Source organism: Papaver somniferum, chromosome 6 (genome assembly GCF_003573695.1).
Source record: "Papaver somniferum cultivar HN1 chromosome 6, ASM357369v1, whole genome shotgun sequence".
In the NCBI taxonomy this organism is placed as follows: domain Eukaryota; kingdom Viridiplantae; phylum Streptophyta; class Magnoliopsida; order Ranunculales; family Papaveraceae; genus Papaver; species Papaver somniferum.
The window spans coordinates 159,499,539-159,571,627 of record NC_039363.1 but is presented as its reverse complement, the minus strand read 5'-3'; the positions used below and the strand labels follow the sequence as shown (position 1 = coordinate 159,571,627).

Sequence of the window (72,089 nt, the reverse complement as noted above, 5' to 3'; positions counted from 1 at the left end):
GTTGTTTCAAAATGAAAATGGGGGGTCGGCCATAGTGCCGCAACTAGAGAAGGGTTTTGAAGTTTTGTTTTCTATTCTTAGTTTTTATTAGCTAGAGTTTGATTTATTTATATTGATTTATGGTTTTTTTGAGAAAACCATGTCTAGCTAATCCATGTTAGGGTGAACGGATGAAGTTGTAGGTGATTTATTTTATGTTCTTGAATAAAGTTTCTACCAATTGAACTTAATGATAATGTTTGTGATTCTATTTCAATGTTTCACCTTCTAGCTATATTTTTCATGTTCTATGCCATGTATAGTCCATAGTTATATTAGTAGAAGAACTCATTGAACCTTTGGAATAATTGAATTATGAATTTCATTTGACTATTTATGCCATGTATATCTAGTGCTTAAGAATTCTACATTAAGGTGACAACAAACTACCATTTTAAAAATGATAATTCTTGTCAACGATTCTTAATGAAATATCTTTCGTGTACTAGTATCTAGCTTTGCTATTTTACATGAGTAAATTAGAGATTTTTGTGATTGAATACAAATAACTTTCCTACAACGGATTCTCGAAACCTTAACACTTTCACATCTTTGGTTACATTTTTATTATTTTGCTATTATTTTGTCCGAATTTCTGAAAACTCTCAAAAGCATCATATTTGATTACTTAGTTTTTTTGGTATTAGTTGGTAGAGTATTTCACACTCCTCGTGGGAACGACCTGTACTTGCCATTGTCTACTAGTTAGACGTTGTGCACTTGCAGTATATTATTGTAGGTTTCCGAGCCTACCAATGATCATTAGGACAAATTGTACTGACGTGAGAATTTTCAGAGATGGAAATCTCTCTTAATTCTTTCGATGAGTTTTTCATATGAATTTATCATTCTAAGGACTTCCTTATGATGCACATCAACATAATTGTCTGAAACAATTATCGGAAATTCCTGATTGTTTCCTTCGGCAGAGATTCTCTCTTTCCCTTTCTTCTGGAGTTGTTCTTCATCAAAACAAAAATTGTTTCGATATGGGTGAGGAGCAAACTTTTTCCAGAAGCGATTATCAACTCTTTCTTCAGATTCTTTTGAGTTGACTTTATAGGGTTGTGGTATAATTTGTCTTTCAACTGAGGAATGGTCTTTCAGTTTTTTAAGACAAGAAACTTCCTTCAAAAATTTTACCACTGTATTTTGAAGAAGTATAAGTTTCCTGTCAAGTGACTGAAAGTTGTATTCCTTAAGATCATGTTCACGAAATCGGTTCAAAGTTTTCTTTGGACAAGATTTCGCTTGATCATCAGTATATGTATAAGATGGGTTCTCATTCTCTTTTGACTTGATGTAGTTAGGCAAACTACCATAATATTGATATGTTTCAGATGTGACTAAACCGGTTTTATCACAGTCTGCAAAATTCGAGCAAGGACTTTTTATTTCCTCATTATCAGAAGAAATTACAACAACATCATTAGTCGGAGTCATATGATGTGTCTCTTTATCATGAGTAAGAGATTTACCAAGAGCTTCTAATTTGACAATGAGATCCATATTCTCTTTGGCCAGACAATTCAGTTGAGTATTTATCTCTGATCTTCTTTTTAAGAAGATTTGACTGTCTTTAATATTATCACTCTTGTAGACAGACATTTTATAAGCTTTAGGAGTTTTACCAACTCTTTATCAGCATCTTCCTTTCTATCAGAGATAGACACGGATGTTTTCGCAACTCCTTGATCATGAGTTAACGAAGTAGTAACATCTTCAACTTTTGAGTATTCATACTCTTGCATAATGTTAACTGAATCACTTATTAGATTCATTGTCTTATAGGTTGGATCACACCAAACACAGATTGTTAGATCTTTTCGTGTTTGCCTGCTCTGATACCAATTGAAAATACGAGGGTACCCAAATATACCTCAATCTAAAAAAAATCCACCTATAAGTCCTTTCTCCGAAAGTTATTGTCTATGGACTGAGTCGAGACAATACAACTAATCGGTTCACACTTCGTGTGATCGTCTGTGGATACAAGATCGAGATAATACGACAATGAAGTATGTTTACTTGATAATAGGTTCGGACTTAGCCAAACACAATAGGATTGCTATCAAGTAAATAGGTATTAACGTTTGGGTAATTTACTTTAAATTATAATAAGAACAACTATAATTGCGGAAAATAAAAGTAAATGACAAAAAATATTTTGTTAACGAGGAAACCGCAAATGCAGAAAAACCCCGGGACCTTGTCCAGAATTGAATACTCTCAGGATTAAGCCGCTATACAAAATCTAAACCAACTTCGTATAGTTGGTACCAAGCAAATAAACCTATAGTTCACCTAGTTCCGTATGTATCCCTGCGCCTCCAACTTGCAATAAGTCACGTACTTGGAAGAATTCATTTGGTTTGTATTCCAAACAGTAAAGGAACAACAAATTTGTCCGGTAACAACTCTTTTCAATCAAGTGATATGAGTTTGACAAAAGTCTCTTCCGTTTATCCCAATAAGCTCCTTTGTCGGGTTCTTAGATCAATCTTTCAACAACTACCAAAGTAATTGTTTATATTATTCAATCAGTACTATTAATCACAAAGAAGTGTATTGATTCCGATCTATACAACTAATCAATACAATCTATCAAAAGATAAACCGATTATAGTTGGATCCCCAGCCGATCAAGTTTTGTGCACACCAACGATTATGAACTCAAATAAGAAATCTTCTTTGTCTTCAAATCTTCTTAGATCTTTAATAAACACCTGCACACAATCAACTTGAATCTCTTGTGATCAATCTAACACATAACGGAGTCTGTTAACAATGGATTATCACAAGACGTCTTTAGATCTACAAACAGTTCTAAAGTTCTCCCGTCGAAACTTCGATCTAGTTTGAGTGAATCTTATATCAGAAGAGAAGATTCTCAAGCATAAAAAAACTAGGTGCAATCAAAGTTCAAAAACCGTTAGTCAATCAAATCAATCGAAAACTAATAATAAACTACAATTATCTAGTTTCCCACCAACGGTACTCGTAGAGCTTCCCAATCCCAAAGAAGCCTTTAAAACGAGTGGTCGTAAGAGATTTCGTCTAATTAGGTTACTTTCCTCTCCGAATAGACGATTCCACCAGTAACAACACAACAAGGTAGTTTTGATGGATCTGAGTATTAGTTTGCTCGAAATGCAAACTTCAATATTTATAGACCAAGGAAGTTTGGACATCAAGGAATTTCCAAAACCGAATATTCTCAAAGATATGCAATAAACACAAAATCGGTTTTCATAATTCCTGGAAATGGTCTGTCCAAATAATGACCGAAATCTAAGTAGAAAATCTCCAATTAGTAAATGCACATTACTAATTATTATTTTCTAAAGTTATGCAATTAATTGCTGGAAATTAAAAGCATATAAAACTAAAAACCTTAATTAAAAGATTCTCAATTTATTTCGATCCGGGATTCTCCTTTAGTTATTAAGGAATATCTTTGAACAATAAAAGGTAAGAGTTACTGCGCATATTCAAAGTATGTCGACATCTTAACTTTGTAAATCCTCATTCATATTTACAATCTTGGAACCGATTTTCCACACTTCCAAACGAGTTTAGAATCGATTCATCTATATTCTAAGAATTATGTGATTGATCAAAAACATTCAATCACCAATCATGGGTTTCACGGTTATACCAAAACAAGTTTCGGTTCTACCTCCAAGTGGCTACTAGGATCGGTCACATTATTTTCCAAGACATTGTTAACTAAGTACCAGGATCAGTTACCACTTATTTATGGTATTTACTTGTGATCGGTTGCACAAGTTATAAGATCGGTTACACCAATTACTAAAAACTTGTTAACCTACTACAAGGATCGATTACCATCTTGTGATTAGTCCCAACCAAGTTATAGGATCATTTTCCCAATGATTAGAGTTGATCACACCAATTACAAATATCGATCATACCATCTCAGGTGATTACTTAAGACTGGTTTCATTAATAAAAGTCATACTGATACATAAGTCAGGCCTTGTGAATAGTTGTACCAAGAACATAAACAAGTCATGAGAGGTTATACTAAACACATATATTGGTAATCCAAAGATTTGCAAGGAATAACAATATCAATAAGCCTAGCGATTTCCCTTTCGATTCACAAAACAAGTTTATTAATTTACTTCCTTTAAACGAATGCAAAACATTGTTTCCTAGGACGAATCTTCACCCATATCCATACACATAATCACAATAACATTCATACAATTATTTCGATGTTTAATATACGAAGTTCAAAAGATAAGCGTTATACTTCGTATTGTATTCCTTAATACTACGTCTAACTAGAATATAATCATTCACATCTTCGCAGTTATGTTTTCAATATGCACGACTTGAAAGATACGTTAGGAATGAAACGGTTCAAGTCAAAATATTACTAACCTCAAGAGGAAGGATGATGTCGTCGTTGTAGCTCTTTACTTCTTCACATTCTTCAAGTCTTCGAGTAATACTTGTATGTCTCATATCCTAATAACTTTTTAGCTAACATATACGAAGTTGACTCTAGTAAGTAATCAAGCGACTCTTTAAATGAGTTTTGGTTCACTAAAATATGACAACAAACTTGACATACCAACACTTGGTGGGTTCAACCGAGCTACGCTCTAACACCATCCTATGCTAAAGATACAAAACAAAAAATTACATTTTTACAAAGAATACAATGTGATATTTGTCAACCTATACATCCAGAGTGCGGACCATTCAAGTATTTTATGGTTCTGGTAGATGTTTCGACCTTTTGGTCACACGTTGCACTACTGCCCACAAGAAATGCTGCCTTTGCAAAGCTCCTAGCACAAGTTATACGTTTGAGGGCTCACCACCCTGATTACCCAATAAAGTCTATCAGACTTGATAATGTTGGAGAATTTACTTCTAAAGAATTTGATTATTTATGTATGGCTATCAGAATTTACGTATAGCACCCTATACCCTATGTACACACTCAAAATGGTCTCGCAGAAGCTACCATCAAAAGGTTACATATGATATCTAGAGCATTGGTTATGCGTTCCAACATGCCTATTACTGCCTGGGGGAACACCATATTGCATGCAGCATTACTTATTTTCTTTAGACCCACTGTTAACCAACCATTTTCTGAGTACCAGTTGGTAACTGGATATGAGCCTGATATTTCACATTTACGCATTTTTGGTTGTGTTGTATACGTGCCTATTATGCCCCCACAGCGTACTAAGATGGGTCCCCAAAGACGATTAAGTATTTATGTTGGATATGAATCCCCAACAATTATCCGCTATTTGGAACCTTTGACAGGCGATCTCTTTACCGCTAGATTTGCGGACTGTCACTTTGATGAGAAAACCTTCCCGTCGTTAGGGGGAGGTATGGAAAAGGATTTCCTAAGAGAACGACAAGAATTGTCATGGTGTATTCCCACTTTGTATCATATTGATCCCCGAACCTCACAATGTGAAAGTGAAGTGAAAGGATGATCTTCAGAATGTGGCAAATTCAATGCCTGATGCATTCACTGATATCGCGAAAGTGACGAGATCATATATACCAGCTGCAAACGTGCCTGCAAGGTTAGAAATCCCTAATACGGGAAAAGTCACCCTATATAGAGGTGTAAAACCTACACTTGGTGGAAGTGTAGATGAGTTCGTGGCCCCCCAAAGGAAAATGGGAAGACCTCTTGGTTCGATAGATACTCACCCAAAGAAGAAAAGAGTGATTAAGGCACAACCAGGTCCATTTATCATAAATACAGATAATCCCTCTCATGAATTGTCTCTGATTATAGTTATGTCTATGAATCAATACTAGAGGACACTCCGATGTTTGAAATGATTCCAGAGAAAAAATAAATCTCTATGGATTATGAGAGTGCATATGTGTTGATGGAATTCCTCCATGCAGATTGATGATGCATTTGCATATACTATTTCTCAAGATATCACTAAGCACGATGACATCGAACCACGCTCTATTGCGGAATGTCAAAGAAGATAAGACTGGCCTTAACGGGAAGTTGTAATACAGGAAAAATTAAATTTACTGGCAAAGAGACGGGTATTTGGTGCGATAGTGCTAACCCCACTAGGTGTAAAGCCCGTAGGACATAAGTGGGTATTTGTCAGAAAGCGTAATGATAATAATGAATTCTTGAGGTATAAGGCCCGCCTTGTGGCGCAAGGTTTCTCACAACGCCCTGGAATTGATTATGAGGAAACATACTCTCCCATAATGGACGTCATAACGTTCTGCTACTTAGTTAGCTTGGTAGTTTCAGAAGGACTTGAAATGCAGCTTATGGATGTGGTTACATCATATCTTTATGGGGATCTTGATTCAGAGATGTACATGAAAGTTCCTGATGGCCTTCCATTGCCCGAATCAAGTAACTCTAAACAACAGAGTGCATTTTCAATTAATTTTAAACGCTCACTTTACGGATTAAAACAATCCGGGCGGATGTGGTATACCCGTCTAACTGATTATTTGATTGGGAGGGGATATACAAATAATGAGTTATGCCCTTGCGTATATATAAACAAAACGAGTTCCGGATTTGAAATTATAGATGTGTATGTTGATGATATGAACATAATAGGTACTCTTGATGAAATAAGAGAAACCACAAGCTATCTGAAATCTGAATTTGAGATGAAAGATCTTGGAAAAAATCGGTTTTGTCTAGGACTTGAACTAGAACACCGAGCTTGTGGAATATTAATCCACGAGTATGCATATGTCCATCAGATACTCAGGACATTTAATATGGACAAGGTGCAGAATACTAGGGTTTTTCCTTCCCTTGAATATAAAAAATGTTATATCTATGTAATGGCTCTGCCTCTTTGGTTAATAGAAAGTTATCCTCTCTTCCGTTTTCTTTCTTAATCCTTATTACTCCAAAAATTTAAATAAAACTAACAATTGAATTGGAAAAATAAAACTTACCACATTTGAAATCCCTAAAAAAGAATGTATTTGCAGTTTTCCACTAACGTTCCAATATAACTCGCACAACCTGAGTTATAAACACTGCCAAGGATATCTTCACACGCTGTCTTGAACAGGTAAGGGAAGGACCTAAAACACATTATTGATCTCAGACCATCAACCTCTTAATTTAGATAAACCAACTCATTCGGGATGGCTAGATATATGCGCAGGTAACACACCAGGACCAACTAGTTGTCTAACATTTGCAAACTCTTTTTCTTTAAAACTGAATCCAGACACCATTACATATTGCGGATATGTATTTTTCCTTGTATTTTTTGTTTCTTTTTCTTTGTCTAGCTGTTTGATACTCATTTTCAAATTAATTGCTCACATAAATTGCTCTGATTTCCTTTCTGGAAAAGGAAAAAGAAATATGTATGAATGAAAACTGGAGAGGATGGTGCTATTTATATATGATAGAGCACAGATCGTGGGAGATGGAGTGTCCATCGAACGTCTTGGACAAAACTGCTAGTGATCTAGTCTTGATCACCAGCGGTTTAGTCTCTACCATTCGATAAAGATGTCATATACCTGAGTACGATGATAAGATTGGGTGAATAGATTTGAGGATAACCTCTCTTGATTCTTGAAAATCAAGCCTCTCTAGTTCGAATGAACACAGCCTGAAGAACACAATTTTATTGGATTAATAATTTGATACCATTTTCATTACAGACTCGGGCCTTATAAAGCTAGGTTTCTATCCCTACATCCAATGGCTACCAAGATCCCACGTGGTCACATCCTATCCCACCATTACTACTGATAAACACACTTATTATTAAGCTAAATACTACTAACAACTAATTACCCCATTTAATATGATATGGGTACTCCAATATAATACCGGTACATGACATTACCGACCCCCGAAAAACATTCTTGTCCTCGAGGATGTGATTTAAGGAATCAGCTTGCGTAAGACGCACATTACAAGACCAGAAATATACTACAACGAGAACCTCTGTGAGACTTTCCAGCACATCAATTTAAATCTAGAAATCCACTTTCCATGGAAATACGGAGTAACATGACCATACAAGGTGGCAATTTACCCCAAAATTGGAACCCACGAACTGAACTCGCTTGTGTTTGATCCCCAACAGTCAAAATTCGCAGCTTGGTAATCACTAATAGAAGTGGCACTAGCAACAGTACTCATGGCTGCTGAGATATGAACATGAATCACTATGTCTGGTTGAAAAATAACGGACCAAAGTCGGAGGTGTTGTGCTAACAACAAAGGTCGCTACTGTATGCAGTAGTTGTTTAACATATCACTATACCATGGATATTGGAGTTTTCTTTGGTTTCTCTTCAATGCAATTTGTATTACCTCCATTTTGAACCTGGATGAATACCCTTTGTGGATGTTGCCAGAGCTCTGGTACTACCAATATCATTCCAAGAGATATAACACCTTGCATACTAGTAATATTACCAGTTGCAAACTCAATCCTGGCCTCAGACGAGCTTCCATAAGTTGACAAAGAATATAACCCTTGACTGCAAGCCGAACTGTAACCTTCAACAGCTTACGAAACTTAACATACTCATCACCGCATTTGTGAATACTGTTAGAAAGGTGAAAACATGAATTTCAAATGACAAGTGAAGTTGGTACAGACCCATTTAATTTCCAACGGTCCCCTTGAATACGTACACAGTAGAATGAAGCATCAGAATGTGTTGCAATCTTCCACCTCGAAGACTTTTTCAACTCAATTGTGTAGTGTAAAGTTCACTTCATTAGTATTCAGATGGTTATGAGTTGTCCTTACCAAGATAAAATTTACCCAGCGACAGTCCTTTGTTAGTATAACATGCAGGTTAACAAACAGACCAGGTGCCTTCTCAGTGAGCTGCAATGTTCCTCTATCAAACGCTAACCGACCAGTACATTGTCCTATACTCCATAAAGCAGTTTCCACCTCAAGTATCCTATCGACATCCTCACATGTAGGATTTGCCTTACCCTGAGCACGAGCTGAGTTTTCGGAACCCATATGAGAATTGAAATAGTCCATGAACATTTTTAACATTCCTTATTATGTCCACAGAGCACAACTTGAATTTCCACCTCAAAAAGTCCATTAACTTCGACATAATGGGAACATGTGCGACAGTAAGCAGAAGTGGTATTATCTTCATCCTCTCATAGTACTCAAACTTGGTATAACCTGTCTTTGTTCGATACACCAGACACAACTATTGTCTACAACTATAAGTGTTGTGTTGAACCAAATAAAAGGAGCGAGTACCATCCATGGCAGAGTTTAGATATACCTGAATAATTTTCCACCAAATGGTAAGATTTTCGGAGGTCTCAGGTATAGATGATAAGGAGAGTAAGAAGGGACTAATCCTTGGGTGATAAAAGTACTGAGTTCGCACACTTGTGGAAACCGAAAGAAGAAGCACCAGCATATAGTTAAACCCCTTCCAAAGAGCCTTATTTGTACCATGATAAAATTGCCACATATTGGGCCAATATATAGTTTTGGCCACCATTCAGTTGTCATCCAAGGCTTCCATCCAACCAACTAATGCAGCTCACCAGCCATCCCAATGTTCCATGAAGTCAATTACCGGTCAACGGTCAAAGTCAATGATCGGTCAAGTGTCAAAGTCAACGACTTGTCAACTGTCAGAGTCAACAACCAAGTTTCCAGTCACGCTTCCGTCTAGTCTTCAACCAAATTTCAGTCGCGCTGCCATCCTGTTTCGAGCCGATTGCCAGCCTGTTTCCAGCCATGTTGCCAACCTGGATGTCATCCAGATTTCAGCCATATTGCCAATCGTGCTGCTAGCCAGACTCCACCCATGTTGCCAACCATCCAATTTCCAGTCATGATTCCAGTCAAGGAAGCATGCCAGTCAAAGATTGAAGTTGCGGTCAACATCGAAAGTCAATCCTGCCAGTCAAAGTCAATGTCGTTGGTCAAACCCGCTGGCCCATGTCATTTTACCGATCCAGTGCAAAATCGCTGGAAGAAGATTCTGGAAGTTTCTGGATGACTTGCTGACCAAGTTGCTGGAGGGAAGTTCTGGAATGTTCCAGATGACTTGCTGGCCAAATTACTTCCACATGAAGTTATCTCGAAATTGGAGTTTAACCCAGATATTCAACTGTAAAAATATATGGGAATTATAACCCTAAAGGGACACCCTCATACACTAGGGATCAGAAAACCATTGTAATCAATACAGCAATAAAATATCTCTGCCTACGCGGATTCATCCATGGATGTAGGAAAAACTTGCCGAACCACGTAAAATTCGTGTCTCTCATCTTTATGCTTGTTTTGTGTAAAACCCTAATTTTCATCATCATCACCAAATCGATTGTGTTTTGTGCCTAGAAATATTTCTGAGTACAAACATTGGCGCCGACTAAGGGGATTACGAGAAAAGGAATCGTGTTTTCCTGTTGAGTAAAGTAGTACAAAAAACTTCAAAATCTTGTTCGTGAGAAAGAAGTTTGGACGCCTTCAAAAATTACTGATGCAGTCCAGTTTTGATCGCAACTGCTGCAGTCTAGCTGATCGCAGCTGCTGCAGTCCAGTTAATCGTAGTTACAGCAGTCCAGTTGATCGCAACTGCTACAGTCCATCTTGGCAGTTTGAGATTTGCAGAAACTATCACCTTCGAAAACCACCCAAACTGTACCACTACAAAGATTGACGAAACTGTTGCCAGGACGTTCCGTCCGCAACAAAAGATGGAGTGAAAACATCATCAAAACTGTTGCTAGGATGTTCGATCTGCAACATGTACAATTCCAAAGTTCGAAAAAATCAGTCCCGGATAACATAGTGGCAGCAAATTCAAGTTCGTAGTTTGTCGAAATCATCACCACCATGTTTACCGGGTTGCCAAGCTACCTATCTCTAACTACTTTCATCGGCTACCTGCACCAACTGCATGTACACATAGACGGAAGTCACCAAAGTGTAGTTGAAAAGTCGCAAAAGGGTCTATGAAAAACGGCAACAGCCCCAGAAACCGTTGCTAAAAGTTCAAGGATAAAGATGTTGCAGAAAAATCCATGAGGAAAGACAATAGTTCAGAAGGTCAGTTAAAAAATGTTTCAATAAAAAGATAACAGCCAAAGCAACCGTTGCGAAAGGTACAGAGAAAAAGGCAACAGTTCACTAAAACCGTTGCGAAAAGTTTTTTAAAAAAATAAAATAATCAGCAGCAAAAAGGCCGGCAGACTTGCATGAGATCCAAGCCGAGCCGCCACACCAATTCGATCCGTTAATCCCAAGCTGAGCCGTCAATTCCAAGCCGAGCGGCCACACAAAGCCGAGCCATTCTTCTCAAGCCGAGCCGTCCCTCCCAAGCTGAGCCGTTCCGTCTAAGCCGAGGCGCCACTCCAAGCCGAGCCGTTCTTCTGTAACCGTGAAAGAATATTCTGTTATTGTTATAACACCATCATTATATTCCGCTACAGTTGAGCATATTCAGTTTTTGTTAAAACGACGTCAGGATATTCGTGACGTTATCAGTATATTTTGTTTCCGTATTAACGTTGTCAGCATATTTCGTTGTCAGCCTAACACCGTCAGCATATTCCATTCCTCAGAGTCATCATGACGTCTCACTGTTATAGCACTGCTTGGTCAAACTCGCAAGCGTTGCTATCTCAAGCTTGTTTGTCAATATTAGTGATCAAAACTATAAGTCTTGATTTCTAGTCTACTTATAGTAATGTCTCGGACTAGGATAGATTGTTTAGTTGACCTAGTTTCTTCAGTATCCCTGCACTTCCGACATTCAATAAGTGCACGCATTGGAACAATTCCTTTGGATTGTATTCCAAACATTAAAAGAACAACAAATATGTTTGGTAACAACTCTCTTGATTCTTTCAGATGAAGATATCTCAAGTCATAAGCAAAGGCTCTTCCGTTTAACCAATAAACTCCTTTGCCTAGTCAGATCAATCTATCCAACAACTACCAAAGTAAAAGAGTTTAGATTTGCAATCAATCAATATAGAATCAAACAAGAAACTTTAAGATGATGTCGATCTTACACAACTAATCAATCGAATAAATACGATTCTAGTTGGATCCCAGCCGATCAAGGTTTGTGCACACCCAAATATATAGAAACCAAATCAGAAATCTTCTTTGTCTTCAAATCTTTTTCAATCTTCAATAAATACCCGCACAACACCACTTGAATCTCTTGTGATCAATCACACACAGAACGGAGTATGTTAACAATGGATTATTACAAGATGTCTTTAGATCTACAAATAGTTCTAAAGATCCCGTCGACACTTCGATTTAGTTTGAGTGAATCTTATATCAGAAGAGAAGATTCTCAAGAATAAACAAACTAGGTGCAATCAAAGTTCAACAACAGTTAGTCAATCAAATCAATCGAAAACTAAAATAAACTGCAATTATCCAGTTTCCCACCAACGGTACTCGTAGATCGCTTCTTGATCCCACAGAAGTCTTTAAACGAGCGGTCGTAAGAGATTTTGCCTAATTAGGGTACTTTCCTCTCCGAATAGACGGCTCCACCAGAAACAACAAGAAGATGAAGTTTTCCTGGCTCTTAGGATAGTTTGCTCGAAATGAAAACTTGGGTATATATAGACCAAGGATGTTTGGACACTAAGGAATTTCCAAAACCTAATTATTCTCAAGATATGCAATAAATGCCCAAATCGGTTTTCATAATTCCTGGAAATGCTTTGTCCAATATTTCTGAAATCTCACTAGAAAATCTCCAATTAGTAAATGCACATTACCAATTTTTATTTTCCAGAGATATGTATTTAATTGCTGGTAATTAAAAGCATATAAAATTAATAACCTTCATTAAAAGATTCTTAATTTATTTCGGTCCAGCATCTCCTTGAGTTATTAAGGAATATCTTTGAACAATAAGAGATAAGATTTACTGAACATGTTCAAAGTATGTCGACATCTTTTTCTTTGTAAATCCTTTTTCATATTTACAATCTTGGAATCGATTATACCACACTTCCAAACAAGTTTAGAATTGGTTCATCTGTATTCCAAGAACAACTATGTGATTGATCAAATATCAAATCACTAATCATGGGTTTACGGTTCTACCAAACACAAGGATCAGTTATACCTTATTACTGGGACCGATTACATTCGTTACCAGGATCGGTTACGTCAATTACCAGGACCGGTTACCATATTTTCATGGTATTACTTGTGATCGGTTACACAAGTCACTAGGATCGGTTACACCAATTACCAGGACTGGTTACGCCAATTACAAGTATCGATTAAACAACTCTTTTGTGATTGGTCATACCAATTACTAGGATCGGTTACACCAATTACGAATATCGATCATACCATCTTAGGTGATTACTTAGGATCAGTTACACTAATGAAAGTCATACCAATAAAAGTCAGGCACTGTGACTAGTTTTACCAAGATACATAACAAGTTATGATCGGTTCTACTAACTCACACATATTGGTAATCCAAAGATATGCAATGAATAACAATACCAATAAGCCTAGCGATTTCCCTTTCGATTCATAAACAAGTTCATGTATGTACTTCCTTTAAACAAATGTAAACATTGTTTCCTAAGATGAAATCTTCACCTTTACCCATACACATAATCACAATAGCATTCATACGATTATGTCGATGTCTTATATACGAAGTTCAAAAGATAAGCGTTATACTTCGGATTCTAATTCCTTAGCACTATGATCATGTGACCATGTCTCACTACTAGAGTATAATCATTCACAGCTTCGCAGTTATGTTTTCAATATAGCACGACTTGAAAGATACGTTAGGAATGAAACAGTTCAAGTCAAAATATTACTAACCTCAAGAGGAAGGATGATGTCGTCGTTGTAGCTTGTTACTTCTTTACATTCTTCAAGTCTTCGAGTATTACTTGTATGTCTCATAATCCCGATCTTTCTATCCTAACCTATACGAAGTTGTCTCTAGTTACATAATCAAGCGACTCTTTAATTGAGTTTTGATTCACTTAAATATGATAACCAAACTTGACATACCAACGCTTGGTGGGTTCAACCAAGCTATGCTCTAAAAAGTATCTCATAAATTAACGTACATAGAGATGTCTTCCAATGCTTCTGATTATGTCAAAAAACTTGGTTTTTCCTTAAAGGATAACTCCAGTAGATTCTTCCGAATCCCGAGGGAAAAACAAGAAAATTGACATAGTGTCAGAATCAGAAATGGAACTCACCAGATCATTAAAAAAATCTGCTGAAATCATTGATTTTCAAGTCTCTAAAATCAAGACTCTTAAAGAAAAGAATGATCAGCTCATTGATGAATTTGAGAAATCTCTTGAAAGAGAACGTGAACTCTATTGCCTTAATTCAATCTATCTCTAACAATATCGAAAAGTTGGTTCAGTAAACTACTCTACAGCGTGAAAATATTAGTATGCTTGAAGATATTGTTAAAGAAGACTCAATTAGATAAGAACGTTTAATCAAGACTCATTCATCAGAAATAAACAGTCATCGTGTTGAAAATAAGAAACTTGTTGCATCTCTTCGATATGCTTAAGAACAGTGTAACACCTTGAAAAAGGAAAATATTTTTTGACAAGTAAGCCATCGTCTGTACCTCTTTATGATACTCACAAGGCTTTACCAAGCGTGAAGAAAATTCCTTCAAAGAAATTACCCACTGTGAATCACTTGCAAAATTCGCATGTGTCCGAAAAGGTTATGAGTCAAGGGAATTATGTTTCTAATCCACGATATTGTTCCTTCTTTGGGAAAAAGAATCGTTATGCTCTTCATTGTTTTGCTAGAAAAAACAAATTTTTGATCTTCATAATTTGTTTCTTTTTACTGTCAACAGAGTAAATTGTCTGACAACATCTACAGTGAATTTCTTTCCGACAGGAAACCAAAATTCTTATAAGAATGATCTCTCTCTTCTACAAATCGTCACAGGTTGCAAGTTTCTTTCAATGGTATAAACTCTTGTGCCACTAACGAACATATTCCCTGTGTTTATAAGAATAAATCTGGGAAGTCTAGGTCGAGAAGATGGAAGTCTTTCAACTCTTCACCTCTAGTACCGATTCCTAGAGGTCCTAGACTTAGTCCTCAAAAAAATCCTTCTGATGGATCTTTAAAAAGGTTTATGACAAATTCTTCTCGAATAATTTATAATCGATGGAAAGAAGGGAATACACGTTACAAACGCACAAAAGACTTGTACAACTCTTCCCTCATCAATCGTAGTGAGATTACATCTCACTCCCTTACCTGATTCTAGGTAATCTCATCCTTGTATCTATCTTGAGAGTCACAAGGATGGTGACAGTGGGAGTCTCAAGATTAGTTGTATGATAGTATCTGTTTTGTGTGTGTTTTGTTAATTTCTGAGTCTTTGGATCCTGTTGATCCTGTCTCAAGCTCTAATTTAAAGTAAAACCTCTAAATTATTGAGCTATGTTAACAGATAATGTGCTTTCTCTTATTGTATCTAATCCATCCATATTTTGTGACCGGTACACAAACGTCCGTGTCCTCTTCTTCCGAGTTCATAGGGTTTCTATAACAAGAGGTCCCTTCTTATGTTTACAAACATATATATATATATATATATATATATATATATATTATATTGTGTTTTTTCATCCCTAACAAAAATTATATGGAGAAATCTTCAATATCTCAAGAGATTGTGACTCTTGACATGGAGGAAGATACTCAAGGACGTGGTTCAGTTCAAGAGCTGATTTTGAAGAAGATGCTTGCAAGGAAAGAGCACAACTCCTGGATTGATGAATTTGTCAGGGATTTAACTCGTTTTCAGATGATTCAAAAGTCGAGTTTGCGAATTTTCAACTGCAAATAAACCATCTCATAGATGGTCAGGCCAGAATCCTTGCTAATCAAAAGATCTTGATACGGAATCAGAAGAAACTAATCGTGGACTGCGTTAAGGCTAGACAACTTTCTCAGGTGGTTGATCGTAAAGTTAGTGTTCTAACTCATGAACATGGAGTATCCACGGTCAAGAGAGTCAAGTAAATTAGGTTATCAAAGAACCTTAATTATTATCTAGGAAACTTCTTATGAGAATTTATTCTTGTGTTTTTAAAAAGGATAACTAGGGTTTAGAATAGCCATTATTGCGAGTACACATAGTTACTACCAACATTTCCATCTTGCAATTTTTTTAGATTTATTTATCTAAATTCTATAGTTGATTTGGAAGGTGATTTTTGCAGTGTTAATCTTTATGGTTTTATATATTGCAAATTGTTATAGGATATGTTGTTTACGTCCGTGAACCTTGACTGTCCCATATATGCTCAAAAGTTAACTCTATTATATGTCGGTATGAAAATATTGATGAAAGATAGAATGAACTTTTGACTACAAAGGTTAAGCCTATTATGTCATTATGCAAATATTGATGGAAGATATGGTGAACTTTTGTTTACAAAGATTAAGTCTATTATATGTCATTATGCTAATACTGATGAAAAATGGAATGAATCTTTGATAATTCCGCGATATTGGTATTTCCCTGATCCACATCTTTGTGTACGTACTGTGCGGCTCCTTAAGTTCTCTTGCGTTGAGCATGGCAAATTAAATTGATCATTTTCCATGTGATTAATTCAATTGAGATTTTTGAACACAAATTCATGTTTCATGTGATTTGTTAAGGTCCAAAGAAATCCTTATTTTCTTGTAAAAGTAAGGTCGCTCTTGTTGTTCTTTCGGGAATGACATTTTATGGGGGAGAGTTATTAATTTAACTTTTGCTTGATTGACAAATCTTTGTGGGGAGTGCGGCTGTGGAATATTGTAGGAGTTTTCTTGTATATTTATAAACTCCTTGATGAATACACTAAGTTTCGACTATGTGAAATCATCGAAACAAGTTGATATGTTGTTCTATTTTGGTCATGAAGTATCTCTATGAAAATTTCATGAGTATCCCACTAGTTTTCATACCTTTGCCAATTTATATTGACAAAAGGAGTGAGAATTAATGTGTAGTTCATACTACAATTACATATGGTTTACGGATCATTATGTAAGGGGGAGTGGTTTTTATTGTGAGATGAAGTATTGACTAAGGGGGAGTGATACATATCACCATAGTATTGTTTTCAAAGTTGTGATACAATTGGACTCTAATGCTATGTAATAATACTATCACACTGTATAACAATGATTGAGAGCAACTGTTTTCTCATTGTGATAGATATGGATCATCAACAACTATGATGCTGAGTTGAACACATTTAGAATCATTGGAGTACTTGGAAGTGACGAATATTTCGAGTAATGTTGAAGAACCAAGCATTTGGATGAGAAGCTACAAATTTTATATATTTTGTAATCCATATGTATTGGTAGTTCTGTCACTAAAATTAACATAGCACTGCTCGGTCAAACTCGCAATCAATGCTATCTCAAGCTTGTTTGTCAATATTAGTGATCAAAATATAAGTCTTGATTTCTAGTCTACTTATAGTAATGTCTCAGACTAGGATAGATTGCGTAGTTGAGCATTAGACTACACGACGTTCATCAATTGAAGACGAATAACTACTAAGGAGAGATTTTGGAACTTCATCAACAAAAGGTATATGGAGACTAAAAGTCATCTATCACTTGGAAAGTCTATTTCTACTCTATCTCCTATATTGAGACAAAAGTCGTATTGCTATAGAGTATTCGATTATGCACATTTGAGATTTCGAGCTGAGTTTATCTCGCTTACATATCTCTCGAAATATGTGTTGGTGAGCTTTCGCTTCAACCAAGTTCATTGTATATTCTTGACGAAAGTCAAAAGATGATCATATGAAAATCGCCGAGTAACATCTTACATGGTTTGTGTGATATAATCATTTGGTGTAGACTTGGAATATTTCATAATGATTATTTCAATAATTTGAAAATTGCTTTGATGCTAATAGTTCGTGAAAACAACTATTGTCCTCTAAGAATGTTTCAATGATTGAAATAGAGTTTAGAACACTTAACCATCATTGGATTATAAACATAGTATGTGTTCTTGCATATATATGATCCATGACCAGAACTATAGTATGCATACCCGTATGCGTACCTGTTAGTTGTGAAATTCCGGAAGCCTAAGTACGCATACCGATACACGCGTACTGGCGTAAGGTTTGGGTCCGGGAAATTTCTGCTGTGATTGGAAGTATGCATTCCTGTTCGCATACTGGCGAACCCAAACTCATTTCGGCTACTTAAGTATGCGTACCCGTTTGTATACTTGAGTGGTTAAAGTTCTAAAATCAGTCTTTTCATGAACTAATACATTTATATAATAAGGAATGCATTCTACGCAAACCGTGGATATAATGTTCATGAATTGATTCGATTGAATCAAACCGATTTTGCTTTAATTGTGTTCTTGTATACTTCTATGAGAATATATCAATTGAACAACTCTATAACTAGTTTCATTTGAGTCATTTGAACTAATTGTGGTTAAGATGATTAAGGTTGATATGAGAGTGTTCATATAGCTAACTTTGGTTAACTACTATTGAGCCAACCTAGTGTACACGTTTAGGTACGGTTATTCAAACCTAAATGAAGGTACATTTCATTTGTGTATAACAAGATAAGTTCGATCTAACGGTTGAAAGATATTAGATTGAGTCTAATCAGGTTTTCATCTAACGGTGAATACTGAATGCTTTGTTACCAAGGTAGCATTTATTGCAAACCCTGATTTGAAAAATATATAAGGGAGAACTCTAGCAACTAGGAAACCTAATCCCCACACCTTCTGTGTGATACTAGTTGCGACTAGAGTCGATTCTCCTTTAACTTTAGGTTTTTCGCGAAACCCTGTAGGTTAACGACTTGAAGACTTCATTGGGATTGTGAAGCCAGACCCAACTATTTTTTTGTATCTGCGTGTTCTGATCTTACTTCTACTATCGTGATTGAGTATTATCTTTGATAAGATTTGCTTGAGATTTATCTCCGATATGTAAGATTAAAAGTAGTCACAAACATCTTCGTCTCATCGTTTGTGATTCCACAATATCTTGTTTCATTTCCATACGATTAAGATTATTGTGAGGTGATTGATAATACTAGGTTGTTCTTCGGGAATATAAGTCTGGTTTATCAATTGGAGACAGATTTATCAAAAGACAGAACAAAACTCGTAGGTATTTCTTTAGGAGACAAATTTATCTATTCCAATAGACTTTTCTGTGTGAGACAGATTTGTTTATCAAGTCTTCGACTTTGGGTCATAGAAACTCTTGGTTGTAGGTGAGATCAACTTAGGGAATCAAGTGCGTAGAATCCTGCTGGGGTTCAGAGACGCAAGGAGCGCAACTATACCTTGATCAGTGTGAGATTGGTTAGGGCTCAACTACATTCCAGTCCAAAGTTCATTGGTAGTAGGCTAGTGTCTGTAGCGGCTTAATACAGTGCGGTGTTCAAAGCTGGACTAGGTCCCGGGGTTTTTCTTCCTTTACGGTTTTCTCGTTAAAAAATTTTCTGGTGTCTGTGTTATTTCTTTTCCGCATTATATTTTCTTATATAATAGAAATATTACAGGTTGTGCGTTAAGTTCAATCAGTTCTTGAATCCTACCTTTAGGTTGTTGATTGAATTGATTGACACTCGGATATTTGTTTGTTATACCGTCCAAGATATTTCTCTTATTCGATGGGGTTTGCAAATTCCTATTTGTTTGATTGCAAATTAAATTGATAAATTGAGATATATCTCTTTGATATACTTTTCAATAGATTGAGTCTGACTGCCTAGTTTATTCTCTTGAAAGTATATTGGAGTTTGTCTATTCAGATTGCCGAACGAAATATTGGGTGTGGTTGTTAGACCCCTGCTTTTTCAATCAGTCATCTTCTCGGTCGCATACATCTCCTCCGACAACGGTAATATCTTCAGTCCGGAAGCATCAACAGTTATTCGGCAGCAGAGTCTGCATGAATGGTCGGCCGCCGGAAAAAATACCGTCTAGGAACAGTTGGTGATTCTTTAGTGCTTCGCGGACACACCATGTTCTATGATCCTCAGATATTTACGCCCCACTTATTGCACTGAAGGATGTTTACGTCCAACCCAGCCATGCTGAGTCAAGCCGAGCCAAGCCGTAGGGATATTTCAGTCCCAATTATAAACACTGCCGGATATTTTTACCCCAACCGACTTAATTGAACCGAACCGGTTCATTAAACCGGTCTAGTACCTAAGGCGGACCGGTTGAATCCGTCTAGTCAGCATGCCATGTAAGCGGATCTAGTCCAGTCATTGATGGACACGTCAGCAACAACAACGACATATTAGCAGACTCGACACCACGTCATCGGACACGCCAACAATACATATTTCCACGTGTTACTGCCACGTCGGCATTTTTATGACAGGTCAACATTACTGGTACAGTAAGCGACCGTCATATCATCATATTGATCCAGTCAGCAGTGCCACGTCAGCTGCAGCATGCGCGTTAAGTGAAAATCTTGTTTCGTCAATAACCTCTTCGTTTTAAGTCCGAATTGCATGCTCGTTGGAACCGTCTTTCAATTCCCTACAACATGGAGGTGAAAAATCAAGAGTTTGAATTTTTTTATTTTTTGAGTTTCTGAGCGGCGAGATCAAACACGGTCATCAACCACTATCAAGTGAAAACTCCATATCATTCTCAAAGTATACAAACGCTGTTGTGTTGATTTTCTATCCACAACATGCTCGTTTTCGACGTTCGTAATATTGTTGTGTCGATTTTCTATCCACAACTGTATGAGTTCAATGTTCGTCAAGGCTGTTGTATCCACAACGTGTTCAAATGTTTGTGAATTCTGTTGTGTAAATCTTTCCATCAACATCAACAAGGTTGATGTTCGTTAAACCGGTTGCAGTGACTTGTTATCAACAACGCGTTCGACATCAAAGTTTGTTTAAGCTTTATAGCTTTGCTCGAGAATTTTTGTTGTTGACTTTTTAGCAACTGCTACAGTCCAGTTGATCGAACTGCTGTAGTCCAGTTTCTCAGCAAACTGTCGTAGTCCAGTTGATCGAAATTACTGCAGTCTAGTTTTTCTCACAACTGATACAGTCCAGTTGATCGAACTGCTGTAGTCCAGTTTCTCAGCAACTACTGCAGTCCAGTTAATCGAAACTTGCAGTCTAGTTTTTCTCACAACTGCTACAGTCCAGTTGGTCGGAACTGCTGCAGTCTAGATTTCCTCATAACTACTACAGTCCAGTTGATTGAACTGTTGTGGTACAGTTTCTCAGCAACTGCTGCAAACTAGTTGATCGCAACTGCTGCAGTCAAGTTATCTTCAGCAAATGTTGTAGTCCAATTGATCGAACTGCTGCAGTCCTTTTCCGTACAACTGTTGTAGTCCAGTTCTTCAATAACTATTGCAGTCCAGTTGATCGCAACTATTGCAGTCCATTTTTCTTCGTAACCACTGTAATCCAGTTGATCGCAACTGTTGTAGTCCAGTTTTAGTCATCACTATTACAGTCCAGCTGATTTCAGCTGATGTAGTCCAGTTCCATGACAACTTTTTACAGTCCACTTTTGATTCAACTGGTGCACTACAGTCCCACACACGAGTCTATTTGCTAAGTCCATCCATTACACGAATCATAAGTCGTCATCACCAAGACGAGACGCTGAGCCAACTGCTCCAGAAAAAGCCACTGATATAAAGCCGAATTGTTCGAGTGGTTTTCTTCACCAAGATGTCATCATGAAGTCACCTGCCAAACACTAGGATAATATATGCACCCCCAGCATGATGTCGTATCTCACACAACATCATAACATCAGCGTGACGTTCAAGTAATCTTCGACGTTGACAGTCACCTCTTCTCCAGTGATATTCGTCATCTTTGACCACCAAGGCCGACAGACCTTGCCAACGGCCGTCCAGAAGTCATTAAATGAATCCATGCCATTACACCAAGCCGACGCTGACAACCACGCCATTCTTTTAACCAAGCCGCATGCACCTTAGAAGAACCTCCACATCATAGCCGCCTTCATATAACCAAAAGCTCACGGATGTTTCCACACAACTGAAAAATTCCTGCAGATTTTCGTCCCAAGCTGAAGCGTGAGATAATCCAGAATTGACCGGGCATTTCCGACCCTTCAATTTTCCTTATGGATAATTCCAGCCAACCTGACCAATTAGATCAGGTTTAACAAACGATTCAGGATTTGCATCAAACCAATCCAACTATTCCAGTCAGCATAAACCAGTGGAATATCATCCGTCACATCAACACCTTCTCTGGTCATCAGCATCACATTGGCAATCAAGTCGGTTGACTCGCTAATTTTTGATTTATGTGTTCATCTTTCAATCCCTACCCATGGAGGTATAGTAAATGCTATTGTATCGATTTTCAATCCACAACGTGCTCATGCTTGAGATCACAGTTCGTCGTAATTTTTGCTTCGAGAGTTCGTCAACAGCAAGATCGATCTCAAGCAACTTCATTGATTTTACAGTTTGAAGGTGCTGCTGCCTGCAACATGTTGTTCGATAATTATCACCACTGGGAGACATCATCATATCCAGTGGACATCCTAATCACTATGTAAACAAAGTCGCAGCAATTAGAGCACTGCTTGGTCGAACTCGCAACCGTTGCTATCTCAAGCTTGTTTGTCAAGTTTAGTTGCCAAAACTATAAGTCTTGATTTCTAGTCTACTTATAGATAAGTCTCGGATTAGGATAGTAAGTGTAGTTGAGCATTAGACTTCACGGCGTTCATCGATTTAAGACGAAGAACTACTAAGGGGATCTTGTGTAACTTCATCAACAAAAGGTATGTGGATACTTGAACTCATCTATCACTCAAAAGTCTATCTACTCTGTCTCCTATTTGAGAAAAAAGTCGTATAGCTATATAGACTTCGATTATGCACATTTGATATTTCGAGCTGAGTTTAACTCGCTTACATATTTCTCGAAATATGTCTTGGTAGGCTTTCGCTTTAACATAGTTCATCTTATATTCTTGACGAAAGTCAAAAGATGATCATGTGAAAATCGCCTTGTAACATCTTACATGATTTGTGTGAGAGAGTCCTTTGATGTAGAATCAGAATGTTTCGTGTTGATCATTCGATCACTTGAAAATTTCTTTGAAGCTAATAGTTTGTGTGAGACACCTATTGTCGTCTTCCAAGAATCTTTCAATGATTGAAATGGGAGTTTAGAATAATTAACCATGATTGGATATAGAACAGTATGCGTACTTGTATGCTAACTGTCACAAGTTATTCCAAGTCCGGGAACCATAGTATGCATACCCGTATATGTACTGCTTGGATAATGAAAGTCCAGGAACTTAGTATGCATACCGGTATGCATACTGGCTCGAGTTTCAAGTTCCGGAAATTCAACTGAGTTTGAAGGTATGCGTACCCGTTCGCATACTGGCGAATCCAAACTTAGTCCGGCCACTTAGGTATGCGTACCCGTTTGCACACTTGAGTAGGTTATGTTCTAAAATCTATTTGTTCATGAACTAATACATTTATATAATAAGGAATTCAATCTTTTGCATATCGTGGCTATAATATTCTTTGATTCAAATGAATCAAAATCGATTTTGCTTCAGTTGTGTCTTGTATACTTCTATGAGAATATAAACAATTGAACAACTCTAGAACTAGTTTCATTTGAGTCATTTGGACTAGTTATGGTTCAGTTGAATGTGGTTGATATGAAAGTGTTCATATGGCTAACTTCGGTTAACTATTATTGACCCAACAAGGTGCACACATTTAGGTACGGTTATTCATATCTAAATGAAGTCACTTTTCATTTGTATGTAACAAGATAAGTTTGATCTAACGGTTGAAAGATATTAGCTTGAGTCTAATCAGGTTTTCATCTAATGGTGAATATTGAATGCTTTATTACCATGGTTATTGATTGCAAACCATGATTTGAAGACTATATAAGAGAGAACTCTAGCAACTGGTAAACCTAATCCCTACACCTCCTGTGTGATACTAGTTGCGACTAAAGTCGATTCTCCTTTAACCTTAGGTTTTTCCAAAACCTAGTAGGTTAACGACTTGAAGACTTCACTGGGATTATGAAGCCAGACCCAGCTGTTTCCTATGTAGTTGCGTGTTCTGATCTTGTTGTTTTCTATCGTGATTTATTACTATCTTCTCTAAGATTTGCTCATGATTTAATCTCCGATAGGCAAGATAAAAAGTAGTCACAAACATCTTCGTCTCATCGTTTGTGATTCCACAGTATCTTGTTTCGCTACCATATGATTAAGATTATTGTGAGGTGATTGATATTACTAGGTTGTTCTTCGGGAATATAAGTCTGGTGTATCAATTGGTTCCTGTTCACCTTGATTTATCAAAAGACAGAACAAATCTCATAGGTATATCTATGGGAGACAGATTTATCTATTTAATAGACTTTTCTGTGTGATACAGATTGGTTTATCAAGTTTTCGACTTTGGGTCGTAACAACTCTTAGTTGTGGGTGGGATCAGCTAAGGGAATCAAGTGCGCCGAATCCGGCATGGTTCTATAGGCGTAAGGAACGCGATTGTACCTTGATTAGTGTGAGATTGGTTAGGGATCAACTACATTCCAGTCTGAAGTTAACTTGGAGTAGGCTAGTGTCTGTAGCGACTTAATACAATGTGGTGTTCAAATTTGGACTAGGTCCCGGGTTTTTTTTGCATTTGCGGTTTCCTCGTTGACAAAAATTTTGGTGTCTGTGTTATTTCTTTTTCGCATTATATTTGTTTATATAATTGAAATATCACAGGTTGTGCGTAAGTTCAATTAATTGTGTATCCAACCTTTGGTTGTTGATTAAATTGATTGACACTAGGATATTGTTTTTTGATACCGTCCAAGTTATTTCTTATATTCAATCGGGTTCGCAAATTCCTATTTGTTTGATTGTGGATTGAATTGGGAAATAGAGATATAACTCTTGGATATACTTTTTTTAAGATTAAGTCTGACTGTCTAGTTGATTCTCTTGAAAGTATATTGGAGTTAGTCCATACAGATTGCTAAGCGAAATATTGGGTGTGGTTGTTGAACCCACGCTTTTTCAGCAGCAATACTTCTCATAAGGTAGTATGCAATTTAAATATTTTTGTATTATTTCATAGAATCATGCATACTTTTGTTCAATAAGACATCTATAATGTCACGAGCGTTTTTGCATGCTAAGACATGTGGAGATGCAAACATCTCAATTTTGCGCGCATCTGGAATAGTGGGATTTGCCCCCTGCGTGAATTCCAGACATCAGACACCTTCAACTCCATTCCATGCATGAGCAAGATGCAGCAAGGAAATGCACCCTTGTGCGAGCATTGAGCAACATGACAATCACTATCTTCTGGGGGAGAGTTGCATATCACTTCAACGTGGATGACCATCACTTGGGGGCGAGATGTGTAACACCTCATGGTCTAAAGTAACTCTTTTGGTGCTAGCTGCGTAACACTCTACACACTTGGGGGCGAGTTACATAGCACCTAAATACGATGCAAAATTCATCTGCTGTAAATTACAAGAAAGGAAAAACCGAACTTATTAATCATACAACGAGTTACATGATTAATAGGGGGAGAGTATACGTCCTAATATCTCGATGCAAATATTGAAAACAACAACGTTAATAACTGCTACAGTCCATTTGATCGAACTGATGTAGTCAAGTTCCGTAAAAACTGCTATAGTTTAGTTGATCGAACTGCTGTAATACAGTCCCAAAGCAACTGCTGCACTTAGTTGGACGCAACTGATGCAGTTCAGTTTTTCTCATAACTGTTGTTCTCAGTTGGACGCAACTGATGCAGTCTAGTTTTACTCGTAACTACCACAATCCATTTGATCGCAGCTGCTGCAGTGCATCTTTGCTCGTTGTTGCTACAGTCCAGCTGATCGAACTGTTGTAGTACAGTTCTACAAAAAATTCTACAGTCCAGTTGATCGAACTATTGTAGTCCAGTTCCTCAGTAGCTGCTGCAATTCAGCTTTGTTCGCAGCTCCTGCAGTCCAGATGATCGCATCTGCTGCAGTGCAGCTTAGCCCGCAGCTCCTGCATTCCAGCTGATCGCATCTGCTGCAGTGCATCTTTGCTCGTTGCTGATGCAGTCCAGCTCATCGAAGCTGCTGCAGTGTATCTTTGCCCGCAGCTCCTGCATTCCATCTAATTGCAGCTGCTACAGTACAGGTTTTCTCGTTGCTGCTGCAGTACAACTTTGTTCGTAACTCATGCAGTCCAGCTGATCGCAGCTGCTGCAGTATTGCTTTGTTCCCAGCTCCTGCAGTTCAGCTGTTCACATATCCTGCAGTTCAGCTGGTCACATCCGTTGCAGTGCGGCTTTGCTCGTTGTTGTTGCAGTCCCGCTGATTGAAGATGCCGCAGTCCAGCTTTGTTCGCAGGTCCTGCAGTTCACCTAATCGTAGCTGCTGCAATCCATCTTTATTCGCAACCCTTGTAGTCCAGCTAATGGCAATTGCTGTAGTGCAACTTCGCTCAAACCTCCTGTAGTCCAAGTAATCGCAGTTGATGCATTACATCTTTGCTTATAGTCGTTGCAATCCACTTTTGCTCATAACTGCTGCAATTCAGTTTTTTATGGCTGTCGCAGTCTAGTTTACCGCAATTGTTGCGTTATAATTCCGCTGCAACTGTTGTGTTCCAGTTTACATCACCGTTGTTATCCTGATTCATATAACTATTGACGACATATAAAGATCGATGTTAGATCCAGTAACACATTCAAGACCGCTAGGAGGTCCAGTGTCACACAAATTTTGTTACCATCTCAACTATTGAAGGGTTTCACCAATGGTTGTTGCCTTTTGGCTAACAACTTTCGCATCTCAGCCTCTAATTGACAGCAGATTAGTACCAACAGTTAATGCTACCCAGTTTGGTTGGAAATTACTATCAACCCGCAAATTCAGGTTTCGCTTGCAACAAAAGTCAACACGGATTCTAGCTCAGTGACTGCTAGGATAGCTCATCTTTTCCAATGATTGTCACCAGTCTAGTTCTACACAACTGCTCCAATTTAGTTTCGCATCAACAACTGCAACCCACATTCAATAGTTGTTTTTGCATCAATCATTACAATCCAGTTTCACCAGTAACTTTTTGGGTCATCTCTCTCCTGCAACCACTGTAATCCAGTTTCACCAGTAAATGTTCAGGTCATCTCTCGCCCTCAACCATTGCATTTTAGTTCAGGTCACAATAACCTCACTTGGGGGCGTCTTGATTATAGTTTCCGCAAACAACGAGGGAAGGTTGTCGTTCACTTCAACAACAGTAATCCACTCTTGGGGGCGAATTTTCCCATTGACCAAGGGAAACAAAACTTCTTAACCCCCAACAAGTTGAATGTTAAGAAGGGGCGATGTTTGTACCATGATAAAATTACAACATGTTGGGCCAATATATAGTTTGGGCCACTATTCAGTTGTCATCTAAGCCTGCCATCCAACCAACTAATGCAGCTCACTAGCCATCCCAATGTTCCACGAAGTCAATTATCAGTCAACGGTCAGTCAATGGTCAAAGTCAACGACTGGTCGAGTGTCAGAGTCAACAACCAAGTTGCCAATCGCGCTTCCATCCTGTTTCCATCCGACTGCCATCCTTTTTCCATCCATGTTGCAAATCGTGCTACCAGTCATCCTTCAGCCATGTTGCCATCTAGCCATCCAGTTTCCAGTCATGATTCCAGTCAAGGCAGCCTGTTAATCAAATATCGACAGTTGCAGTCAACATCGAAAGTCAACCCTGCCAGTCAAAGTCAAGGTCGTTGGTCAAACCCGCTGGCCCATGTGAATTTGGCCCGTTTTCACCGATCCAGTGCAAAATCCCTAGAAGGAGATTATGGAAGTTTTTGGATGACTTGCTGACCAAGTTGCTAGAGGGAAGTTCCGGAATGTTCCAGATGACTTTGAAAATACGAGGGTACCCAAATATACCTCAATATAAAACTTTTCCACCTATAAGTCCTTTCTCCGAAAGTGATTGTCTATGGACTGAGTCGAGACAATACAAAAAATCGGTTCACACTTCGTGTGATCATCTATGGATACGAGATCGAGACAATACAACAACGAAGTATGTTTACTTGATAAAAAGTTCGGAGTTAACCAAACACGATAGGATTGCTTATCAAGTAAATAGGAATTAACGTTTGTGTAATTTACTTTAAATTATAATAACAACAATTATAATTACGAAAAATAAAAGTAAATGACACAACAAGATTTTGTTAACGAGGAAACCGCAAATGCAGAAAAATCCCGGGACCTTGTCCAGAATTGAATATTCTCGGGATTAAGCCGCTATACAATCAAACCAACTTCGTATAGTTGAGACCAAGCAACTAAACCTATAGTTCACCTAGTTCCGTCTGTATTCCCACGCCTCCGACCTGTAATAAGTCACGTACTTGGAACAATTCCTTTGGTTCGTATTCCAAATAGTAAAGGAACAACAAATCTGTTTGGTATCAACTCTTTTCAACCAAGTGATATGAGTTCGACAAAGGCTCTTCTGTTTATCTCAATAAATTCCTTCGTCGGGTTGATAGATCTATCTTATTATCAACTACCGAAGTAATTGTTAAGATTTTGCAATCAATACTTTTAATCACAAATAATTGTATTGATGCCGATCTACACAACTAATCTACCACAAGGATAAATCGATTATAGTTGGATCCTCTTTTACCGAAACAAGTATTGTGCACACCAAAGATTATGAATCCCAAATCAGAAATCTTCAAAATCTTCTTTGTCTTCAAATCTTCTTAGATTTTCAATAAACACCTGCACACAATCAACTTGAATCTCTTGTGATCAATCACGCACATAACGGAGTCTGTTAACAATGGATTATCACAAGACGTCTTTAGATCTACAAACAATCTAAAGATCCCCGTCGAAACTTCGATCTAGTTTGAGTGAATCTTATATCAGAAGAGAAGATTCTCAAGCATAAACAAACTAGGTGCAATCAAAGTTCAACCACCGTTAGTCAATCAAATCAATCGAAAATAAAAGATAAACCGCAATTATCTAGTTTCCCAACAACGGTACTATTAGAGCTTCTTAATCCCAAAGAAGACTTTGAACTGAGCGGCCGTAAGAGATTTTGTCTAATTAGGTTAGTCTCCTCTCCGAATAGGCGGCTTCACGATAGACGCATTTATGTGTCTATATTGTCTTCAATTTTCTGTATTGTTGGTATTCGATTTCGTACTTATTATGGTGTTTTTTTGTATTTGTAGGTATTTTTGGGAAATAAACATTTTTGGAAAATTCGGCTCGAAAAGTTGCTCGGGCACCCCCGGAGAAAAGTACTCAAGGCACCCTCATTTTGGATAAGGGCACCCCCATGCACCCCTACTGTTAAAGGCGCATGCATTTTGGATCAGGGCACCTCTTCTTCTTCATTTCAAATTTCAAAATTGGCGGGAAAATAAATAAACAGAACTGTGTAATTTTTGATCGAAGTTTGAAGGAGTTCTGGGTTGATTAAAGGGCTGAAATTTGTTGGGTAGTTGTGATATGTCCCAACAAAACTATCATGAGTGATTTAATTGGCTAAATTTGGCTAGATAATTCGCGAGAAGAAAACATGGGAGTTTATTCTCGGAAGAGGTTATCACGGGATTGCGCAAGATTTAGACGTGCTGGAGTGTGCTAAACTGGAGCAGAAACGTGTAGAAGACAACTAAAAGTTCGTTGGATGGCTATAGACGCGTGAGAAGCTGTGAAAAAGGGAAGAAATCCCGTGACTGGCAGTGAAGAATATTACCGAGTAAATGAAGATTATCCGGAGTTATTGGCGAGTATTTTTTATTCTGGAGAGTATATAAAGGGTGTCGAGGGTTATTAAAAGTTTTACGGAGAGTTTGGTAGATTATAGAGCATCACAGAGTCGAGAAAATCAAATTCCAGAAATATTTTTCTGCTGTTGCTCATCTAAAGAACGCGAAGAACAGACCATTCAAGATAGTCGTTTTTCAACAGTGGAAACGACACACAACCGTGGGTCGAGAATCAGCGACAGTACACTTCTATCGTTCTTTTCTGTTTGTAACACATATAACTGTTACAGACCCGGTTATCATTGTTTCTCCCATTTCATCATTTGTAAACACCATTTGAGCAAAGAAATCAACTTTTGAGCGTGTTTTCCTAATGATGAGCTAAACCTCATCCTCTGGAGCGAATGAGGAAGCTATTTCACCAATGAAAAGTGGTAATCTCTAATTTATGCAATTATTATATGATTATTTGCCTAGATAAATAAATTGATAAAATGGTTTTTGTTAAACAATTGTCATTTCAATTGATGGAGCATGCTAGGCTAGGGTTTTGATGTCTCATACTTTCGATCTACAATTGTTATTTCTAAAAAATCACCTATTGTAATATTAAGAATCAATTTGAATGCATGATTTGCATGATTATAATTAGAGAATATAAATCACTTTGATTTTGGTAAATAGTGGATTCCATATCCCAGGTCTTCTCCATATTTTTCATATCACTTTTATTTAAGTTTGCTATATTTTTAATCTTAAAAATTAAATCTAAAATCTATTGCTTTCACAAGTCTCAACGAACTTTTTACTACAACTCAATTTGAAAACACATCACTTCACCAGTAGCAGCACAACTGAGATAGTTCTTGCTTTACGAGGATTAGTTTGCTCGAAATGCAAACTTTCATATTTATAGACCAAGGAAGTTTGGACACCAAGGAATTTCCAAAACCGAAAATATTCTCAAGATATTATGCAATATATTCCAGATTCGGTTTCCATAATTCCTGGAAATGCTTTGTCCAAAATATTGACCGAAAATCTCTTAAAAAATATCCAACTAGTAAATGCACATTACTAATTTTCATTTTCCAAAAATAAAATTAAAAACCTTAAATAAAAGATTCCCAATTTATTTTATTCGATCCGGGATTTTCTTCCTTTAACTATTAAGGAATAACTTTGAACAATTAAAGATAAGCGTCATTGCACATGTTCAAAGTATGACGACATCCTTACTTTGTAAGTCCTCTTTCATACTTACAATCTTGAAACCTATTTTCTACACTTCCAAACAAGTTTAGAATTGGTTCATCTTACTTTCAAGAACTATGTGATTGATCAAGAACACTCAATCACAAATCATGGGTTTCACGGTTCTACCAAAACAAGTTTCGGTTCTACCTCCATGTGAGTATTGTGCATAGTCACACCAGCTTTCCAAAATTCGGTTGACTAGGTACTAGGATCGGTTCCCCACATATATATGGGTATCGAACTTGTACTTGATGCACATGTCCTTAGGATCTGTTCCCCATTGCCTAAAAACGTGTTGCACATGTCCATAGGATCGGTTCCCCTTTCTTTTAAAAACTTGTTTCACCTCATACAAGGATCGATTCCCCTTTGTGATAGGTTGCACCTCTTACTAGGATCAGTTCCCCTTTACCCAGAGTCGGTTATACCAATAACACTGAATCGAACATACCATCTCAGTTGATTACTTAAGACTGGTTTCACTAATAAAAGTCATACAAATACAAAAGTCAGGCCTTTGTGAATAGTTTTACCAAGAATATAAACAACTCATGAGCGGTTATACTAATCGCACATATTGGTAGTTCGAAAGATATGCAATGAATAACTATACCAATAATGCCTGGCGATTTCTCTTTCGATTCATAAAAAAAGTTCATGAATTTACTTCCTTAAAACAAATGTAAAACATTGTTTCCTAGGATGAAATCTTCACCTTATACCCATACATAATCACAATAGCATTCAAACGATTATGTCGATGTCTTATCTACAAAGTTTAATGGTTAAGCAATAAACCTCCTATTGTATTCCTTAATACTATGTCTAACTAGAGTATAATCATTCATGCTTCGCAGTTTTGTTTTCAATATGCACGACTTGAAAGATACATTAGGGAATGAAAAAGTTCAAGTCAAATATCACTAACCTCAAGTGGAAGGATGATGTTGTCGTTGTAGCTCCTTACTTCTTCACTTCTTAAAAGTCTTCGCAATACTTGTAATGTCTCATTTCCTAATAATTTCAAGCTAACCTATTCAAAGTTGACTCTAGTACATAACCAAGCGACTCTTAAATGAGTTTTGTCTCACTAAAATATGACAACCAAACTTGACATACCAAAGCTTGGTGGGTTCAACCGAGCTATGCTCTAACAATTGCCCTCTTTGTCAATTTTAGTGAAAAACTCTTACATCATATTGATAAACAAATTACAGGAATTTATTACACATACGCTTGATTCCCGAATTCAACAACACAATAACCTGTATACATTCAATCCTTAAATGTCGTTGTTGACATTATAATAACAAAGTTAATACTCCCCCTAAAGGTAAGATAGGTAGATTTTATCAATCCGCACGTCTTTGTTATTTCCTTTGTAGTCCATATAACTACAAGTATATGATATGTTGCTCCTCCTTAGTCTATGCTTTCACTCTTTCGTTAGTAAACGTTTAAGCACCAATGTCCTTTCCCTTAATGATACCAATCAATATAAATCAATACAGTATCACTTGTTTACTCCATATATTTCTCCTCCTTTTTGTCACAAAATGACAAAGAAACGAAAAAATAAAGGACAAACCGAAATGTTCTTACAAATCTCAAAATAGACTTGCAAACCTATAGAGTTAAGAACGAGGGTTCCACACACCATTTTTGATAACCGAAACTACAAAGTAATTTTTTTTGATATGTTACCAAGGAAACAATTTCCCAAAGCAATTTTCCCTAATAGTTTAGCAAACCAACAAACAACTAAGCACCCTAGTTCCTTTGCCAAACTGATTGTACAAATACAATCGCTTTTCCGATAAGACAAAAATAAAGAAAACTCTATTTTTCTCACCAGGTTCTAATTATCCATATAACTTAGACCTTTAACTTTTAAACAAGACAAGTACTAGGTTAGTTAACTAGCATTTCTTGTTAAGGCATTCGATTAGACTTGAATAACCGAAACCTCCACTTTGATAAGTCTAACTAAGATCAGAATTAACTTAGTTTCTCTTATCCGGAATCGAATTGGACTAAACAATTCATCCCGTAAACCTTTTCTTTCGTTAAGCCATGCACAAATCATACAAACCAAATAAATCAACTTGCATAATTATTCACCTCAACCGGAAGCAATTCAAACAACATAGACATTAAAGCACCGCAATTGTACCGAAATTTTGTAAGACTAAACAATTGATACCACACAATAAAAAAAAATAACAATAGTTTTTCTTAACCGAACCAATTGAATCACACACACATCCATACACAAAAAATGGAATAAAACATCAATTGTACCGAAATTTTGTTAAGCAAAAGAAATAAGTATAGGAAATAAAATCAGGCTTTTCTTAAACAGGAAAATAATTAACTAACAAGATTGTTACCTCAAATTTCGCATCCTCTTCTCCAATATGTTTGTATATTCTTCCAGGGAGAATTGATATCGAAATATTATTATGTTGTCATCCTTATGCAAATAAAAAGAATAACAACAACCAACCATTTCCAGAGAAAGGTTGAAAACCGGTTTTTAACTATTGTAAGCAAAAGTTGAAAACCCCGAAGCACATATGCTTTTATGCTAAACCAAATGATTCAACATATTGTGACTTTTTCACATATTGTTTATATCAGAACCCCTCATGATCCTTTGATAAAGCCAACCAACATGGGCTAGAACTTAATCATGCTAAATCAAAAAGTCATCCAAACCATAAGGGTTCACAACATTATGAGATCGAATATCAAGGTTAGAAAACCGAAATCAAACATCCCATAAACATACATAGCAATAAGATAAAGCATTCAAGCACAGGTTATGTAAATCAAAAACTATCACAAGAAAAATTATAAATCAAATAATTTTTATTCATAATAAGATAGTTTTATTCATAATAGACCCAATACAATCATTGAAAGAAATCAAAAATTGATGTTTATTTTCTTGGATTAAGTATTAGAGCATATAACTTAATCTCTAGTGGTGCTCCCATTATTTACCGAAGATTCCTCAGTGTTTTGATTCTTGAGTCTTCTCTTATCTTTTAGATGATCTAGTCTTTGTTTCAGAAGATTCAATTCTACAATCGACTTCAAGAGGTTTGACTTGAGCAGTTTTTCATTCACTACTGCAGTTTCCAAAACATCACGAGCGACTTCAAAATCTCCCATCAACATAATCATAAGCTCAAAAGAAATATGATTCTTTTTATGTTCGTCTGAGAAGTAGCATTTGAACTCAACTGGAAAGGTTTCAAGTTTTCGAAGTTGGGATTCAATATCAATAGTATTGTCACCCATCTTTGACCGTAGACATAATATAGAAGGATCGGTCCTATAGATGGTTTATATAATAATTCAAACTTGGTTTCCAAGAATTAGATACCTAATCGCGGTATTTTATTTGTGAAAATATACACTTTCGGAAACAACATAAGAGATTTTCCGAACATGACCTAAGAATTCTGAAAATAATTTCGAACTTTTCTCATGGACTTTTCAAGGATCATAAGTATTTTTCTAAAAATAGAAAATATATTCCAAGTATAGAAAAACACTTTAGATATTCAAGAGTATAGAATTATGCTTTCTTCATATTCTCGTGCTCCTTTTAAGAACTTCCCTTTTTATATGAATTGAGCACCTCTAGGGAAATTCCGAAAACCAACATCAGTTGTTGGAGTGATCTAGTGATAGCTCAAAACTTATGGAACATTATCCATCATGATATTTTTGAATATCTATCCTTTTGGGATTCTTCCAAGAATAAACTTCTTTCACTGTGTCACACCTGGAGTGATCTGATTTAACAGAAAGATCAGTTCGATGATCAAAATCATAAGCATGACTTGAAGTTTTTTGAGTTGTGAGATAACCAGAACTCTTATATCGACCCAGGAATTCCTCGGAATATGACAACATCATTTGATGAGATTATTTCCTGGATTCTATTTTAGACAGTTGATCAACAACGAAGCAACATGATATGAAGTCATTTGTTTTTGTACACTTGAGTTGATCTTTTTCTCTGTTTAAGAGATAATCATCGTCAAACGATGTTGACCGGATACTAATCAAAGGATTATTCCTTAAAACACATCTATCTTGATTCTTGCAAGTGGTTAGACTATTAGAATCACGATGTCGTATATTAGTTAAGAGATTCTGGAGATTAGAATCACATATCCTTATTTTAACTAATATACCCCTTTTGGCTTGAACAAAATCAAGTTTTTTAGATTCAGCATCTTCATGAATCAATGATTCTCTGACGAGCTTCTCGACAGATGGATAAAATACATTATCCTTTAGATTATATTTTTCAGCAAGCTTTATGAAAAATTTAATCTCATTACTATCTCTGAATATGACTTGTTTGTCACAAGTATTTCTTTTCATATTAACTCATCATGGTTAATATTTCCTGAGATGTGTTCTACCATAGAACTAATAGTGCTGGGATGTTTATCAGGTTTTGAAAACAAACATCCTTTCTTAAGTATATCATATTCTTGCTCTATGTTAACTGAATCAGACATAGATTCAATTTCTTATAGGTTGGATCGCACCAAACACATATTGTCAGATCTTTTCGTGTTTTCCTGCTCTGATACCAATTGAAAAGACGAGGGTACCCAAATATACCTCAATCTAAAACTTTTCCACCTATAAGTCCTTTCTCCGAAAGTGATTGTCTATGGACTGAGTTGAGACAATACAACAAATCAGTTCACACTTCGTGTGTTCGTCTATGGATACGAGATCGAGACAATACAACAACAAAGTATGTTTACTTTATAAAAGGTTCGGACTTAACCAAACACAATAGGATTGCTTATCAAGTAAATAGGAATTAACGTTTTTGTAATTTACTTTAAATTATAATAACAACAATCATAATTGCGGAAAATAAATGTAAATGACAAAGCAAGATTTTGTTAATGAGGAAACCGCAAATGAAGAAAAACCCCGGGACCTTGTCCAGAATTGAATACTCTCGGGATTAATCCGCTATACAAAATAAAACCAACTTCGTATAATTGAGACCAAGCAGCTAAACCTATACTTCACCTAGTTCCGTCTGTATTCCCACGCCTCCGACTTGTAATAAGTCACGTACTTGGAACAATTCCTTTGGTTCGTATTCCAAATAGTAAAGGAACAACAAATCTGTTTGGTATCAACTCTTTTCAACCAAGTGATATGAGTTCGACAAAGTCTCTTCTGTTTATCTCAATAAATTCCTTCGTCGGATTCTTAGATCTATCTTATTATCAACTACCGAAGTAATTGTTAAGATTTTTCAATCAATACTTTTAATCAAAAAGAATTGTATTGATGCCGATCTACACAACTAATCAATCTAATCTACCACAAAGATAAACCAATTATAGTTGGATCCTCTTTTACCGAAACAAGTATTGTGCACACCAAAGATTATGAATCCCAGATCAGAAATCTTCAAAATCTTCTTTGTCATCAAATCTTCTTAGATCTTTAATAAACACCTGCACATAATCAACTTGAATCTCTTATGATCAATCACGCAAAGAACGGAGTCTGTTAACAATGGATTATCACAAGACGTCTTCTGATATACAAATAATCTAAAGATCCCCGTCGAAACTTCGATCTAGTTTGAGTGAATCTTATATCAGAAGAGAAGATTCTCAAGTATAAAAAAACTAGGTGCAGTCAAAGTTCAACCACCATTAGTCAATCAAATCAATCAAAAACAAAAGATTAACCGCAATTATCTAGTTTGCCACCAACGGTAATAATAGAGCTTTTCAATCCCAAAGAAGACTTTAAACTGAGCGACCGTAAGAGATTTCTCCTAATTAGGTTAGTGTCCTCTCCGAATAGGCGGCTTCACCAGTAGCAGCACAACTAGGATAGTTCTTGCTGCGAGGATTAGTTTGCTCGAAATGCAAACTTTCATATTTATAGACCAAGGAAGTTTGGACACCAAGGAATTTCCAACACCGAAAATATTCTCAAGATATTCTGCAATATATTCCAGATTCGTTTTCCATAATTCCTGGAAATGCTTTGTCCAAAATATTGACCGAAAATATCTTAGAAAATCTCCAACTAGTAAATGCACATTACTAATTTTCATTTTCCAAAAATAAAATTAAAAAACTTAAATAAAAGATTCTCAATTTATTTTATTCGATCCAGGATTTTCTTCATTTAGCTATTATGGAATAACTTTGAACAATTAAAGATAAGCGTTACTGCACATGTTCAAAGTATGACGACATCCTTACTTTGTAAGCCCTCTTTCATAATTACAATCTTGAAACCGATTTGCCACACTTCCAAACAAGTTTATAATTGGTTCATCTGACTTTCAAGAACTATGTGATTGATCAAGAACACTCAATCACAAATCATGGGTTTCACGGTTCTACCAAAACAAGTTTCGGTTCTACCTCCATGTGAGTATTGTGCATAGTCACACTAGCTTTCCAAAATTTGGTTGACTAGGTACTAGGATCGGTTCCCCACATATATATGGTATCTAAATTGTACTTGCTGCACATGTCCATATGATCAGTTCCCCTTTGCCTAAAAACGTGTTGCACATATCCATAGGATCGGTTGTCCTTTCTGCTAAAAACTTGATGCACCTCATACAAGGATCGATTCCCCTTTGTGATAGGTTGCACCTCTTACTAGGATCAATTCCCCTTTACCCAGAGTCGGTCATACCAATAACATTGAATCGATCTACCATCTCAGGTGATTACTTAAGATTGATTTCACTAATAAAAGTCATACCAATACAAAAGTAAGGCCTTTGTGAATAGTTTTACCAAGAACATAAACAAGTCATGAGCCGTTATACTAATCACACATATTGGTAGTTCAAAAGATATGCAATAAATAACAATACCAATAATGCCTGGCGATTTCTCTTTGGATTCACAAAACAAGTTCATGAATTTACTTTCTTAAAACAAATGTAAAACATTGTTTCCTAGAATGAAATATTCACCTTATACCCATACATAATCACAATAGCATTCAAACGATTATGTCGATGTCTTATCTACAAAGTTTAATGGTTAAGCAATAACCCTCGTATTGTATTCCTTAATACTATGTCGAACTAGAGCATAATCATTCATGCTTCGCAGTTTTGTTTTCAATATGCACGACTTGAAAGATACGTTAGGGAGTGAAACAGTTCAAGTCAAATATCACTAACCTTAAGTGGAAGGATGATGTTGTCGTTGTAGCTCCTTACTTCTTCACTTCTTCAAGTCTTCACAATACTTGTAATGTCTCATATCCTAATACTTTGAAGCTAACCTATACGAAGTTGACTCTAGTACATAATCAAGCGACTCTTAAATGAGTTTTGGCTCACTAAAATCTCAATCAAACTTGACATACCAACGATTGGTGGGTTCAACCGAGCTATGCTCTAATAGACTTGCTGGCCAAATTACTTCCACATGAAGTTATCTCGAAATTAGGGTTTAACCTAGATATTCAAATGCATAAATAGAGGGGAATTATAACCATAAGGGGACACGCCCTGATACACGAAAATTCACCAAAAAAACCCTAACAGGGGTTAGAAAACCATTATAATTAATACATCAATAAAATATCTCTTTGTACGGGGATTCATCCATGGATGTAGGCAAAACTTGCCGAACCACGTAAAATTCGTGTATCTCATCTTTATACTTGTTTTCTGCAAAACTATAATTTTCATCATCATCACCAAATCGATTGTGTTTTATGCCTGAAATATTTCTGGGTACAAACAAATCTGCAGCTCATGAGTTTCATATATACAACCAGATTTTATCCTTAATAACTTAACCAAGAAAACTTCTGTAGCAGTAGGAAAGTGGGTATTCCTTTCATCACCACTCAAACTCCACACTACCCTGCTCTTAAGTTGTAACAATAAGTGTTTCCCACCCCAGCTAGTACCAGAAACAATAGAGGCACAACCACAATCATTAGATTGCTGCAACATTTTTTCAAACCACTTGTAGTCCTCATGACTGTCACCATTTTCTACAAACAAAAACACATTCGAGCACCCAAGCTCTAGAATTAGCTTACTTACAGAATCATCATTGTATGCATCCATCAAAATTGACCCAATAAGAACAGTCACCCAAGAAGTAATTGTATCAACATAGAATTCATAAGCATCAACAAAATAAAATGAAAAATATTCTTTAACATTATCTAACACCTTACCGTGATTGTATATCCAGCGAACAATTCTGACAATTAAGAGACATTCATCTACTATTAATTGTAACTCTCCTTACCCCTTTTAAGTTGCAAGAGAAAATCATATCTGTCACTGCCCAAATTACAAGCTACACTCTCATGCAGTTTAATAAGATTTTCATGTGCCTACCCATGATTAACCATCCATGCTAACAAAAATGTAATTATATTACTATCTGGAATTTTAAGGCCTATTCATATGCACATGCCAAAAAAAAGCTGGTTTGGCATACCAGGTGGCATGGCAAACCAATTGCGCCACTATGGGAAAATCACTAAGCGATATACTTTCTAGCAAGCGATATTCATAAAAACGCTAGCGATAATGAATTTAACGCCAACGTTATTGACTCTAGCGCCAACGGATAGTTCTTTATCGCTATAAATATGTAACTTTCAAACTCAAAACATACCCAAATTTTTTACATAAAAATTTCTCTTTTTCTCAATCTATTCTCTATTTCTCAATCTAATTTATTTGTTCTGTTTTCTCCAAATGGCACAATTACCCCAACTTGATTAGGCAACGCAACTTGATTTTTCTGGAGTAGTGCTTGAAGGTGCCGTTAAGAAGATATGTGATAGTTATAAAGAAATAGGTACGAAGAAAAGAAGTCTTCAAGTTTTGGATATTAACCAAGTCAAAACCAAAACTAAGAAAAGACAAAGAAAAGTTCAAGGCAAGGAAAATCAAGGGAAAACAAATTTGAATCCAAAGAAGAAGATAAACAAAGGAGACTCCGTTCATGAGCGCATTGATTGGAAGTTTTGTGAAATGAAGAACATTGTCCCAAATTTTTATTGTCTAGTTTTATGTCTTGGAAAATAACTATTAATGATTAATTCGAAGTTTGAATTCGAAAATTTGACGCGTATTGCGGAAAATTAAGCTTAATTTTATTCTTAATCTAATCTTAAATTTTAATTAGAGATACAGTTAAACAAATATTAAAACTTAGGAATTAGACTAAGTGGACAATTAAGAAACTAAAACATAAATATTGGACATATTTGGGAAAGTATCTTAAAATCTCGAAACAACTTCCAAATTCGAAGTCTTTTTCGTAGGTGCGACGACATTCCGGACAACACCGTTGTTGAAGTTCCATCATGCTTTCACCACTCCTCATGTTTCGACATTCTTGCCGAAGTAAAATAATATACCTAATACCTTCTTGATTGATTGTAGAGAAGCGCTGTAACATCACGATTGTTGGGGTTCATTGTTTGTTCTTGAAATTTCCCCAAAATCCTTTGCCAAAATGTTTGGGGATGTAATACATCTACGAATAAAGTCTCAGCAACAGAAATATAATTCTTGCAAATACATTCATCTTCGACAGTAGTGAATTTCGGTTTTCGCCTCCTAAATTGCCTTCTCCTAATTTGAATTCTCCTAATTTCACTTTGCACATTGGCAAGATTAACAACTCTTTGATTTTCGGCAGCATGTTCATTTGCTACGAACTCATCCATGTTCACATTATCAGCCATGCTCTCTGAGGAATTGGAAGAGTGATGAAAAGAGTTAGAGATTGAGAAATTCTAAAGAGATTTAGAAATTATGATGTGGGTTGAAATGAGATTGGAATTAGGTATTTATAGAGGGGAAAAATGGTAGTCGCTGGATGAGGAACTTCTGAGCGATGATCAAGTCAGCGAGCTATCTAATGACCAGCGCTGGCGCTGGAATGACCAGCGAGCGATATTATGACCATCTAGCGATCAAAACTCTATTGCTTGCTGGAAACTCCATCGCGTATGCCTATATGTTATTTCTAACATATATGCATATAGGTTTGGCAGTTTGGCAGTTTGGCATACCGATAGTGGGTGCATATATGCCAAATATCATATTTTGGCATGTGCATAAGAATAGGCCTAACAAACATCTCCCCATCAACATGAATTTCAGCATCATTAACAAGCAAGGGAATTATTGAATCCGTAAACCCAGGGCTAAAAATCAATCGAAGAATCAATTTTCCAAAAAAAATCGGTGGTATAACTACATGGTTACCACGATCAAATAACAATCGACTATAATCAGAGAGATGGGTAAAACAATTCTTACCAATTATTTTACTGTGACTAATGACCAATTTCTTGGAGCATTCAGGGTTTCTCACAATTAACCTCAGAACTCACAATTTCATTAGATTGAAAATTCAACTCATCAGGCAAATTTTCCTCTCCATCAAAGAAAAACTAGGGAATGAGGAATTCGAAATTGAGACAATCATCGTCTTCTTCACCATTCGATGGAAATGAAGAACTCTGAGTAACATCTCTTTCTAAATCTTCTTTAATAGGGGTTAATACGGTATTGTCAGCGATATATGTCTTCATCATTTTCAATTTTTTAACCACCAACTGGATTAATTCAAGACTTTCATTTGAATTTTGAGCACATAGTTTACGCTCCATTCACCAGTATTTCCTTTATTTCTCTTGATAAGCAGTGAATCTATCCAGCTGCTATCACATTAGGAGGTCGATGAAGTTCATCATCCATCTTCTCTGCTACTATATCTACAAGTCTTCCCAAGCCATAAATGTTCTGTGATAACAATTCAGCGAATTTCATTGGATAAGACTCGTGCAAATCTGCAACCTCCATTGAAGAAACCATCAGAATTTAAACGTCTCTAGATATCAATTGTCGTGTACCTGAGTACGATGGAAAGATTGGGTGGATAGATTTGAGGATAACCTCTATTGATTCGTGAGAATCAAGCCTCTCTGGTTCAAATGAACACATCCTGAAGAACAAAGTTCTATCAAATTAGTAATTTGATACCATTTTCATTACAAACTCTGGCATTATAAAGCTAGGTTTCCATCCCTACATCCAATGGTTAGAGCCAACGTGGTCACATCCTATCCCACCATTACAACTGATAAGAACATTTATCATTAGGATAAATCTAAAGATTTAAAGGCCTAGACAAAGAAAACTCCCACATTGAACGGTGAGGAAACCCTCGCTTCTTATTGGCCGAAATAGGTCTTTTTTTGAGTTTTGTGAAACGAACGTTTTGGTAAGGACACTTGGAAATGCATAATTGGTTTGATAAAAATACAAACCTAAAAGGAATAAAAAAAACATGTAAGTTACAGTGTTTGGTATTCTATAAAGGTCCCAATTCAAATCGGAAGTCCTAAACCTACCATATTTGGACTCAAAATTACATTAGGAATCCAAAACCTCTTAACGGGAAAGTGTAGAATAAACTCTTATTTTTAACCTACCCAATATATGCTTATGGAATAGTGGGTGTACAGGTCCGTAACTGATGAAAAAACATGCGCATAATTTCGAGCAACCCATGCCATGGATAAGAGTTTGATCGCATTAATGATGCATGGTGTATGAAAGTTATGAGCGGAGATGGTTAACACTGAAAAAAAAAGCACGAGCTTATAATGCTATCGTGATCTTTGTATCAAGCCTTAAAATATCAAAGAAAGGTAAACACTTCCCATTAGGATTCTAATAAAAATCTCCATCAAACTCATCAAGAATTGAACTCATGATCTCATCACTTCCCATTAGAATTCTAATTAAAAATCTCCATCAAACTCATCAAGAATTGAACTCATGATCTAATCATCTGACTGTTCATGTGAGTTTACAGTCATTATGGCTTAGCCTTCCACAATGTAGCTAAAGTATCTCATCAAGAAATTATTTGGTTATGATTGATCTACCTACTTTGGCAAGTCGTCATGCCACCCGTATATAAGACGGACCAGAATTTATAGTAGTCTAGGGATCAAATATTTTTGCTTAGCAATATGGTCAAAAGGCAATTTTTTTCAAACCAATGGCATGATTTGCATTGATAACCGGAATATACCTGTAAAATACTAGATAGATAGATAAATAATAGATTGAAAACGAACAAAATCTATAGAAGAACGGAGAAAGAAATTTGTGGTTTATGATTATGAAACAAAAATGTGAAGAAAAAACCCCTAAATTTGTGGTTTTTGTGAAACGATAATTTTGGCGAGGACACTTGGCAACATATGATTAGTCTAAAAATTAGAGTTTCAAAAGGAAAACCTAACCTACCGTGTTTGGAATTTTTTGGAAGTCTAAAATCAACTCAGAAGTCAAGTACAAAGAAAAAAACTCAAATATTTCACAAATATTTTTTGCTAAGATAAATAAAAATTCATACATATTTCCTATCTTTTCTCCACCTATTTAATGTATTAGCTCTGCCACTCCAAATTAAAAATGCATCGTCACGGGGTGGGGCGAAGTCTCGCGCACATCAAATCAAAAATGCATTTCCACGGGACGGGACGAAGCCTCGCACACAACAAATTAAAAGTGCATCTCCACGAGGCGGAGCGAAGTCCCGCGCACACCAAATAGAAAGGAAAAACGTGTACAAATCTAGTACTACTAACAACTGATATGGGGACTCCAATACACGGTACATGACAAAAAAAACTCTATCGCTTAACATACCATAATGACGTGGAAAGTTTGCCAGACCACCGGACATGGCATATGTGTGGGTTAGCCTCGGAACGGGCCTAAACGCCGTGATGCTACTAGAGTCTAGAAACCCTTCCCATGTTGGACCAAGTCCTTTTTTACCCTTAAAATAAATAAAAAAGCTAAAAATATTGGTGAGGCCGGTGCTAGAGGAAACGGAAGAGAGTCGATCATATTTACAAACAAGTAACCCCAGGTGAGTTTGATTTAAACTAATCTCCATATTGTAAGAATGAAATTCAGTTATTTTTGAAAAGATTTCATCTTTTGTTGCTTTAGATTTATGTTGTCGCCTCCATTCATAATTCTAGGGTAAGGATTTCCTTCTTTCGAAATGATTCGTAGAATTGGATATTGGAACCCTAACATTTCGTGAACCCATGGGTTTTTCTTTTTTCCAGGAACATTATACTCTTTATTTATCTATTGAGATTGGCAGTTTGGGGGAATGGGACAAGGTGTATCCTAAAATTACTTCTTGTTTTCCCCAACTAAGAGAAACAATAACGTTTTAGGCTTTTAGCTCACATATACTAGCAGACTAAGTCCTCACCAGCACCACCTATTTTAGGTGCTGAGCATGGTGGATGTAAATTTTGGGAGAGAAATTATGGAGGTCGATTCTTCTCCTGAGGGCTCCTTTGATTCTGGCAGGCACTTGGAATCAACAGCAACTCAGGTGAATTTTGGCTCATATGCTTATTATAGTGTTAAAAATTTGCAGTCATATTACTTCGATACTTACTTATACATGTGGTTGGAAGGAAGATGGTGGATGGACCGATTAACAGTAGTCCATGTATGGAGATAATTCCAAGTGTTGGTAGTCCACAACTAGATGTGGATCCAGGAGTTGATGGTCCGCAACTAGTAGAGACGACATCAATAACTGAAACATATTCCCAACCGGTAACTGTTGATTTGACACCTTTTTTTGTCACCGATCAGGTACTGATCTTGCCAACTAACTTCTTATGAGATATTTACATACACATTCGTCCCTGACATACTGACATAAAAGTTAGGTCACTAACATTTTGCAGTGTGTAGGTGTTTGACTCACGCGAAGCCATTATAGAGTGGTGTCAAGAGGTCGGGAAGAAGAACAACACGGTACTTGTGATCTCACACTCGAAGAAAACACTAAAAGGAAAGGGGTCAAGAATTACACTTGGATGTGAAAGAAGTGGTTGGTATACGGACCATAAGAAAAAGAGTTTACAACCCAAACCTCCTGAGCCAAGGAAAAGAAAGAGCAGAACTAGAAAGTGTGGTTGTCCTTTTCAATTGAAATGCGATTGGGTAGAAGGAAATAAGTGGACTCTTCGTGCAGTGTGTGGACGTCATAATCACGAGTTATCAGACACACTGACTGGGCATGCATATGCTGGTAGGTTGAAAGAGGAAGAGAAGCAATTAGTACTTCATTTGACAGCAACTGGTGTTCCACCACAACAGGTACTTATAGCACTTAAAGAGAAGAGCAAAGAAAATTATTCGACTTTGAAAACAATATACAATGTGAAGTCCAAACATCGGAAGAGTCAGGTTGAAGGTAAGTCTGCAATGCAACAAGTGATGGAATTATTGGCTCGATACCATTATGTAGAAAAGCATAGAAGTAATGAAGAAACAAACGAGGTAAGAGATATATTCTGGGCTCATCCAGAATCGATGTTATTGGCCAAATGTTTCCCATCGGTTTTAATGGTCGATTCCACATGCAAGACTAATAGATTTAAGATGCCGCTCATTCATATTGTAGGCATTTCTTCAACAGGGAAACTCTTCACAGTTGCATTTGCCTTTATGGAGGCGGACACAGAACAACATTATATTTGGGCTTTGACGCAGTTGAAATGGATGTATATGCCAAATACATTGCCATCCTTATTGGTCACAGATAGAGAGAGTGCATTGGTAAATGCAATTGATATTGTATTTCCGAGATCAAGTAGGCTGCTTTGCACGTGGCACTTAAATCAGCAGGTGCAGGCCAACTGTGAGAAGGCTTTTGAAGATAATGATGAGTGGGAACAGTTTCACACTGATTGGAATCATGTTTGGCAAGCTGAGACGATGGATGAATATGGCGATGCTTATGCTGATTTTGCAACAAAATGGGCACCAAAATACCCATCATGCATCGTATACTTGCGTGATACATGGCTGATACAGAAAGAAAAATTTGCTTTGGCGTGGACAAATAAGATCAAACACTTCGGCAACACTACGACAAAGGCTGACAAAGAGCATGAAAACCTTAGGAAGTATCTAGTTTCTGCTGTAGACAGTTATAGTACTTGTTGGAAAGCAATGCACAACATGATAAAAGATGAAATTGCTCAAATTAAATTCTCTTTCGAGCTAAGTCTGACCACATTGAATCAAGAACATTTGTCACCTGCTTTGGAGGAGTTGAGGAACCATGTATCTCATAAGGCTTTGGAGCTTGTATTGTTTGAAATTCATCGTGCAGAAAATCTTGGCAACGAAGAGTCCTCGTGCAGCTGTTTCCTCCACTCTACACACGGACTTCCTTGTGCACATGAATTGGTAAAATATGTTCCTCAGGGTAAGGCTATCCCTCTGTTGAACATTGACTCACACTGGAAGCAACTTTCAATTGTTCCGACACAAGAGCTATATAATGGATTTGATGTCCTACCGGAATTTCAATTGTTGAGACAGAAATGGAGAGAAGCAGTGGAACCCAGACGTTCCTTGCTGTTACAAAAGATAAAGGACATTGCAACATTCAAACCCCGGAATTAAGCATTTCAGACGAGTTGTTTCTTTGAGCATGAAATGCTTGAGTGTCATAATATCAGTCAATGTACTCTCGAGATTAGGCTTTCTTACTGGCTTCTTCTAGTTGCTTCTTCTTTTAGCTTTTACCTTAGTTCAACTTATAAAATTATTTCCAATCATAATTTCCCAAGATTACTTCATGTGTTGCCCTTCATCCATAAAAATGATATGCATATACTATGAAAGCAAAAACTTACTGTTTGTTCAGGATAGGTCATAAACTGTGTTTTTGTTTTGTTTTTTCATTTTGTCTTTTCTGTTTCTTTTAGTTTCAATTATTTCTCAAAGTATACTAGTTTGTACTGCAATAAAATCTGAAGCATACATACTCTATCTGAGTTTAACCAGTTAAATATGATTTACTTTTCTTATTTCAGTAATTTATTTGATCAATCAGCATCAGTGGTTGGGTAACTTGCGGTTATTGTGTTATGGTTGTGGTCTTAGTGTGTTATGGTGCATATTAGGCTGTTTAGTTTTGTAGTTGTAGGCCTACAAATAGAAGTGCTTTAAAACAAAGGGGAAGGGTAGAAGTCATGGGTAATCAAATATATTTATTAACGTATATATTGCTGTTTAGTTTCGAGGGCTCAAGGAATTTGCCTGAGGGATCATCTGTTGTTTAACATGATAGAAAGAAAAAGGTCTGTTTCTTAGTAAAATCTGAACTAAGGTGCAGTCTAAAATTTATTGGAATGTGTGTTCAGAAGCCATGTATAGTTCTTTGTTTGTGTTTGGTTGATCTGAAACGTTATGCAAGTTGTTTAGCCAGGCGGATTGGATTCCCAATTTCTTCGATTTGTGGTTTAATATTTGTGTTGTTTGACTTTAGGTTTGCCTCTTCATAAATGGATAGAGAATAAAGCATTGCAAAATGAAAGGGTAGTTTCTCTGGGTGAGGTCAGAGAAATGTTAGGTAGTCCATCTTAACATTAATTGTATGTATATTAACATGCAGCTACTTCTTTCTATACATAGACATCGTAGATTTTCTTCTTAACACCCTGTTAAGAAGCGGAGAATACTACCAAGTCCTGTACAATGAAGAAACAAAAGGAAAGAGAAACATAACATGACAAGAGGTAACTGAAACTTCTATTGCTTGAACCTGACAGCTACAAGGCCCTTGTTGATATTTCTCACCAAGCCTTTCCAGGAAACAAGAAGGTAGCTGAAGCTGCTCTCGAAAAGGAAACCTTGCAGCTATTGTTATGAACTGCCAATATCATTTTGATCTACTGAAACCCTCGGAATCATCTCTCGAGCAACAGTTGGTGTGGGATGATGTTGCACTTAACTCGAGTTGGTGGATCTACTGAAACCCTCGGAATCATATCTCTGAGTAACAGTTGGTGTGGGATGATGTCGCACTTCACTAGAGTTGGTGTTGGGATGATGTTGCACTTCTATGGTGGAACATAGCTACATAGAAGTCTTAGTTAGCTCAGTTTTGGTTTCTTTATTACTGGTCTTCCTCCCTACTTCTGTATGAAAACTCGGTTGGAATATAGATTTGATGGTGTACAAGTTTTTGACCCAAAACACTGTGATGCAGATTCAGAAATCTCCACTTTCTGTACCCATGAGTACCACTTTCACGCAAAGCCATTAATAAGAATACCAGACAACTGTAACATCCAGTACAAGTTGGAACCTAAAATCATGTATATATAATTCGGGGATTACAAAACATCAGACCTAAAAACATCCTATTGTTGCAGATCAAAACTTCGTTAACGTACATGCGAAACATCCAATGAAAAAGAGATTCCTCAGTGCCTCTTTTTGCCGTGCTTCCTACCTCCTTTCTTCTTTCCACCACCTTGGTTTTTCTTTCCTTTGTCACTAGTACCAGTACCAAAATTCAATGCTTGTGGCCGACTTGGCCGATTTTCCATGCTTCTTGAAGAATTATTGTGCAATAGATGCTTCACGTTCAATACACCATTTTTGAAATATCCATCAGTTGACCTCAGTACGCTATCCTCTGCCTTTCGCTTCCCTGGGGCTCTATTACTAGAACTTGATTTGTTCCCCCCAAAACGACCGAGAACCATATCCTAAATTAGCAGCAATTAACTATCAGCAAAACCTCCAAATTTGAACTAAATAGTAAAGATACTATGTAAAAGAAATAAAAAATCCCAAACAAGCAAAAGAAATCTTCAACAACCTCTTGTAGAGTTTTCTGTTGTCTTTCCTTTTGTTTCTTCATTGTGACTCTTGCAAGACTCAGTGGTACTCTTTGCTTCTTAACAGGCTGTTACAAAGAAAATCAACAATACTTCAGTGTAGGAGGAGTTAGAGGCTTGGTAAATGTATAATATCCAAGACGAACCATCTGCATAGTTTTCCTACCTTCCCACCGAGAGAAACTACCCTTTCATTTTGCAAAGCCTTCTTTTCTTTCCATGTCATATGGGAGGAACCTTCAATAAAACAACACAAAAGTGATCAAACCACAATTGAAGCAATTTGGGGATCAAATTCTAACTGGCCAAGTATAAACAGTATATTTGTTTTTAAGTATCCATAAATAAAGCTAACAGTTTTCTGAACCAAAATAAGATACAAGCCTCCTAAAAGATCTCATTTATAGCTTTGGTTGTAGGCTTGTAGATACATACTAATTTGTTGTTAACTTGATTAAGTACTGGTTAGAGAGCACCTAATTGGCTCTCTATCGGCTTTCCTAATCTTATACTATCAGGTCATGTTACTAGATGTTAAAAACAAAATGAATCAATCTCATATTCAAATTTGACATGGCCTAATAAAATAGTTTTTTTTTTTTCCCTTTGGCTAGGGTTAATCACAAAGTTCCCTAAGTAACAATGGCTAATATTTATCAAGCACTAAATAATAGTGAATGGTTGGTTCTTTTATGTTCTCTAGATAATCAATAAGGAATCAAGAGACTAATAATACTACGTATGTTTCAGGTGTGTAAATTGCAATTCAAAGTGAGAGAGAGATAATAATAATACCTAAAAGCTTCAAGTCGAGGGTAGAAAGAGAAGAGAAACCCTGTTCCTGCAACCGCTCAGCAAGAGCCTCGAGATCGGTAGTCTTCTTCGACCCCATTACTATTTGTCAGTGTAAAACACAGAGAGCCTCGATCAGCCTTATTAAACCCTAAAACTAAAAAATATTAGCATGGGAAATACACAAAAGAATTGAATTGAAATTGAGTTGTTACGTTAATCTCAAAATTTTAAACTAGTTGATACTTGAATTCCTAGAAATCCATCTGTATAAAATTGTCAAAACAAAACTGAGCATAAATTTCTCCACATAAAGGGATTTGTTGATACCAATCAAGTTCACAACCTTAGAGCTGTGACTCCTTACAGCTAACAAACGACTGTGAGAAAGAGAGGGATTTTTCGTACCTTAATTTTGTTAGGGTTTAGACTTCAGAGAAAAGAAATAATAATGTGGGAGGAGGAGGAGGTGAACAAAAGAGAAAAGCACGATTTTAACATGGTATGCTCGAGGGTTAAAATTGTCTTTTAAGAAACTCTCAAACCAAAACGGCAAAGAAATACAATTGTGTCTCTCTACTGGAGAGAGAGAGAGAGAGGGGTACCATGTGTTTCATTGATTATTGGTTTTGATGTAAGCATCGTTATTTCCTAATGTGTTGATCATATTCGTATATACATGTTACGATGCTTTTAATATCTTCTTCGTATCGTGACTTGAACATCGAACAAAAAAAATAATAAAGGGTTTATAGACGAACCTATTGTTCATTAATGGTTTAATTCGACGGTTTCCCAACAATTATTTCGAATGTAATCAGACTCCAAACTAAAGAAGAACTCTAATCATAATCCATTTTCACAAGATATCCATTTCATTAAAACATGACTCCTTAAATCACTGTAATAAAAAAGGTGATTTTTGACTCTTAGATCAAAGAATCATTAGACGGACAGGATTTGACGGGGACCATGATCCGGCGGTCAGGATCGACCGGATCGAGCTATGACTTGGACGGACATGAATGATTTGGTAATGTTTCGGGATGGGGTGTGGGTTAGCAGATACAATACAAAACGAAATCTTATTTTACGATTCAAGCTTCAAACTTCAAACACACTACAGATGAGGACACTCTCGCTTCCCCTCTTTTTTCCTCAAAACACTTGGCCTGGTTGCTATTAGATTTCCGAAGATTGTTTGGTTTTACGGATAGGTTTAGGCAAATTTGGGTTTTTTTTTTTTTTTTTCCAAATTGAGGGTTTTCTGATGTAGGACATTCTACTCTATTTCCTATTATAGTTCTTCTTACAACTTCCTATCATATTTATTTATTTAGGATTTTCTTTCCTAGTTTTAGTGTATTTCCTAGTTTGGTTTGATTTCCTTTTCTAGTTTTATTACTTTTAGAAAATAGTGAAGCCTATATAAGAAGGCCTTTTATTATAGAAAAGAGACACAATTCTACAACCAATATTATTATTTGATTAATATCAAACTTATCTTTTATTTTTATCTTTTTTTTATTATCACTTTTTTGTATTTATTGATCTCACACTAGTTCCTATCTTTCTATCGGATCTTTGATCCAAATCATACGCTTCCGCTACGTCAAGTGGCATCAGAACCACGGTTGAGATTCTCTTTTTGAGTTTCTTGGCTTTGTTCCTATCCATTGTTAAGAGACTCCATTGAGTGCCTTAATTTCTTCGTTATGGAAAAGGAATTTCGTATTACTTTCAGAGTAGGTGAAAAGATTTTTGATTTTATCACTTATCCATCTTCTCCGAAAAATTTCGTGTCCATCGGAGCTGCAAATTACTTCAACAAAAACAATTGTGGTGAACGGAATTTATTTGGCGGTCTTCTTGAATTTAGTTTCTACAAAGGTATGTATCACAAAACTGCTTATTGTGAATTATCTTTTAGGAACGATTGTCATGTGATATTAGGCGAGCCTTGAATTTCAAGTATGGGTGTTGTTTATAATGGAAGTTTGCATAGTTTTGATTTTCGTCAAGGCAATAATTTGCATCGTTTAATGGGATTACACGAACCAACACCATTACAACGTAAGATTGAAAAAGAAAAGTCAGATTTACGGAAAGAATTGCATGAGATATTTGCTCGTTTTCAAGAAAAGTATATGGAAAAGTTTGTTGATCCATATATTGAAGCCTTTATAGCATCGTCAACTTCAGAAGTACCTACCTTAGAAGAAGAAGCAGAAAATAAGGGTGGCGAAGAGAGTTCTACTGTTGCTAAGATTAATCATCCACAATCCACTTTTCCACATGTTTCCGACATAGCTACCTCTGTTCTTAAGGATGTGCATACTCATGAAATACTCGATAACTCCATCAAGAATCCACCTCAGTGTTTTCTGATTATTGATGTTTGTACTAATCTTATTGATTTTGTTATGCCAAAGTTAAACTTCAATGACCTCAGTTGTTATGTTAAGATTTCGAATTTCCCTATATTATGGCATAAACAATTGAAGTTAGAAAAGCAATCGAAGTATATTGTTTGTTGGGATGGGCGCTCATAATACTTACTAGATTCGAGGGATATTTCTTCAAAAGATAGTGAGCAGGCTCTTTATAAAACAGCTAAGCAGATTCCAAACCAAAATAATATCACCATATTGATTTTTCCAGGTCTCATGGTGGTTACACAAGAATCAGCCACAGTCACCTTGAGAGATCCACTTGTCACTTTTGGTAGAAATCTGCAGGAACACCTATTGGATGAGGGCTTAGAATTGCACGGAAAAAAAGACGGTGATCTGATACGAGGCAATTTTCCTGCCAGTATAGAGGTGCTGAAATCTTTAATTAGGCAATCTAGTTATCGTGGTTCTCCATCGGTCTTTCATGATACTTTGCCAAGGGTACATGAGATTTAAGTTTCACTGCCAAAAACTTCAAGTGACGATGTTGAATGTCTAGGCATCGACAATACGAGAAGAAAATTAATTGGAATGAAAGAGACAGAGGATAACGATTTGGTCAGGAAAAAGAAAGCTAAGAAAGGGTTTCAAACTGAAGATGATAACAACTTCACTAATCGTGCTCCTCCAACTAGGGATTTTGGTTTTCTGAAGAAGTATGTTCCTTCTTATTCATGTTTCTCGGATGTTTTAACTGTCTGCCTCAGTAAAGATTCAATATTTGTCAGTTCCGTGAACAAGCTTAGACAAGTTCAACCCTCAGCTGGATACTTGCACTCGATCACTAATTCAGGTGCGCGTTTGAACTCCTTAAACTGGACTGCTAACTATGAAGCTTCATCGAAGGTGTGTAAAATTCACTACGAAAGTGAAGAAGCTTTCACAAATTCTCATGGTGTTCTCATCCAATATTATGAGATTCCTCGAAAACCCCCTTGGTTCGTGGCTGTGCTTTTGCCGTGTGGATCCCTAAGGAGAAGAAAACGAAAAGGAGATACTCCATGCCCAGCCACAACAATTATGGCAGAAGTCTTTTCTCAAAAGGAAGAAGATACAAGCAAGCTGCTAACGGCAAATGCACACAGTATAAATGTTAAATCTCAGATGGAGAGATTCAAGGGAGGAGGTGATGGTATGTATTTTATAAACCCTAGAAAAACACCGGAGAAGTTTACAATGACAGCTAGAGCTGTTGTTTCCATAGAGCACCCACATGACGTTATTGTTCAGTCTGGTAGTCCATATTGGCTGGGGACTGTAATGAGATTTGTTTCCTTTATTAGTGCTCATCTACTAGCAGGAAAACACGCCCAGGAAACGTTCACAAATCAGATGCATGATCCGCATATTACCGATGTAAAGATTGAATGCCAACCAATCAAGGTAACTGCTATTACGATCCATTTGATAGATGAACCAGGTCAGTTGTTTTTGAGACTACCTTTTTCAAAGCATTCCTTGAATACATACCTCCTACCCACTGTTCATCAGCAACTTACAACTGTACTAAAGGTACGCAATCCAATGATTAAGGGTGCACACGGTACGGTTCGGCTCGGTTCTTGACGAGACCGAGTACCTGTACCTCCCTAGCCTCGGTTCCAAAATTTTGGACCGGTACCTGTACCTTTTACCTCGGTTCCGGTACCATTCGGTACACGTCCGGTACCAGGTACCATTCGGTACACGTCCGGTACCAGGTACGGTTCCGGTACCAGTCGGTACTTTTCCAAACAAAAATATATGTCTTTTTCTCTGACAATCTAAGTACCTGTTTTTTACCTGTTTTTCAATATATTAAGTATTACTAATATCTCAAATTCTCATTCAAAGCAACAACTAATAAGTAGCAATATTACTAGCAAACCAAACAAACAATGTCTTGAAAATATGGAAAAAGAAGTGGCAGTAGGCAGTAGTCACAGACACACACACTAAGTCTTGAAAATGAGAAAATCTGAAAAAAGAACAACTAGCAGTGCAGCTAGTGCTGCAGTAGTCTTGAATCTTGATCTTGTAATCCATGTCAGCAGCACTTGGGGTGTCATCAGTATTGATAGGACCAAATAACGCTGCAAAAACAAATAATAGCAGTTAGTAACTATTAGACTATATCTATCAATGCCAAACACAAGTAATAATGTAATATGTTACCTTCTTCAGTTTCAACATCATGTTATCTTGTAATTGCCAAACTAAATTAGCTTATCTATCAACACAAATAGTTAGACCTAACTCACACGAATAAGACATAATACATGTGACCAAGAAACTTGCAAAGTAATGCAACTACTCTCTCTTACCTATGTAGAACAAGGTCAAGAAATTGCACCAAGCTCCCACAATGGATAGAACCCACAATCCAGCAATCAACTAATAGAAAGCAACAACCTTAATCAACAAGTTGATAAATACCAGAGCCAAAGCAATTTCCAAATCTGATACAAACTTGTAGACATAATTCTCATGACTACTACTACAATTTCCAAATATGATAACACAATTGAGTTTGGTCCCAAAAGAACAGTCATTTAAAGAAGTTCACATATTCAATAGCATTCAATAAACATAGAGAAAGATATTTACATGTACATATGACAAATGAAACACAAGTATTCTCTGGCACTGAAGATACTACAATGACTGCAACAAAACCACTCATAACATAGAGAAAGATACTAAAACATTGCATTTACTAAAAAAATTAGATGAGCAATTTACTAAAAGTCTAAAACAACTTTATATATCTAAGAAAAATCATTTTGATGAGCAATTTTATCAAACACTATTAGTGCATTCAAAAAATTACAGATTCTTAAACATTGCAAACCCTTAGAAGATTTTGATGCTTAAACATTGCAAACCCAAATGATAAAATATTTTGATTGCATCCACACCACACCCATCATTAAATCATTCTATTGAACCTAACAGAAACAATCAAGTTTCCCAAAATCAAATCTAAGCAATAAACAAAGAAGAACACATACCCCTCAACTGGATCAGTTCTTCAGGCTTCTCCTCTGAAACTCTACACCCAATATTCTGAAAAAACAAAAATTAAAAAAAAAAATCCGTCAATCTCAATCACAGGCATACAAAAATTAAAAACAAATTGAACAAAAAAGCTGAAACAAATCAGGTGATTAAGAAAGAAAGAAATAAGGAATTTTCAGTAAAGATTACTTACCCCGTGATTAAGATTCTGAAATTGTTCTTCTTATTTTCTTCACACCGGAACTAGAAAACAGGCAAAAACTGTAGTACAAAGAGATACGAACTCAGTTTGATGAAGAAACGAAGATTTGAGGGTTTTTTTTTACTTAACTTTGGTAGAGATTGGGTTAACATAGAAGAAGTTCTTCTCCTTCTCAGAGAGAGGAGACGAGAAAAAAAAGAAAGAAAGGAAACTGAAACCCTAACCCTAGTATGTTAGTTTATATACCCCTATTAATCCAACGGCTGAGACAGATCCCTTATCCCCTAAATCTAACGGTCACAATTATTCGGGACTTCGGTCCGGTACGGGACGGTTCATGTGTTGGACCGTGTACCTGTACCCACAGAGCTCGGTTCCTATTTTTGGGACCGGTACTTGTACCTTGTACCTCGGTTCGGTCCAAAATCAGGTACGGTTCCATCGGTTCCGGTTCGGTCCGTCGGTCCGGCTCGGTTCCTGTGCACCCTTACCAATGATCATTATATTGAATTGGTCGAAGTATTTTTGTTATTTCTTGGAGGTTAAAGAAATTCATCATGGTGTTCCTAACCAAGACTATGAGATTCCACGAAAACCTTATTGGGTTATTCTTGTTGGTTTCCGCAAGCTAAATCAAAGCTTTGCAGGAACTCTAAGACTTACTGGTTTATCTACTACGGAAGATTCCTGGAATGAGGTATCATTATCTAACATCATTAGTACTCTGTTGTCTTGTCTGCCTGAGTTGGTTTGTATGGTATGCGTAACGAGATATTATATGGAAAGCTGGCAATCTTGGTATACCGTATGTGCCTGGGTACACATTCTGTGTAAAGCGAGTACTGCATCCTGGAGTACATTTTCTTCATAAGAGATTAGATTGCTCTTTCAACATATGAATTGACTTTTCAGAGTTAAGGAAGACATAACTGATTGTTTCTTTGATGCTTTGAGAGTTGCGAATCAGAATTTCTATCGTTTAATTCAAGAAGACCAATTTCTTAAACGTGTCTTATAAGGATCTGGAGATGTTATTAAAATTTTCTCAAGAGGACCGACACGAAGTATGCTTCTATGTTGTTTGGTGGACGTCTTTATTTAATCTAAATCAGTGTCCCAATCGGTTCGTTTATATGGTTGGAGATGCCGATCGTAAGATGGATATATGGGAAATGAAAATTGATCAGAGATTTCTAACTGGCATACAAGGAACTAGCTCTACTAATGATGCGTATCTTTATGAACACTGGTTCTATCTTTTTCTTCGGTGTAAATATGATTTAGGGTCTCAAGAGAAGCTGGCTTACTCCCTCGCGAGACTGCAGTCGACATCAACTATCAATTCTTCATTTCTAACAGACTCGGGTGCAAAGATATCACTGGCATTTGGGCATGAAATTTCTGTTTCGGTGCAACAGAAGTCTTTTTCTTTTTCTACTGGATTTGATAAGATTATGTTTCTCAGCTTATGCATTTATAATGCTAACTATTCGGAGTGTGCTAGTGCTTGCCTACAGAAGATTTTATTATCTAGTGATGTGAAGAATCTAATAAATGCTGATCTTCGTCATCCTACCATATGATCTTGGAAATGATGCTTGTGTTATTATGGCGTACTCAAGGTATCTGATTGATGACCAGAGTATACAGGTGGACTTTATTCAGAGTTTGTTTAAGCTATGGTCTGAATACAAGCATAAGGATCATCAAACTAGTAAGGTGAAAGGCTGTTTCAAATGTGGTACCATTGATCACATTCCCAAAGATTGCACTGCGGACCCGAGATATAAAACACATGGCAATGAAGATTCGAAAAGTGATGAAAGTAGGCATGAAGATCTTCGTCATTGTTTTCAACCTTATGACCTTAGCATCAACGGTGTTTATCTTGTTATAATGAACTCATGGTATCTGGTAGATGATGGTCTTTGTCGTCGTTTCCGACCATATGACCCTGGCAAGGGCGTTTCTCTCTCTACAGTGAACTCGTGGTCGAGTTCTTTTCAAGAAGGGGGGGACTGATGTAGGACATCCTACTCTATTTCCTATTAGAGTTCTTCTTAGAACTTCCTATTATATTTCTTTATTTAGGATTTCCTTTCCTAGTTTTAGTGTGTTTCCTAGTTTGGTTTGATTTCCTTTTCTATTTTTATTACTTTTAGGAAATAGTGAAGCCTATATAAGAAGGCATTTTATTATAGAGAAGAGACACAATTCTACAACCAATATTATTATTTGATTAATATCAAACTTATCTTTTATTTTTATCTTTATTTTATCATCACTTTTGTGAATCTATTGATCTCACACTAGTTCCTATCTTTTTATCGGATATTTGATCCAAATCATATGCTTCCGCTACGTCATTTTCTGAATTCTAGGGTTTTCACTCCTCCGTATCATCCATTAACGGTTGTTGTAGATGCAACTATAATTATAACATCAACTTTTCTTCCATATGATTCCTTCCGAAGTAACTATCTCTCTATTAAAGAATGCATCTATCAAATTTAGTGTTCAATTTTGTTCTTTTTTTTATGTGTCAATTTATCAAATGTTGCATTGTTTTCAAATTCTTTATACTACATTTCATGATTATTCATTCTCTATTTTTTTTATTCATTCGATCTAGGGTTTCGTTTATACAAACGGCGCTACAGGGTCAAATTTGACAAAGCTTAGTATATGAAAGCCACAAAAAACAGTGCTTAAGGGACAGATTTCTCATGTAAGTGTTAGTCAATATGTAAGCGGCAGCAAACTGAATTAAGCTATATATCATTTGATATAGATGTGAATTTCATGAACTTTATTTTTGTGCTTTTGTTTGGTGATGTTTATGCAGGCTAGCATCATGTCTCTTAAAGTGAAAGGACCAGCTGGTGCCATTTGATGAGATGTGCTCTCTAATAGAACCCTGCTTGAGACTAGAAATTTTGAAAAGGGTAGGATACATTTCCTTTAAACAAGTTTTAGAATCCTGATAGATGCATTTATGTGTCTAATATGTCTCAATTGTATGTATTGTTAGTGCTCGATTTTGTATTTATTTTGTTATTTTATGTCTTTGTAGGTATTTATAGAGAAATAAGCTCTTGCAGCAAAAATTGGCTCGAAAAGTGGTGTTTTACACCCCATGATAAAGTACTAAAGGCACCCCAGAAATGCACCGGAAGCACCCCAAAAATGTGTCGGAAAAACCCCAGAAAATTACTATTTACGCTCAAAAATTACTATTTGCACCCCATAAGGCAAGTGCTAAAGGGAAACCCATACAGGATTAGGGGGAGGATATCTTCTTCTCAAATTCAAAACCAATTTGGCGGGAAAACATTTCACTTCACTGGAAGAATTTCGATCGAATGTTTGGAGGAGTTTTTGTGTGATTCAATCGCTGAAACTTCATGGGTAGTTGTGATATGTCCTAATAGAGCTAGTATGGGTGTTTGTTTCGATCAAATTTGGCTGGATAACTTGGTTTAATCCAAACAGGGAGTTGGAGGAAAAACATGAGCTTGCACGAGTTGTGAGGAATTTAAACGTGTACTGCACGTGTTTGGAAGAGTTGATCGATATTCTGGAGCGTGAAGAAGGTATAGAAGGAAAGAAATACAGCTGCAGATGCGTAGGAAAACGATTTTTGGAAACAATATATTTTCGAGAATAAAAGAAATAATGGGATTAAATAAAGAGATTTTGGGAGATTCAATGTCGCAATGATGTATAAATAGGTTCCTAAGATCACATAGAAGGGGAGGGGAGAGTTTGGGGTCGAGAGGAGATCTCAGGAAGCATGAATCAAGAGTTTTCAGAACTCCGTTGCTGCTGCTCGTGAAGAACAGGGAAACAACGACGGTTTCTTCATCCGTCGTAACGGTTTCTTCAAATGCTTGTCACAGTTTCTTCAACTGGTTTGCAACATTTATCTTCATTCTAACAGTTTCTTCATCCTCTTCTGGAACATTTATCTTCATATTTGTAACGGTTATCTTCATCATAACAGTTGAGAGTTGAAACAGTCGGTCTGCAACGCGCATGTGCTGTTGCAGATTTCCTGTTTCACTATTTTCTCTTCTTGTAAACACTTTTTGAGCCATGAATACATATTTTGAGTGTGTTTCCAACATGATGAGCTAAACCCAATCTTTCGGGGCGATGGAAGAAGCCATTCTTCCAAAAGTTATGTGGTAAAATTTATTTGAATTTATTTATGCAATTCTTTTATGATTATTTGCACCGAATGAAAATTGAGTAATGATTTTTATTAATTAGTTGTGTTTTCTCTTGATGAAGTATGCTTAGTTTAGGGAATTTGATACTTCATTCTTGCGATTAACAATTGATGTTTTGAAAATCTAATTTAGGAAATGATTAGAATCACAATTTCTTTTGATGAGAGTTATATTGTCTAGAATTGCATGATAAAAATTAACATTAAATTACATGAATTTTGGTGAATGGTGAAATCCTGAACCCCGGTCTCTCTAATATAATCAGTTTTAATTCGCTTTATTTTCTTTAGTTTTAAAATTTAAATCTAAAAGCACAACCTTCACAAGTCTTGAACGAACTCTATTATTTATTACTACAACAACTTTGAAATTACATCAAATTTTTGGCGCCGCCAACGCGGACTTGTCTTTAGGCTAGAGTTTTTAGATTTTTTTTTTAGGTTTTTTTTTATTTGTTCTTCCTTACGTTTTTGGGTTTCTGTCTTTTTCTTTCAGATTTTGGAATTTGGAGCGAAAGAAAATTTTGCCAAAGCTTTTGGTGAATACTTAAAGACTGGAGTAAAAGGCAAAGCGAAAGGAGCGAAAGAAGAAGATTTTTTTTCTATGAAAAAAAGAGCGACATTTTTATTTTTGCAGATTTTTTAGACTTTCTTTTTCTTTTGCACTTTATATTTTTGGACTTTGGACTTTAAATTTTGGGACATTATTTTTTTAAACCCTACGGAAGGGTGGTTTATATATAAACTGTTTGCAGGGAAGGACGGTGATTACGATATCACCTCGGCCCCCCGGGTTCGTACATGACATAGGAGTCGTGGCCCGAGTCGACTACAAAGGTTCATCCCCCGTCTGGTACGGGAGGTAAGTTTGTCGAAACACCCGCGAATCCCCTGTCAGCGAGTTACTGTCTTCCTTCGTATGCATATATGTTGAGGACTTGAAAACGGCTGCTTTAATTTCCTAGTAAAGGGAAAGGACTGGCCATACAAGATAAGGGTTCAGATTTCATCACCGTTCTCTTCTTGCCCGCCTTAGGAAAACGACACCAAACGCGAACCTAAGCCTAAAATTTTGACTAGAACGAGACCGATAGGGTAACCAGCTTAACAGGAAAGTCATTCGAAAAATATTGGTTACTCTTTTAAGCATACTTCAAAGTTCTTGACGGTTTCTGTAAGTTGAATGCGTGACTGCGCCGCCTTGTAATACCGGTGAGGCCTTGGGTATCAAAGCTCCACCGAGCTTCCCTCGCCTCTATTCAACTTACTTTGACTCGGATTGATTCCAGAGGGGTTTGCTTAAATTGTAACGAATTCCCGTTCGAAGGATTAGAAGCTGGTCTAGAAACAATCTAAGTGGAGCCATCATGCTTTTTGTTTGCTAGAAATCAGTAGGTTTGCTATGGTGGAGTCAGCCTTGTTTGTGTTTGCATAGAACATCCCTTCCGTTTTAGGACTTTTCTTTTTGATTTTGTTTTTCTAGTGTATGCCCAAAGTTTTTAAACGGGCTTGGAAAAGAAACACTCTAGGTCGTTTGATCAGTGACAAACCTAGTAGTTCTTCTTGTGAAGGCGGGGAGCTCGAAGACTCTTCTTTTGAGAGCCCCGTTTTTGGAAACTTCAGTTTTGAGAATCTGTCTCTTCGTGAGGAAAGTACCCCTAGTACTCCTAGTCCTTTGGTAGTGCCAGAAATGGCAACTTTGAAAGCTTTGCTAAACCCAACTAGGACCTCTCGTCCGTCTTGTATCAAGTTAGGTGAAACGAGGCAAATTATGAACTGAAACCTGGGACTTTACAGATGCTCCCAATGTTTTTAAGGAAGGAGAATGAGAACCCCTATTTTCATGTTAGGGAATTTGAGGAAGTTTGTAGTACTCTGAAAATTAAAAACCTAAGTGATGATGCGTTGAAACTTAGGTTATTCCCCTTTTCCTTAAAAGATAAAGCCAAATCTTGGTTGTATAGTTTGGACTTTGAGTCAATTGAAACCTATGACCAACTTACTTCTGCCTTTATACATAAGTTTTTCCCAAGGCATAAAACATCGTCTATTAGGACACAAATATGTACTTTTGCCCAACAAGAGGGAGAATCTTTATATAGGTACTTAGAAAGGTTCAATGACTTGATATCTCAATGTCCTCATCATGGTTTGGAGAAGGTTGGGTTAGTTCAGATCCTCTACGAGGGTTTAGATTATTCAACAACAACCATGGTTGAGTCCTTATGCACAGGTGGGTTTGAGAATAAAACTGTTGATGAAGCGATCACATTTTTGAATGAAATCGCCGATAAGACCCAACAATGGGAAAATAGTAGGGAACCCCAGAAAACAATTCTTCTAAGTAGAGGAAATGTTAATAGGGTAGAAGGATCTCATGAGTCAGATGCCAAAATAGCATCTATAGCCAAAAGGTTAGAAGCCTTAGAATTAGGTCATTCTAGTGGTAGTAGTGGAAGAAATGAGCCTTTTTGGGAAGGCCATGCTGTTGAAGAGCAAGCCAATGCTCTTTATAACAACACTAGGTTTGATAACCGACAGAAGTTTGACCCATATTCAGAAACCTATAACCCTGGCTGGAGAAACCATCCAAACCTTTCTTGGTCCAAGGGCCAGAATCAAGGTCAGTCTAGTAATGCTCAGGTTCCCCCAGGTTTTGGCTATACTAAGAATCCTTCAGCTCCGGCACAGTTTCAGAACCCTTCGGATAAGAAGATTATGAGTTTAGAAGAGTCTCTTGCTTTGTTAACTCGTAACACTGTGCAGTTTCAGCAATCTGTTGCTCAAGGTTTAGAAGAAAATAAGAGAATAGGTCAGGCTAACTCTCAGGCTATTTCCGAGTTGAAAACCAGGTTAGTCAGATAAATGAGTCTTTAAGAGAAAGAGGTAAGTTTCCTAGTCAGACTCAACCCAACCCTAGAGGAATTAATGAAATAGGTGAAAGACCATCTGATCATGTGAATGCTATTAAAACCCTTAGGAGTGGTAGAGATAGACAACAAGGTTTCCATGCCTGATAGTGAACATGCTGTAGTTCACCCTTCTGAACCAGAAACTGAGGAGACTGATAGAGTCTCTAAAGAGACCAATGAGGGTCATATTGAGCCCGGCTTTGTCCCTAGAGCCCCATTCCCACAGCTGCTAGTTCCAACTAAGAGGGAGTCCAATTTTAATGATATATTGGAGGTTTTTAAGCAGGTAACTATCAACCTTCCACTACTAGATGCAATTAAGCAGATTCCCTCTTATGCCAAGTTTCTCAAGGATATGTGTACGCGAAAGCGAAAGCTTAATGTCCAGAAGAAAGCCTTTCTAGCTAGTCACGTGAGTTCTATTATTCAGAATACCACTACTCCTAAGTATAAAGACCCAGGGTCCCCTACCATTTCTTGCACAATAGGTAAATACCGTGTTGAGAAAGCGTTGCTTGACTTAGGAGCTAGTGTGAACTTACTACCATATCATGTGTACCTTAAGCTAGGACTTGGTGAGATGAAACCTACCCAGATGACACTTCAGTTAGCTGATAGGTCCGTTAAAATTCCTCGTGGTGTGATCGAGGATGTTCTCATAGAGGTTGACAAGTTTATTTATCCAGTGGATTTTGTTATCCTAGATACCCAACCTGTCCCTGACCCAGAGAACCAGATACCGGTAATTTTAGGTCGCCCGTTTTTAGCTACATCCAATGCGATCATTAACTGTCGAAATGGTATTATGAAATTGTCTTTTGGTAATATGACTATTGAGCTGAACATTTTTAATATTAGTAAGCTACCCTCGAACTAGATGACTCGAACATAGAAGAGGTGAACATGATAGGAACATTAGTCGAGGAGTCATTACCAAACACTTTGTTAGAAGATCCATTAGAGAAATGCCTAGCTCACTTTGGGATTGATTTTGATGATGATAATGTGATTAATGAGGTGAATGCTTTGTTAGATTCAACCCCTTTGTTAGATACTAGTAATGGATGGAAACCTAAAGTCGAACCACTACCAGTTTCTAAGTCTACCCTAGTTCCTTCGTTAGAAGAGCCTCCTAAGTTGGACCTAAAACCATTGCCAGATTCCCTGAAATATAGGTTTTTAGGCCCGTCTGAGACTTTACCTGTGATTATTTCTTCCGTCTTGGATAGTGACCAGGAAAGTAGGCTAGTAACCGTCCTTCAAAACAACAAGGAAGCTTTAGGGTGGACCATAGCTGACATTAAGGGTATAAGTCCCACTGTTTGTATGCATCAGATCTATTTAGAGAGTGATACCAAACCTTCTAGGGAGATGCAACGTCGACTAAACCCTAATATGAAAGAGGTAGTTCGAAACGAGGTCCTTAAGTTGTTAGATGCAGCATTATCTACCCCATTTCAGACAGTAAGTGGGTCAGCCCCGTTCAGGTTGTTCCCAAGAAATCCGGTATTACTGTAGTCCAGAATGATAACAATGAGTTAATCCCGACCCGAGTGACCACGGGTTGGCGTGTTTGTATTGACTTAGGAAATTGAACAAGGTCACTAAAGGACCACTTTCCCCTTCCCTTCATCGACCAGATGCTAGAGAGATAGCTGGACATAGTCCACTACTCTAACTTTCGACTCTACTACTGCTTTTATATGGCACTCTGGATATAATCAGATCGTTATTGCCCCAGAAACCAGGAGAAAACCACTTTTACCTGTCCCTTTGGTACCTTTGCGTATAGACGCATGCCTTCGGGCTTTGTAATGCCCCTGCGACTTTTCAGCGTTGCATGATGAGCATATTTTCTGACATGGTAGAACGGTTCTTAGAAGTCTTTATGGATGATTTTTCAGTGTTTGGTTCGTCTTTCGATGAGTGCTTGCATCATTTGTCACTAGTGTTGACTAGGTGTAAGGAAAAGAATTTAGTGCTTAATTGGGAGGTCACTTCATGGTTCGTTCAAATTGTTTTAGGGCATATCGTATCTTCTAAGGGTATAGGTAGATAAAGCCAAGTTGACCTGATTAAGACTTTACAGGTCCCAAAAACCGTAAGAGATATTAGGTCATTCTTAGGGCATGCAGGTTTTTATCGTCGATTCATTAAGGATTTTAGCTTAATTTCTAGACCTCTTTGCAATTTTCTTGCAAAAGATGTTAAGTTTGTCTTTGATGATGCTTGTTTAAGCTTTTGAGAAGCTTAAGATTTACTCACTACCTCCCCCATAGTCCAGGCACCCAACTGGAACCTACCCTTTGAGATCATGTGTGATGCTTCATATTGCTATTGGTGTTGTGCTAGGTCAGCGAGAAAACAAATTACTTCATGTGATTTACTATGCTAGCAAACTCTGAATGATGCCCAGTTGAACTATACCACTACTGAGAAGGAACTGTTAGCCATTGTGTTTGCCTTAGACAAGTTTAGACCCTATCTCTTAGGTTCTAAGATCATCATAATACTGATCATGCTGCTTTGAAATATCTTTTGTCTAAGAAGGATACAAAACCTAGATTGATTAGGTGGATCCTTTTGTTGCAAGAGTTTTCTCCAGACATTAGAGACAAAAAGGGTGCCGAAAATGTTGTAGCAGACCACTTGTCTAGGCTAGTTGTTAGTTTCCCCTGATGATTCCCTTCCTATAAGGGATAGCTTTCCTGATGAACAATTGTTCTTTGTTACCCAATTACCTTGGTATGCGAATATAGTGAACTATCTTGTTACTGGTCGAATGCCCCAACATTGGGGTAAACAAGATCGTTCTAGGTTTTTAGCTGAGGTTAAGCACTTCTTCTGGGATGATCCTTATTTGTTTAAGTATTGTCCAGACCAGATTATTAGGAATGTATACCTGAGAGTGACCAGTCCAGTATTATTTCCTTTTTCATGATCATGCTTGTGGGGGTCACTTTAGTGCTAGGAAAACTGCTGCTAAGATATTGCAGTGTGGATTCTATTGGCCTTCGTTGTTTAAAGACTCCCACAGTTACTGTGTGACTTGTGAACGTTGCCAGAAATTAGGAACCATTTCCCGTAGGAACATGATGCCCTTGAACCCTATTTTAGTTGTGGAGGTCTTTGATGTGTGGGGTATTGACTTTATGGGTCCGTTTCCTAATTCTTTTGGTAACTTATACATCCTTGTCGTGTAGACTATGTCTCTAAGTGGATTGAGGCGGCTGCGTGTAAAACCAATGACCATAGGGTTGTGATTGAGTTCTTGAAAAATAATATACTTACACGTTTTGGTACACCGCGAGCTATAATTAGTGATGGAGGGTCGCACTTTTGTAATGGACCTTTTAGGCTTTTGATGAAGAATATGGTATTACACATAAGGTAGCTACCCCGTATCATCCACAGACTAGTGGTCAGGTAGAAGTTTCCAATAGGGAGATAAAACGTATATTAGAGAAAACAGTTAATCCTAATCGGAAAGACTGGTCGTCTAGGCTTACTGATGCCTTATGGGCTTACCGAACTGCGTTTAAGACCCCCATTGGAATGTCACCTTATCGACTTGTGTATGGCAAGGCATGTCACTTACCTGTTGAGTTAGAACATAGAGCTTATTGGGCTGTTAAGCAGCTAAATTTTTCACTTGACAAGGCAGGAGCCCATAGGAAACTCCAGCTCAATGAGTTGGAAGAGATTCGTAGAGATGCATACGATAGTGCTAAGGAGTATAAGAACAAAATGAAACTTGTGCATGATAGAAATATCTTAAGAAAGTCATTTTCTCCAGGTCAAAAAGTTCTTCTGTATGATACCCGCTTGCATCTTTTCCCTGGGAAGTTACGTTCTCGGTGGACGGGTCCTTTTATTGTTCGCACTGTCTTTCCTCATGGAGCTGTTGAGATCGAGACACCGGATGGTAGTAGTTCTTCAAAGGTTAACGGTCAGAGATTGAAACCCTTTTTAGAGCCCTTTCCTACAGATGATATTGAGGAGGTCCCTCTGGAGGACCCTGTTTACCCTTGATTGACCATCGAGGCGATTGTATGTTGTTGTATATTAGTTTTTGATTTCTCTCTTCACCCAGGTACTATCTTTCCGACTTCTCTCTTTACTAATTCCTCATGTTACTTTACTGTTTGGTATTGCTCTTTCATTAGAAACATTGAGGACAATGTTAGATTTAAGTTTGGGGGTAGGGAAGAAACTTTTTGTTAGCTTTTATTTGCAATAAATAAACTCCAGAGCCTAGAAATTTATGCCTATTAAGGATGGCACTAACCAATCTAAGTGGATGGAAGCATTTTGGTTGTAGGAGTTGAGGAACCAATCTGACTAGATGGCAACATCTAAAGAGTCTATTCATAAAAGCACAGAGCTCAGGTGTTAGAAATAACATGATAGTTTCACCATATCTCGTTGAGTCCTTTTCACTTCTGCTTTTATTTTGTTTTGTTTTTAAACTATGTTTCTCTAAGTGATTAAGTGGGGCTCACGATTCAAGTTGTAAAAAAAATAAAAAAAAAAATAAAAAGAAAAAGAAACCATACCATTAGACCAACTGGAATAAATTCAATAAAGTCGACTACTGGAGCCCTTGTATATGCCAGTTGTGTTGACCTAGAGTTAGGATTATCGACCACCGGTACCCTTGTATATGCCAGTGTGCTGATATTAGTCAGAGCGGTATCTCGGTCCATTAGGATAGGTTCATTTTGGCGGAGGCCTTCAGACAGATATGAGAAACACCGTTCATCTAGTAAACATCAAAACCATCTATGTTTTTCTATATCCATATTCTTGATCTATCCATGTGATTAGTTTTGACTCCGGATATTGATGTCCATAGTACGACTATCTGAGTAGAGCTCTGTCACTTCATATGAATTTTAGTATGCTTTAGTGCAAACTCGTGTACAACAATTGGAATTTCGCATCAGGGTACTTCCTCCTGTAGTCAATAAGTATGCCAACCAAGGAGATTCTTTAGTGCCTTCCAAGGTTCTGCGTAGATAGCTAGGGTCTGGAGTAAAGGTTTTGTGGGTACACCTCTGTTAAACCCTCCAGAGACAACACTCCGCCACTAGGGCCACCTAGCGGTTTAACGGCTTGCTGCACGTGCTAAGTGTAGTCATTTTTATTTTGTAGTTTTGATTTGCTCGAGGACTAGAAAATAATAAGTTTGGCGGTGTTGATAGACGCATTTATGTGTCTAATATGTCTCAATTGTATGTATTGTTAGTGCTCGATTTTGTATTTATTTTGTTATTTTATGTCTTTGTAGGTATTTATAGAGAAATAAGCTCTTGCAGCAAAAATTGGCTCGAAAAGTGGTGTTTTACACCCCAGGATAAAGTACTAAAGGCACCCCAGAAATGCACCGGAAAATCCCCAAAAATATGCCGGAGAAACCCCAGAAAAATTACTATTTACGCCCAAAAATTACTATTTGCACCCCATAAGGCAAGTGCTAAAGGGAAATCCGTATAGGATTAGGGGTAGGACATCTTCTTCTCAAATTCAAAACCAATTTTGGCGGGAAAACATTTCACTTCACTGGAAGCATTTCGATCGAATGTTTGGAGGAGTTTTTGTGTGATTCAATCGCTGAAACTTCATGGGTAGTTGTGATATGTCCTAACAGAGCTAGTATGGGTGTTTGTTTCGACCAAATTTGGCTGGATAACTTGGTTTAATCCAAACAGGGAGTTGGAGGAAAAACATGAGCTTGCACGAGTTGTGAGGAATTTAAACGTGTACTGCACGTGTTTGGAAGAGTTGATCGATATTCTGGAGCGTGAAGAAGGTATAGACGGAATGAAATACAGCTGCAGACGCGTAGGAAAACGATTTTTGGAAACAATATATTTTCGAGAATAAAAGAAATAATGGGATTAAATAAAGATATTTTGGGAGATTCAATGTCGCAATGATGTATAAATAGGTTCCTAGGATCACATAGAAAGGGAGGGGAGAGTTTGGGGTCGAGAGGAGAGCTCAGGAAGCGTGAATCAAGAGTTTTCAGAACTCTGTTGCTGCTTCTCGTGAAGAACAGGGAAACATCGACGGTTTCTTCATCCGTCGTAACGGTTTCTTCTAATGCTTGTCACAGTTTCTTCAACTGGTTTGCAACACTTATCTTCATTGTAACAGTTTCTTCATCCTCTTCTGCAACATTTATCTTCATATTTGTAACGGTTATCTTCATCATAACAGTTGAGAGTTGAAACACTCGGTCTCCAACGCGCATGTGCTGTTGCAGATTTCCTGTTTCACTATTTTCTCTTCTTGTAAACACTTTTTGAGCCATGAATACATATTTTGAGTGTGTTTCCAACATGATGAGCTAAACCCAATCTTCCGGGGCGATGGAGGAAGCCATTTTTCCAAAAGTTATGTGGTAAAATTTATTTGAATTTATTTATGCAATTCTTTTATGATTATTTGCACCGAATGAAAATTGAGTAATGATTTTTATTAATTAGTTGTGTTTTCTCTTGATGAAGTATGCTTAGTTTAGGGCTTTTGATACTTCATTCTTGCGATTAACAATTGATGTTTTGAAAATCTAATTTAGGCAATGATTAGAATCATAATTTCTTTTGATTGGAGTTATATTGTTTAGAATTGCATGATAAAAATTAACATTAAATTACATGAATTTTGGTGAATGGTGAAATCCTGAACCCCGGTCTCTCTAATATAATCAGTTTAATTTGCTTTATTTTCTTTAGTTTTAAAATTTAAATCTAAAAGCACAACCTTCACAAGTCTTGAACGAACTCTATTGTTTATTACTACAACAACTTTGAAATTACATCAAATCCCATTTATCAAGCCAAAATGATATGGTCAATCCATTACCAACTCAAATCTTGGAGAGAGAGGTTACCATCTGATATTGAGTTGTGATATGTTTCCAGACAGAGCATCCATAGGTGGAAAACGTATAATCATGTAACCTATGATGTTTGTAATCCACTAACCAGGAAAATGGGGTATCACTTCCACCGCCACTAAAGAAATGTGTATCTTTTGTGTCTGGCTTCATATGCAATGAATGCTCGTCACTTCTAATCATTTATACGAATTATAAGGTTGTTTGTATACCCAAATTCGGAACTGCACATGTATTTTAGATTGATATATTTTCTTCCGATTCGGATAATTGGGTTACATATAGAGTTTCATGTCCTCGATATGTTACGTGGGCATTAAATGTCTATAATAGTCTAGGTATACGTAATGGAGTTTTGTATTGGAATGTCTATAATATTCTAGGTATGTCAACAACGTAACTACTTCTCCATTACTAGATTTACACACACACACACAAGGTGTTTGCTTAAAATCCTGAGCGACCGGTTCTTGAACCAAAATTGTCTAGATGCTAGCCATGGGTCCAGCGGTTGAATTACCACCGAAGAAATGCCTCTTCTACCAACACCATCTTAACATCTGCAACAACACTAACACTAACACCGTCCATGGTTTGATTAAAATATATAGTGGATTTTTTGATATTGGAAAGTGGTCATATTATGAATTTTGGTGAACAATTAGAAATGAAGTAGCAACAGTGAGTCTTATGTGGTACGAAAATTGGCTTTAGTCTGTAGTATATCCATGAGCTTGACAATCTAATTAATGGAAGACAATTTTTGGATGTACAGGGGAGAACACAAGTGTTGGATGGAATTGTATTGTGAATACTGGGCATTTTTGGTTTACAACAGGGAAGTTAAGAATTGTGTTTAGGGAAGTTAAGAATTGTGTTTGATTGATTTATTTTACATGGGGATTTTTGTTGGAGATATTATCCTTTCTGCAGGTGGGTACGAGATTTGGTTGAACAGAGAACAAAAATTGGTGCTTTTGTGCGCGGATTTGATACTGAACTATGTGATTTCAAAATCATCAATACGTAACAGACGTGTAGTTCTTCACTAGAGGAGAGGGGTAAGAAAAATACAACGCAGCAATACAATCAATGTTCAATGATAGTCCTATAGCGCATGTGGAAGCAAAAACTTGCTAAATGAGTACATTGGAGGCTAAAATGGGTATGTAAGGAGTGCATTTTCTTCAATTTACAAGAAAAAAAAATACTCATATTGTCGTTTATGTTTTAGCATAGACAAGATTGTTGAAGCCTGCGATTCGGTCCATTTGGGATAAACACCTTATATCATGTAGACATGGTGCAGTTCCTTGGCCCTTACAAATGATCTTTGAGCAAATTCCGGATCTTAACTCACTTTGGAATAAACAATTAAATGAGTCGGACTTCGGAATTCCCCGAAGTGGTCATGGTCTCAGACATCTAGGACCCCATTGTAGAAAATTTGAATACACAAATTCCAAGTTATGCTCCATTGTAGCAAAATTTTCTGAAGGTACTATGTAGTCAAGAGATCTTTAGGCGAGTAATAATCGATACAATCTTTAGATAAAACATATCTAATTCTTATGCTTGATTGCTTTCCTCTGACATGAATATGAATATCACTCACTAATGTTGATTAATTAAATAGTGATGGCTTTTGGAGTGTAAAAACTGTCACTTATAATTTTTGCGAGCATAACAAAAATGTAGTCAGATTTCATTGTGTGATGAGTTAGATGCTCAATTGCATGTTGGTTCTGAGTTGTTAGCTTAGCTTCTGTTCTTGAACTCAGGCTCAGGAAAAATGGGATGTTCCTGATATTCTGAGATGTTCCTGGGTGTAGGATCAAGAGAATTAAAGTCGTCCCACATAAAATCAACTTTTTAACCCTTTTTTTCTTCTTTTGACTTTTCTACTCACCTATTTTCTACAAATGCAGATAAAAACAGGACTGGACTCACTCACTGGATGAAGAAAAGCAGAAGTAACTCATTTGATATTTTAAAATTATAACTCCAATTTCCCCATTTAAATCTGTTTATTTTATACTTCATTCTCTGTCAAATCTTTTTGCAATTTATTTATCTTTGCACTGTTTGCTCTAGGGTTCTGGCCGTTGAAAGTTTGCTAGGAATTCCAGCCCTAATTAACTCTCTTTTCCTATGATATATTTTTTTGCTTGATTTCTCCTTTACCCACTTATTTTATTTATCGCATGAATTGATGTTGAATCGCATTGGTCTGACTCGAGTACATGGATTCTGATAGAGGTATTTGATTGCAGATTTATTAAAGAGCAGAGAAAACAGAGCATACTTCCACAGTGACAATGAAGATTATCCCTTAATATAAGGTACCCCCACCCCCATACACTTTTTTTTTGTATTCTTTATTTTTTTAATCCATTGTTGGTCCACGTCTACGGAATCTATTGGGTTTTGTTTCTTCTTTATTAGGTAAAATTGGGAACAAACTTTATTTCTTTGTATATTATTGGTTTTACGGGAATTTTTTTTTATCTAGAATTACTTCAATGAATTTATTTCATATTTTGTGTACTTAACTTTCATATGGAGTTTGTGGGTAGTAATTGAATGCTTTGATCTTTGTAGAGGCTA

The 72,089-nt window shown here is 36.9% G+C and overlaps 2 protein-coding genes across 6 annotated transcripts; one reads left to right on the top strand and one right to left on the bottom strand.

The window, feature by feature from the left end:
• The first annotated feature begins 44,091 nt into the window (after nucleotides 1–44,091).
• On the top strand, nucleotides 44,092–47,039 carry LOC113289906 (PKS-NRPS hybrid synthetase CHGG_01239-like). Of its 3 annotated transcripts, none has more exons than XM_026539339.1 (4): nucleotides 44,092–44,184; nucleotides 44,390–44,667; nucleotides 44,757–44,936; nucleotides 45,039–47,039. In XM_026539339.1, exons 2-4 carry the CDS (start codon nucleotides 44,569–44,571, stop codon nucleotides 46,761–46,763), a joined length of 2,004 nt encoding a protein of 667 aa, XP_026395124.1. In that variant the 5' UTR covers nucleotides 44,092–44,184; nucleotides 44,390–44,568; the 3' UTR covers nucleotides 46,764–47,039. The 3 variants fall into 3 exon arrangements, with proteins under 3 accessions (XP_026395124.1, XP_026395126.1, XP_026395125.1); XM_026539341.1 differs by having other exon boundaries at nucleotides 44,753–44,936; XM_026539340.1 differs by lacking the exon at nucleotides 44,092–44,184 and adding an exon at nucleotides 44,228–44,300.
• A 1,337-nt stretch (nucleotides 47,040–48,376) lies between these two features.
• On the bottom strand, nucleotides 48,377–50,343 carry LOC113289904. 3 transcript variants are annotated; one of them, XM_026539336.1, is made up of 5 exons: nucleotides 50,192–50,343; nucleotides 49,787–49,934; nucleotides 49,158–49,228; nucleotides 48,973–49,059; nucleotides 48,377–48,859 (listed from the first exon to the last, which is right to left on the bottom strand). In XM_026539336.1, the coding sequence occupies exons 2-5, from the start codon at nucleotides 49,881–49,883 to the stop codon at nucleotides 48,572–48,574; spliced, it is 543 nt and encodes a 180-aa protein (XP_026395121.1). In that variant the 5' UTR covers nucleotides 49,884–49,934; nucleotides 50,192–50,343; the 3' UTR covers nucleotides 48,377–48,571. The 3 variants fall into 3 exon arrangements, with proteins under 3 accessions (XP_026395121.1, XP_026395122.1, XP_026395123.1); XM_026539337.1 differs by having other exon boundaries at nucleotides 49,787–49,923; nucleotides 50,192–50,304; XM_026539338.1 differs by having other exon boundaries at nucleotides 49,787–49,885; nucleotides 50,192–50,293.
• Nucleotides 50,344–72,089: the final 21,746 nt, after the last annotated feature.

Bases quoted from the DNA above. Each gene is read 5' to 3' on its own strand.
- LOC113289904 (XM_026539336.1), bottom strand. From the start codon at position 49,883: ATGGGGTCGAAGAAGACTACCGATCTCGAGGCTCTTGCTGAGCGGTTG. The intron at 49,060-49,157 runs GTAGGAAAACTA...TCTTTGTAACAG, and splicing joins TAGTTTCTCTCGGTGGGAAG to CCTGTTAAGAAGCAAAGAGT. The intron at 48,860-48,972 runs GTTGTTGAAGAT...CTGCTAATTTAG, and splicing joins AACAGAAAACTCTACAAGAG to GATATGGTTCTCGGTCGTTT.
- LOC113289906 (XM_026539339.1), top strand. From the start codon at position 44,569: ATGGTGGATGTAAATTTTGGGAGAGAAATTATGGAGGTCGATTCTTCT. The intron at 44,668-44,756 runs GTGAATTTTGGC...GTTGGAAGGAAG, and splicing joins TGGAATCAACAGCAACTCAG to ATGGTGGATGGACCGATTAA. The intron at 44,937-45,038 runs GTACTGATCTTG...TGCAGTGTGTAG, and splicing joins CTTTTTTTGTCACCGATCAG to GTGTTTGACTCACGCGAAGC.